Source organism: Numenius arquata, chromosome 13 (genome assembly GCF_964106895.1).
Source record: "Numenius arquata chromosome 13, bNumArq3.hap1.1, whole genome shotgun sequence".
Lineage (NCBI taxonomy): Eukaryota > Metazoa > Chordata > Aves > Charadriiformes > Scolopacidae > Numenius > Numenius arquata.
The window spans coordinates 2020956-2093044 of NC_133588.1; the positions used below are offsets into that span (position 1 = coordinate 2020956).

Here is a 72089-nt window from a genome sequence, read left to right on the forward strand (position 1 = left end):
TTGAGATCATCTAGTCCAACCAATGAAAAAAAAAAAAAAGAAAAAAAAAGAAAAAAACCACCCCCACACACACAACACACCACACACAACCCACACACACACCACCACACCACCCAACACTAATCCATATCCCTGAGCACCATGTCAGCTCCTCTCTTGAATACCTCCAGGGATGGTGCCTCAACCACCTCCCTGGGCAGCCCATTCCAATGCCTGATAACCCTTTCAGTAAAGAAATATTTCCTAATATCTAACCTGAACTTCCCCTGGCGTAACTTGAGGCCATTACCCCTTGTCCTATCATCTGTTCCTTGGGAGAAGAGACCGACCCCCCCGGCTACACCCTCCTTTCAGGGAGTTGTAGAGAGCGAGAAGGTCTCCCCTCAGTCTCCTCTTCCCCAGACTGAACAACCCCAGCTCCCTCAGCCTCTCCTCGTAAGACTTGTGCTCCAGACCCCTCACCAGCTTCGTTGCCCTTCTCTGGACCTGCTCCAGCACCTCAACATCTTTCCTGTGGTAGGGGGTCCAAAACTGGACACAGTACTCGAGGTGGGGTCTCACCAGTGCCGAGTACAGGGGGACCATCACCTCGCGGGTCCTACTCACCACACTGTTCTTGATACAGGCCAGGATGCTGTTGGCCTTTTTGGCCACCTGGGCACACTGCTGGCTCGTGTTCAGCCGACAGTCGACCAACACCCCCAGGTCCTTTTCTGCCAGGCAGCTCCAGCCACTCTGCCCCCAGCCTGTAGCGCTGCCTGGGATTGGTGTGACCCAAGTGCAGGACCCGGCACTTGGCCTTATTGAACCTCATCCCGTTGGTCTCAGCCCATCGATCCAGCCTGTCTAGATTCTCGGTGCATAAATGAGGCTTTCAGCAAAGAACATGCCCGGGGTTCGTTGCACTGGGGGGCAAACACCTTCCCTTCTCCCCAGAGCCAAGCTGAGTGACAATGGCTTGGCGCTTGGCAAGAGGAGATACCTGTCAGCCAGAAGGGCTGTGTCACGCTGCTGCTCTGCCTCTGGCTGCAATTACCTCATTACCTGGATGGGAGTTGTTCTCCCATCCCTGCCTCCTCATCATCCCTGACAGCAGGGCTGTCGATGCTGACTGCCTTCTCCTCTCTCTGTCTTTCCCCCGAGAAAGCAGTGGGGAAAGACCGGCTGGTGCTCCTTCACCACTCCTGTGCTTAGCTCCTCCAGACAGCTGATTTTCGCAATTAAAATGGAGTTAGCAAAGATTTTCTTCTCTTCTATCACACCTTTTTTGTACCCTGCGCTTGGTTGGGCTGGGTTTTCTGAAGAAACAGGCTGAAAATGAAGGTCCCTTCTGGCCCAGAGGATTCTATGATTCTATGATTCTATGAAAATGTATTTTAATGATACTTGGTCCTTTAAACTATAGGTGGCTTTCAGAAACCAGTACTTTAGGCACAGAGGTACCTTTGAGCTTTGAACAACAGGATCTTCTGTCTCTGGGTGCTTCCACGCAACATTTATCTGGAGATCAAGGTAAATTTTTACCTGAGATGCTCCCTCTGAAGTAACTGCTTCTGAAGAAATAGAAAAAAGCTGTTGATTTTTTTGTTTTGTTTTTTTATCATTCCCCACTGTCTGAAAGTGAGTGCCACCAGCAGGTCACAGGCATCTCTCTAGTGGCAAACTTCTAACCCAAAGTGAATATTCTTGTTTGAGGGCTCATTTCACCGCTAAAGACATGGGCTATAGGTAGGGTTCTAGGAACTGAAGACTCCGCATCCATATGTGTTTTATTCCGTAGCGTTTGGGTGGCCTGACTGCAATAGCACTGTTTTTAGGAGAGAAGGGATGCTAACCTTATCATCCTGGCTCTAGCATAGTTAAGGTTGTGTCTGAAACAATTGCCAAGGTATTGCTGATATTTCTAATTAGGAAGCATCACCAAAATAAATTGGGTTGAGTTTCGCTACATCAGTATCATTTATTATGGAGAGCATTGTGAAGTGAAATATATGTAGATGGCTAATAACTTAATGTCATTACGTTATTTTATATTTTCTCAGTTAGAAGACGGTGGGATACCCTGGTGAGTAGGATTAGAGTAGGTTTTCCATCTAAGAATAGTGTGGGAGTTTAAATATTTTAAAGAAAGGGGTGAAATACTTAATGTTTATTGCACTTCTAGCACAAATCACTTTCAGAGAAACATCCACTGGTTAGGAATGATTCAGTGTTGGTGAATGACCCGGCCTTACGCGGCGGGACAGCTAACGGACACTTCTCGCTGCCTTCGTTTGGTATGACCAGTGTGATGCATTCCCGAGAGACAGAAGCGCTTTCTCAGGAGGGAACACACATTGTCCTCGTTGCATCAACAGTCCTTTCTCGGGTACATTGTGACATCCTTTTCGTGGGCTGTGTTTGTCACCGTGCTGTATGGGAGGTGTGTGCGCAATGAATCCATTGGAAGTAAACAGTGTTTTCCCCCTTATGAATATTTGATCTATGATTTATTTATCCACCCAGACTTGGACTAATAGCATGTCAAATGCTGCCTGTTTGTTTTCCTGTTGACATATTTCTATCAGCAGTGTCTTCTGTATTATGGACAGGAAAAATATTAGCAGACTTATAAAACAATGGCTTAACGAGACCAATTCTTTGATGTAAGCTAGATGGACTCCACTTGGGAAAATAAAAAGAGATTAGGTGGAGGGGAGGGGTTTTTTTGTCTGCTGTGAAATTGTTCACATTAGGCTGGAAGAAGAGTAAATTGAGACTGACTGACTCCAGCAGAAGGTCAGAGAGTGACCGGGGCTGGCGGGCCAGTGTCTGCGAGGGCAGAGCTTGTCTGTGTACCCCTCTGTAACTCTGTGGGGACCCCAGACCTCTTTCTTTTGCACCTTAGCGGGCACCAAATCATGGTGGAAAGAATCAGGCTTGATATCCCTGAAAATGCCTAGTGACAGCAAGCAAGTCAGAGCTAGCTGCAGGTAAGAAGCACAAGTATTTTGATAGGGAAAAAGATGCTAGAAGTCTAAATGCACCATCTTGCCGTGAATGATCAAAACTGTTTAATGTGTGTTTCACGATCTCATGCTGAGTTTACTTTTCTCCTCTGAAAAAAAAAAAAAAAAAAAGTCAGTAGGAGCGTTAAAGGAAAGAATGTGAGATTTGATTACGTGGTTTGGGACGCCACGAGCACCCATGGGTAATTCACTTCATCAGGAGCCAGAACTCTGGTATTTCTCTCTCTGCGGTGCAGGTACCTTCCTGTGTAAGTTTTGGCAAGGGAGTCACTTTCTTTTTGCCTTGTCTATTTATAAACTGTTAAATATCCAGGAAAGGTAGAGACCCTTATTATGTGCTTTATACAAAGTTCAATGGCTGTTTCTTCTGTCAGAGCTGTGAATTCCATTGTAATAAAATGAATAATAATGGCGAGTTTTGTTGAAGGTGTCTCCTATGTCTGAAGGGCTGCTTCTCCTTGGCCCACAGAGGATCTTTTCTACTAAAAGGCAAGTTTCCGCTATAAAAAAGCATTGGCTTTTGCCTTTAAAATTGGCAACAGCAAAGATAGAAAGAATGGCTCCTGCTCGTATTTATTTCAAAGGTTGTTTTAGCTTTGCTGTAGCTTTGAGTTAATGATAGTTGGAACCTGCATTTGAGCTGCACCGGTGAAAATGCTGCTGTTCCTCTCTCCCCAGCATGCGTTGACAATATGCTTTTCTGCTCACAAGAGACAGGCTGTCAAAGGCATGTAATTAAAGAACATTAGGGAGGTTGGCATGCTTTCATGCAGAAGACCAGCGTACAAAATCTAAACATTTTAAATGATTTCTGCTTTGAATGGCTGCTGTAGTTCACGGCTGGTTATCTTCAGTTTCAAAGACTTCCGGCATTGAGGAAAACAGCTTTCCTAAAAGCTGCTGGCAGTTCTGGTGTGACTCCTCCTAGTCTCCTACACTTTTTCCTGTTCATTTCTTTTTTACGTTTTAAGAAAACATTTTGAATTTTCCTGCAATCTTTGATATCGGGAGATATGAGCAGAAGCACAGACTTGCGTATCTAATTGTGCACTTGGCCTTATCTTTGTCTGCAAGGCTGATGTTTACCTTTGAAAAGGAAATTATTCTTTTTGAACAATTATAGCCTCTAAGCTTTCATCATGTCTTTCTAATTTGTAGTGTTTTGCTTCTAGTGCACTTTCAGATGCTTAGTGAAGTTTTAGGAAGATAATGTCCTTAACAAAAGGGCAGTAATTTTTTTCTTTTTTTTTTTTTTTTTGGAAGAAAGAGCTTTTTAACAATAATCTGAGCTGACCAAAACGTTCTTGATAAACTGATCTTTTGCATTCAGCAGGGGTAAAGCTGAGATACTGCAGCATGAGCAGTTGTAGGAAGAGAGAAAGGGGGAAGCGAGCGGTTCTTCAGAGGGTCAGCGGGGGCTGCGTGTGAGGGGGCAAGGCTGTGCTGCTTTAGAGAAGCCGAGCCTTACGCTGGGTGGGTACGAGCAGGAATATTCATAGATTCATAGATTCATAGATTGGTCCAGGCCGGAAGGGACCTCCAAAGGTCATCTAGTCCGACCCCCCCGCAGTCAGCAGGGACACCCCCAACTAGACCAGGTTGCCCAGGGCCTCGTCGAGCTTCACCTTGAATATCTCAAGGGAAGGGGCCTCAACCACCTCCCTGGGCAACCTGTTCCAGTGTTCCACCACCCTCACGGTAAAGAATTTTTTCCTAATATCCAATCTAAATCTCCCCTTCTCCAGCTTAAAACCATTGCCCCTCGTCCTGTCGCTGCAGGCCTTTGGAAACAGACCCTCCCCAGCCTTCCTGTAGCCCCCCTCAGGTACTGGAAGGCCGCTATGAGGTCTCCCCGGAGCCTCCTTTTCTCCAAGCTAAACAACCCCAGCTCCCTCAGTCTGTCCTCACAGGAGAGGTGCTCCAGCCCCCTGATCATTTTGGTGGCCCTCCTCTGGACCCGCTCCATCAGGTCCATGTCCTTTCTATACTGAGGGCTCCAGACCTGCACACAGTACTCCATATTGCCTGCAAAAGAAAGGCTTCGAGTCTACTGAGGCGTGGTGGGGCTGGAGCTGAAGGGCTATCTCCGGAGAACTTGAGTGAAAATAAACACAAGTCTAGAAAGTACAGCCCGTGAGGAAAGGACGTGAGAGGTTTTGCTTTTTGGCTTGGGGAAGGCAGGCGGGAGGTGCAAGGGTGAAACAGGCGGGATGGATGGCAAACTCTGGATGTATGTGTGTCAGACAGAAGTAGTTACCCTGCAGAGAAGCAGAAATACATCAATTCTCCTTGAGCGAGGTGAACACAGGACCTAGTGACTTCAGCTGTGGCAGCATTCCGGTCAGACCACCGGGGAAACTTTTCTAACAGTAGAAATTGTTAAGCGACAGGCTGGGTCGTGTGGCAAGGCCGGGCAGTCTTCCTCTGCGGAGGCCTTTAATGATAGGTTTAATCTAATGAATTCTCACTTCTGCAAACAAATCCTGTTTGCTGAGTTTATAGGAAGGGAATAACTTTTTGTATGTGTTTATTGGGTATTCTTGCTAATACCAAATTCTCGATGAAAAATAAGTTAAGTAACGTTCTCAAAATGCCTCAATTTTGCTAGCAATTCAAAAATACGAATCCCCGATCTCCTATATAAAACCCATGTCTGGTTTGAATGATTCCTGTTGTAGTTTTCTGCTGAATTGAGTCTCGTGCAGCCATTGTATAACCTCAAGAGATAACACGCTCACGGAGACTTCTAGGAACTAGGGAAAGGTGCTCACTCGTACCTACGCCAGGGTTAGAACAAAGCAGTGAGCATGCAGGGGGAACTTTAAAGAATAGCCTCATATAACCTCATTTTAACATACAAAAGAAGATTTTCAACAGAATATTTTCTAGGTGGTCTAAGGAAAACTAACTGATGAAAAAAAGTTAGCATAATTGATTTACATGAAAGCATATAACAACATGAAAATGTAGAATAATGGTGATGTGAGAATATTCTGAGGAGGGGCATATATTTACTTTCAACCTGTTGTGGCACAGGGGGTTTAAAAATAAACAATAGGTCCTGCGCAGCTAAGGTAATGAAGTATTTCCTATTATAACATTGTCACGTGTCTTTAAAGCCTCAGCAGTCAAGCTGTGGTTGTTAGAGAATATTTTAAACTATGAGGACGGCACAATAAATAAAAAGTTTTGTAAAATTTAATGAGTTGTGATATTGTTTTCCTTGGTGAGGGGGGTACCTTACTGCCATTAACAGTAACTAGCCTGAAAATTTTTCATGTTTTCTAATTATTAGTATTATTGTGTGCTTTTATTAGGTACAAAGTGTCTGATTGATGCCCACAGGACTGATGCATAGGCTGAAGTGCTCAGCAGAAGTTGGGTCCTTAAATAACCCTCCTGTATTTCCTTTGTCATGGCACTAAACCTGCTGCGCTTCTTGAACTTTATCTGAGTAAGTGCCTCATACTGTATTTATATCAGACACATTTTTTTGTTTGCATTTTGGCTTTATGAAATGTCAGAATCAATCTTATACTAATGAAATGTCCAAATTTCATCTCAGCTATGAACATAGCTGCTAATCCTATAAGATGTTTACTTTCTGCCTCTCCGGCTATGTATAGTAACAGAGAGTCTGCCAACTTAAGCACTGCTGACAAACGTCTCCCTGCTGCTAGTCAGTCCAATAAATGTTATTTCATTGAGTAAAGATTTAAAATTAATTAATTAAATGTCATTAAAATCCCTTGCAACCTTTGACAAGTTTGCTCTTACTGCAGGGCAGTGAAAGTAGTGACCGGGATACTGCACGTGCCCCCTGAATGCCACCCAATTCCGTAATTTTTACGTTTTAATCTTATAATCTCTTAACTTTAATCATTGTGGAAGACAGCTTCTGATGGTCGTGGCTGCATTTTAGGTGGAAACGTGGAGGGAGAAAGCAGAGAGAAAGGTCAGCTGTTCCAAGGGATGCAAAACGGATAGGAGAAATGGAAGCCAAAGGCCACTGAGCGGAGTCCAACCTTCCCAGCAAATCACAGAGTGTAACTACAGACTCCTCAAGCTTCTCTTAAAAATTGATTTGAAATTTTTTCCTGTGGCATTCTCAAAGTGAGAGCTGTGTAATTCTCAGCATGAAATCCCAGGCTGCTTTCCTCGTTGAAGGCTGTGGTCAGCCAGTTGATGGGCAGACTGTCCAAAGAGCGGGGGGGTGTTTCTCTATGCAATGCCGTTTTTTACAGTTAGTTTCTAAGCTTCAGGCCCTGATTTTCCACATCCGTGGGTTCCGAGTAGCCCTGGGCACTTATGCAAACACCACCAGAAGCCTGCTCAGGCAGAATGCTGTATTTATTTGCACTGGCATAGTGCCTGAGGAATTACCCAGGAATAGGGCCCTGCTGTGCTGACCACCCTGGAAAAGAAGATCTCCACAAATGTTTCTCAGACTCTTGATACCCTGGGAATGCTTCGTTTCAGATGGGAATTGCCAGGGAGATGACAGATGTGGCCAGGCAGTCCTGTGAACGGTCATCAGACCTGTCACACAACACGACCCTTCTCTGGACTCTGACCATCTTTCAAAATTCCCCTTGCAAACCATTTGAGACTCACTAAATTTCCCCCCTCCCTCCCCCCAAGATACAGAGCAAGCTGAGGAGGAAGAGGAGGTAACAGCCACAGGAACATTGTGGGAATACGATTTGGCACCTAACCTGCTCTGCTGGAGATGGAGGTAGACGATGTCGGTAGAAGCAGCAGCCACCGCCTGGCTCGGCACCTCTGCTTGGTGCTGCTCAGACTGTGGAAACAGGAGATCCATTTTCAGATGCTTTCCATCAAAGTGTTACTGCTCCTCAGAGTTCTGCTGATGGGCAGCAACCAGCCAGGAGCTATGTGGTTTTGGCAGTTTAGGACCATCTTATAGCTGTATGATCTGACATGAAACCTGGAGGTGTTGTCTCTATTTCTGCGTTTATTTAGGCAGTGCCACCGATACAGCAGAGGATGTACAAATACAGTTTTCATTTTCTTGGATCAGAGGATCTTTCCCTCAGAAATCCTCTGGTGTGGCCAGTGGAGACCCTGTTGATTCAGCTTCCTTAAATTCATCAGGATTTAAAGTATCAATATCTTCCTTGTTCCAGGGTGAACAAGGAACTTTTCTAGGTGACCCACCATTGCATTTCACGTGTTCGGAAACTTTTAAAATAAATGAGATTTATTCATAGTGTATGTACACAGTTAGCAGAAAACATGAAAAACAGCAGCCCATGGGCCTCAGTTCTTGAGAATTAGTTGGGTTTTCCTCTTGTGATAGACTTGTCCTCATCTGGTTCTCACCCTTGTTGATTGCTAGAGTCTCTGTATACTTTACAGTGTCTCATTTTGGTATCTGGGACAGGTTGATGGTAAGCTCCATGTTACAGCGTGACAGAGGAGTACTGATTAAATAAATGATGTTTCCGATGGTGACACGGGACCAGCTATACCTTTCTAGCTCTACTCTGCAGGACTCCAAATGATCCTTAAGCACCTCGTAGAATTAAGAATTTGCACCTCAGGAAGTCTCAGGCAGAAAGGTGTCATCCCTCACCGCCTGATTGAGAACCATTTTCTGTTCAGTATTTTTAACCTTCTCCTTCTGTTTAGTTCCTGCTCTGCCACTTAATGTAATGCCCGTTTATGGCAGACTGCTTTTAGTTTGGTCTTTTTAAAAGCTCCCCGAGGCACAATGATGCCTAGAAATTAATGTATTCCCTTCCCGCACATCAAGCAGATGTGTGTATATCGAGTTAGTGTCTCGAGCATTTAGCTGATTTCTTTTCAGAGCACAGTTGAGTCACTGCTACATACCAAACCCATTTGTGGCCTCTCCTCCTTCAACTATCGGGATACGTAGATTTACGGGCACAGTATTTTTAGCTGTAACTGCAAAGTGCTTGTGTGACTTGCAGGTTTTTCTAAAATCCCTAGTCCTAAACAGGCCTCCAGCTGGTGAACGTGGCTGGATTCAGCAGGAGTGTGAACAAGGCACCCTCGGCATTCCGAGACCTGGAAGCGGTTGTCTTTGTCATCTCTGCCCCCCTGTCTTTCTCTTACGGGCTGGAATAGGAATCCTCTTTGAGAAGGTCACTGCTGGTTAAAAAGCTGAGGACTTTGGTTAACGTGCCAGGCAAAAAGCACCCTTGCCAAGGAATCAACTTCTATTCCAGCTGACTGTACTGCTGGGTTAGGGGAACTCCTGCTTCTCCTTCTCTAAAGTGAAAGAAAATCCTCTCCTAATGTCCACACCACACGAAGCCATGATTATTACTTCTCAGCTATGGCTGAGGTCACTCATTTTACCTGAAGATGGCAATGCTTTATTTTCCATCAGAAAACAGTGTTTTTTAACTCCACGTCCACCTGCAAATCTTTGTATCATATCCCCTCTTCCTGAGATAGCCAGCAGAAGTAATTCTTTGGAAGACCATCAGTCCCATTCTACTTTTCTACGCTTCCCATAAAGAAAAGTGTCATCACGCTCAGAACTAAACGTGCCAGCTTCAGCCTGCTTTGTGGTCATCAAGGTAAGACACCGTGAGGATTCATAGATTCATAGATTGGTCCAGGCCGGAAGGGACCTCCAAAGGTCATCTAGTCCGACCTCCCCACAGTCAGCAGGGACACCCCCAACTAGACCAGGTTGCCCAGGGCCTCGTCGAGCTTCACCTTGAATATCTCAAGGGAAGGGGCCTCAACCACCTCCCTGGGCAACCTGTTCCAGTGTTCCACCACCCTCACAGTAAAGAACTTATTCCTCATATCCAATCCAAATCTCCCCTTCTCCAACTTCAAACCATTGCCCCTCGTCCTGTCGCTGCAGGCCTTTGTAAACAGACCCTCCCCAGCCTTCCTGTAGCCCTCCCTCAGGTACTGGAAGGCCGCTATCAGGTCTCCCCGGAGCCTCCTCTTCTCCAGGCTGAACAACCCCAGCTCCCTCAGTCTGTCCTCATAGGAGAGGTGCTCCAGCCCCCTGATCATTTTGGTGGCCCTCCTCTGGACCCGCTCCATCAGGTCCATGTCCTTTCTATATTAAGGGCTCCAGACCTGCACACAGTGCTCCAGGTGAGGTCTCACCAGAGCAAAGTGGCAGAATCACCTCTCTAATGGCAGAACCACCTCTCTGATGATCTTTTGGAAACCCCCCAGCCCCTTAAGATAGACAGAGTACACTTCCCACTGTACTAAAAAGACTTAGCTGTTCAATTTTAAAAATATAGATTTATTTAAGCACGTGAAATGCCAGCATAGGCACAATTATAAACACAGAAAGATTTAACATGGCCTTGAACTTGCAGCCAGACAACGCAAGCGGTAACTTAGAGGCAGAGGTTACCATTTCACACACAAACCTGCTGGAAATTGGTTATTTTTGGTACTAGACATTCTAGACTTCGCTCATCTCAGTTTTAATTTGAAAATATCCTGTAATTCCACCCCTTCCAAGTTTTTATTTAGAAGTTACTTGCGTAAATATGTATATATTTTAAATACTGTATAAAGTGCATTCAGATGAAGGATGGATAAAGGCCCAGTTTCCAGTGCACTAGAGAGGACAGGAAGAACATACCCAAATCATTGACTAGAAAGAGCTTGGTTTTGACTCAAACTCTAAGAACATACTGAGTATCGGCGCAGTGATGCAAACATGGCTTCCAGGAGACAACTTTAGAGTAGACACTAACTACGACAACTATGACTTGACAGCATATTTGCCTTGTAAGTGTTGCAGAGCAAGGTCACATTCCTCTGTTGATAATTACTAGAATGAAAATTTGCTGAAGTTTGAAATGTTCCTCCTAATGTGATCCTGAACAGTTGTCACTATAAACACCCTTCTATTTATTTTGAAAGAGTCCATTAATTCTTGGGTCTTATTGTCTGCATTTTCCTGTAGAGCGTGAGCTGCTATCTTGGAATTCCAATTAGCTTTTTGTTGTTAGAAGCGCAGACATTTCCATCTTTAACTAGCCTTTAAGCCTAAAGCTGTTTCTGTTAACATCAGTGAATCAACATGTCTTGTTCAGAGGCTTAGGCTTTATAGTTCACAAGTGGCTGAGGGAAATCTAAGGACAGCTAAAAGAAAACACCAGCTTCAGCTCTCAGCTTCTTGTAACTCGTTTGTGTCTCTCAGAAACTTGAGAAAGGCAAATTAAAACACTCTGGCATGGTTTTTTCCCTTAAGACATGTTGGGGATGTAGAGGAATTGAGCAGCACCAAAAATTCCACTTGTTTTTACACAAGTGGACTCCTCAGACTCCCCTCTGAGAGGTCACTGCGGTGCTAGAGCTTCTTAGCCCTCTTAGCACAACCGTTACTTTTGTGGAAGCATGAACTTAGGAGACAGCGAACAACATTCCCAGTATTGCCATACTGACGTCAAGGACAGAATGGTTACAGTGGTTTTCCCCTTGTACTCAAGCAGGAATAACTCCTCCTGATATGAAAGTAAAAAAAAGACTTTTTTTTTTTTTTAATTGTAACTTCCATCTCTATTTTATATCAATTGTGCTTATGAATAGCTCAGGGAGAAAAATCCTGTAGAATTCAAGAGATAAATAAATTCTTTAACTCTTCTCAGTCATCCTTTTTGTCAGAGGTACTTGAGTGATCCTCTTCATTGCCTTCAGGACAGACTTTGTTTCTTGCAATTGGTGTTGTTTCTGAGACTGGGACTGTAGTCTTTCTAACTGGACTGTGTTTGACTTCAGGTGACTCAAAGTCATCCTCCTCCTCCATGTCTAACTGATATCTCTGTAGCTCTAGATATGTAGTAAACAACTTGGCATATTCTGGATGCTTCAGTGCAAAGTCCTTGAACTCTTCTGAAAAATACAAAAAGTACAGATACTATAGTGCAGCAACAGAATCAAAGAAAATTTCAGTGCCTGCTCCTTTTACTGCAGCTCTAGTTACTTTCCTCTGAAGCACCTCAGACAAATCACATAAAGTATCTAGGTCTGTCCTTCAACAGTTTTCCCCAGAAACAGGATATGAGAACCATCAGGTAATTTAAGGGAGAAAAGAGATAGGAAACTCTCATTTTCAGTATGACTCTCGGAGTGCTCTTTGTTCCAAAAGGACGTAACTTACCATAGGACAGCTTCCCAGTTTCATCTGCATCTATTTCTTTAAAGAGCATGGAAACGTCAAGCTCAGGCACCCCCAGAGCTGACTGTATGATAGAAGCAAACTCATCTGCTGTTATAGTGCCATCCTCATCCATGTCAAAGAGCTGGAAAAGACATTACGTACAGAAATAGTTCAGCATCAGCTTGTCTATGAACCTTCTGTGCCCATCAGCCACCCATATTCAGTTTCTAGTATTCACGAGATGATCTGCAAACAAGGCCTGGGATTTGAGGAGACTGGTTGCATCTCAGCTACTGTCTCTCGCAAAAGACTTTATGTATTTTCTCTGGAATAAGACTAAGCAGACACTTAGCAAAGCAATGCTAGTTGGGATTGGAATATTCTCTAATAGGAAAAGAATGTAGCAAACCTGCAACAACAAACAAACCTCACAGTATTTAGTTCAGTAATAAAACTCATGGAAAACTGATAAAACATAAACAAAGGTTTATGTTAATTGTCACCATGAGCTATGCTGAGGGTCCACTGGATTCAGCCACTGTATACTGGAACATCTTAGGTTTTAGTCTTCACTTTCATTAAGTTATGGCACATCTGCCAGCAGATCAAACTTCCCATAGTTTATGCTCTGAAATAAAATGCCTAAATTTTAGTATATGTGATCTGTCACCCACTGAGGAATTTTTGTAATTAACTAGGAATTTTGGTGACTGGAATGCAGGCAGTAGATGTGCACTGATCATCCCATCCTTCCCAGTGCAGTGACAGTCAGTGTCTGCTATGAATCAACCCCTGAGAAATACAAGGGATGGCTGCCCAGAATTCTTAAATACTTGCTACAGGCAAACTTTCCCGTCGCGAAGGAAAGCACATTTAGTGGCAGAGCAGACAAGTGGCAAAAGGAAACCCATAGTTCCATTTCAGAGTGAATAGGCTTTTACCAGCTGAACCAGTTATTTCCCACTGAAACTGGGAATTAAAAGAAATTACTAATTCTATAATCAGCGCAACTGTTAAGATTATAGTCTGAAGAGTATAGTCTAGAAAACAAAACAATGAAAAGCAACAATAGCTGCTAGGCTTGCTGCTTCAGAGCAATCTGTGGGGATAAAACAGCCCGGAAAACGAACAAATCACTTCAAACAGCTGCAGCGCTTGTCTCTAAAGCAGCCAGGGGATAGAATGGATTGCCATAAAAATTCTGGTACTTCCTGAGTATGCAACAGTACTAAAAAGTATCCAGTTTAAGACGAACATGATCCATGTCTCAATATAGTTCATAAGAGCACATTAGTGGCTAAAATAACTGAATCTGTGTCAAATATCTACTGAAAAAAAAAAAAGTCACTTGAGCATATTCTTGTTCAGGGATTCCCAGCCTGGGCATCCCCAGTCACGTATCACCTGCTTGTACCTGAGATCTGAAAGGAGCTACTGCTCCTTGACTGCTGGTATGATCAGGACACCATAATACAAGCCAATAGATGATCTTAGATGCAGCCCAATTTTGGATGTGCTAGTCCTGAATAGCCCTTCTTAAATTTTTTTCCCATTTTTGTTAACCATAGTGACTTTACTGAGCGCTTGACCCGCAAGAGGAGATTGCTCCATCTATTGTCTACTTGCGACATTGAAGAATTGCAGGAAAAAAAAAAAAATCAGGTGAAAAACCTGCAAGTGCTGCTGAATCATTTTTGGAGTTAGCCTGCCAAGTTACATACTCATTAGTGCCTTCACATGGCTGCTGAAACCCTTTTCTATGAAGCTGATACCTGCAATTCTCCTCCTCCCCTTCACACTCTAAATGTCAATTGGTTTAAGAGTATTACTCACATTTGCATAACAGATGGAAGCTGTAAACTTATGATTTGAAAGCTAACAGATTTACAGTCAGTCTTGATTTGTCAGGTTTGTAGATTTACACTAAATTGAACTTACCTTAAATGCCATGCGAATAGTCTCTTCTGTGTTGGCTGGGTTACAAAGAATAGACAAACCAATGACATACTCTCTGAAGTCGATGGTGCCGTCTCCATTCTGTACCCAAAATACACATGGCAGTAGTTATAGTTAATATAGCAAATCACTTTAAAAGCCGTATACAACATGCACTAAGACAGTTTACAACACTAGAGGTATTTGTTCTTCCTGGAAAAAATACTAACAGCTCGCTAAATATATGTAACACAAAGGCTGAAGTAGCAATATACATATTTTCAGTAGCTAGAAACTGGGTATCAACGTCTATCTTATAAACACCCAAACAAAACAGATTTAAAACAGCTCACAAGTTTTTCTTTAGTATATGACCTCCGAGAAGCCTCTAGCAAGAATTGGAATACATGCGTTTAAGGTAAATGTAACAGTTCATGTAGCTCTGGCACTTGCTAAAGTTCAGAGATGAATGCAATGTCCTAGAATAAACAAGCCAACAGTAAGGCTGTTGCCTTGAATTAATTCTTCTCAAGAACCTCCAGCAATAAAATCCACGCCAGTGAAGGTACAGCCTGATCATTCAGTAAATCTGCATGGTCTCTCTTAAGCCTTTCTTTGAAGCAAACGCGTTGCCCTACACGCTGTTTTGAAGCAACTGCACTGTCCTACCTTTTAGGCCAGAAATGCAATGAATTCATTGTAACAGCCTCTCCGATAATTCCAGCTTTGATCCGAACGAACATTTCAATGTGTTAACTACAAAGCTACATCACCAAAACACACGAAGCTTGCTTTGATGGGATTCGTGATTAATTCTGTGTAAACTGCGTTAGATTTGCAGATAGGGAAAATTGCAGATGCCCCTTGAAGGGCATGCTGCTTCAGTCAGTAGTGTTCCTGAAAGTTTCTCGAGGGTTTGGGGAAACATCCAGCCTGGGGAAGAAGCGTTAGGTGACGGGACACAGAGCAGTTAATGAAAGCATAGTTGAGATGACTAGTAGCTCATAGTTTGGAACATTCACAATAAGGGCATTCATCAAAAACATTTTAAAAGCAACCAAAAGCGTAAAGTGGAGTTCCTTTTGTGGATTAGGTGCTGTACGTTTCAAGAAAAAGATTTTTAAAAAAGCAAACTCTCTGAGTCTGAGAACAGCACAAAGTATTTTCAGCCAAGCAAGAGAGGGGTGGTCTCCTGGGTAAATCTGTAGTGAACAGCCAGATCTAGATTCTATTTCTTGCTCTCCTACCAACTTCTGCCCACTTGAGTGTACCAACCTCAACCTCACAGGTTTGGTTGCTGCTGCTGAACAGGGGAATACGGAGCTTGCCAGTGGAGAAATGCTACGGCTGCTCTGTAGAGGGCTTTGAAAATTTCGGGTTCTATCAAATTCTGTTGATTAATTGAGGCTTAAGATAGCCTTTTATTAACAAATTTTGTGTAATAATGGATTCGGTACTAAATTTTCTTTATAAAGCTATTTATTTGACAGATTTTAAAACTGCTAAGATAAAATTTTATCTAGCCTTCTAAACCAATTCAGGACTGTTTTGCACAGACAACTGCTATTTTCTTTATATTGTTGGTCTAACCAATCTTTTTTGAAGACATGAAACCTTTGAATATCTGGTACTTTAAAGGCCTGTAAATTTCAAGGAAGCTTTTTAGCAAAAATACGAACAGTCTTTAAGTTACTTTTATGTGTGTCTAAGGGATATAACTTTTGTCAGTTTTTAATAATTAGCAAAGGATAATGTTCTCTCATAAATGCTACTTTATTTAGAAATCTTTTCTTTCATTGTGCTGCAGAGTTTGACTTCAAATATTTTGGCTACATCAATAATAGATCTAACTTTAAAATGTATCATTCTAAACCTAAACTCTTAAAAAAACTGAAGCAAGACTGTAAATAATAATTGTTCAAAGTTCCATAGAATATTATTTTTGGACAGTTTTATAGACTGTATTGTTAACAAAGGATTGTTTGATCTCATCAGAATATTTTTCTAAATTTATTTTTAAAGTTACGAATAAGTACCACAGGAAAAGAATTGGGAAGTAAACTTTAAACAAAATAGCATTATTAAAAAACTGCTTCTGAAATGAGCTAACACAGCTTTGGCTGCACATGGAAAAATGACAAGAGCTAATAAGGGTCATATCACTTTCCTTAAAGTGCTAAAACCCAGTAATCAAAACTGAGTGCAATCTGATACTCAGAGCTCCAGCCACCTGAGTAGGAAATAAACTTACTATACTTGCAAGATCGTGTTGTGACTCGCTGTACTAACCCCTAGGATGCTGGCTACCTTCCAAATGCGCTGGCATTTTGGTTAAGGAGAGATGACAGGGCTGTTGCCTGGAAAAAGTAATGGGAGTTAAACTGAAAATGCAGGAAAACCTCCAGCGCCCGTGTAGCACCGCTGCAGACAAGCCCTGGCAATGGTCCTCCCACGCACATCTCGCTGTCTTTGCAGCCTGTGCACCCAAGAATATTTGAAGGAAGCAACATGTGACCTGAGCTCCAATTCTCTAAATAGCAAAGTAGAACATCAATATTTTTATATTTGCATTTGTGTTACACAAAATAACCAAAGCATAGTAACCTCAACAACCCTAGTTTTCTTTAAAGTAACTAGTTTTCTGCTACTATTTTCACTACAGCATGCTATGGTAACTAGGGTTTTGTTGGTTTTTTTTTTTTACAATAATACAGTAAATCTTATGCTTTGGGAAACAAGAAAGTTTACATTGTCCTGAACAGTCTCATTTAGAGTTGCACAAAGAGATCAGGGCTAAATAGTCAGCTTTAAGCAGCTGGCAAAGCTCTGTGCGAGACAGATGCAGGGAATAAAGTTTAAAGTACTAATGCCTCAAAACTCTTTTCTCACTATGGAAAGCAACAGGAAAAATCAAGAGTGTGTGTGTGTGTACTAGCTAAGTAAACCCTCACTCATGGGGCTACAACAGAGAAGCTCCAACTGGACAGCTTGGGGAGGAACTGCAGATGTACCTCTCGTGTTCATACCCAGGCTCAATCATCTAAGAGACTATCGTAACTCCAAAATTCCCACCGCCTACTGCTCCACGCAAGTTCTAACTAGTCAGAAAGGGAAATTCTGAAACACACCTGGCAGGATGGTGCTCACCTAGAGATACCATGCTTTCCCTCATGCTCAGTTTTCTATCACTCAGAGCCCAAATGCCACTGTGGATAACTTTGTGCTTTTCCACTGAGCAACTGGGAGGGGGGTAAATGCCATTAGGAAGGAACTGACCTCTTCCATCACAATTTGAGCCAATATGAATATTTTTATTGTTTCTGTCACCCAGTTTGGTATTAAACAAAGTGCAGGAGGAAAAGAGTCTTGGCAAAAGTTTTAAGTTACTTTTTCTTAAATTTCAAGCAAAAGGCTTCTGCAAGTATATGAGGGGGCAGATTTCATCTGTTTGGAAGACTCTTTGCCACGAGTAGCTGCGAGATTTAGAAATCAAAGCTATGGAAATTTAGAAACAAACCCAAACCACAGTCCCCCATTTGCATGCAGATGCCCTGCGGGTTTTGTGTGGTATTTCTCAATTAGTCACTGCTGTCTCCCTGGGGAGGGACAGGGGCATGTGGACTCTTACATCTGGAGATGTAGTGTGTAGTGGCAGGCTGTGCTGCTCCACTCCTCCTCTCACATTCCACTCAGCCAGCACACACCCTAAACAATTTTCTTTTAAAGCAGCAGAGCCCTGTGGAGAAATCTGCCTTGGTACACTGCAGCGTAAGAGCTGTTTTCATCAACTATGTAATCCTTAATTCAAAGAAATGTACCTTTGACAGTTCATGTTACTTTTTCTTTCACTCAAAAACTGACATCTTAGACAAAACTAGCTTGAGTGGGATGCTGCGCCCTGATGAAATTTAACTGGGATAGCCAGAGGTTGATTTTGGCTGGCTGGCTGCTATGTGACTCCATTATAACAGCAAGCCTCTCTAAATATAAATGTAGTATTTTAAGTTGTTTTCATTATAACTATAATAAGGCTTCAAGGAAAGAGAGACAAGACTAGTTAACAGAATTGTAGGAAGAAGAAAAAGGTCGTAAAAGTAGTCTTATGTAAGTCTTCAGTTTCGTCTGGCCAGCAGGTAGAACTGACAATATCACTCAGGTTTTGCTTCAGCAGACAAGCATGAAGAAGCAGAAGTAGGAAGGAAATTAAATATGATTATGCAAATTCATTGATCATTATAGTTATTGCAACTCTCATGTTTTTCCCCTTGTTAGAAATAACTGCACAACTCTCTTTACTAGTGACTGCCTTCAGGCGAGCAGAGCTTTATTCCAGCTTAGTGAATGCTGACAAAGCAGAACAGTAACATCACAGAGCAACACCAAACTTACGAGCTTTTTATATAATAGTTCTACTCATATACAAGCCACTTTACGTGAAGAAATAACCAAGCTTTGATCCTTCAACATATTCCCTCACTTCAGAGTCTAGAGATAGTTTGCCGAGACAGACTGTCCAACTGCCAACTTACACAATCCCTTCAGAAAAGCAGCCTAATGCATGCACAAGAGGAATCACAGATTTCAGCTGAGCTACACCTGCCTTAGAAGAAGGAAAAGACTACAGTTCTACAGCACAGGATTGTAGTCTTCCATGTAATCTTCCAGACGAAGCTTATTCTTCTCTGCTCTGCCTTCACGAGTACATGGTCAGCTGCAGCCAGTCTTCAATGGTCATTTTGATCTGTCCATCTCCATTTCGGTCCAGGGACTTGAAGGCCCGGAACATGCTGTCGAGTCGTACCAAGCAGCTAATGAAGTTGTTGAAATCCATACTACCGTCCTCCTCGGCGTACCTGCGCACAATTACCTGGCAGAGCTGTTCGTTCAGATGGAACCCTGCAGCTTTCAAGGCGCTCGGCAGCTGCGCTCTTCCAACAGTGCCTGACTGATCGGTATCGTGCTGCTTGTATACACATTGCCATTTCTTGATGTTGTTCCACAGATACTTAAACTCTTCAAAGCCCAGTTTGCCATTTGTATCACTGTCCATGACGGCTACCATGCTACGGCATGTGTCTAAGCTGAAGCCATCCGTCTTCAAGTCTTGATGTCTGGAAACCACTTTGTTCAAGATGTCCCTTAGCTCTGTGGCATTCACTTCCATATCATCTCCAGCCAGCTGGGCAAAAAGGCGACGGAACTGTCTGATCTCCTCACTCTCATACGCTTCCACATTTGTAAAATGATTGTGAGGAGGTGGAGGTGGCTCTGGATTATATTGAGCTGCTGCTTCACTTATAAGATTGACAAGACCTCCAACAAGTCCTCCAAGATTCCCTCCATGTCCGCCTCCGGTTAGGAGACCTCCAAGACCACGTGCAAGGCTCCCTCCACGACCACTTCCACTTGCTCCACTCAGCAAAGCTTTAGCGAGGAACATGGTGAAGGTTTTTTGAAAGGAGTTGCTCAGAGATCCAGTGCTTCTGTAACCCTCGGAAGCCTTACTGCCTCTGAGCTGGGCGTGGGCAAAACACAGCTTATCTGCGTGCTTAGACTTCACCGTGTCTGTGCACGTCTCCAGCTGCCAGAGTTCTCTCAGATCTCAGCAATTTCTGTCAATGGTTGACATGCTTCTCTTTCTTTCTTTCTTCTCTGCATAGTTAGCTTTACGTGATGTGAGGAATCTTTTTTAGAAAAAAAGAAATGAGGCTGAAAGCCACAGAGCAGAAATCTCAAAATACCTGTGCTCATAACTGAAGCAATTTGAAAAGAATCCTGCCACATTAGTGTCCCTCAGCTAAGTTCATCTCTTTAAGTCTGAATGCATTAGCTTACTAGAGTCTTGTCTGTTCTTGCAATCTTTTCTGCCTTCAACTTTTTAGTGAATTGTGCATTACATTGCTAATTCTAGTCATTGATGCTGTTGTGCCAGATAGGGAAAGTGAAAGGAATCTTGATTGCCCTTGTTTTGGTTGCCACATCATTTCTATTTCTATATTTCTGTTGTACATGCTGTGCTTCAGGAGTCAGACTACATGTTCGTAGGAGCCAGCGATCCAAGGTAGGGAGGGAAGAACAAAGAAAGGATCAGTACCTAGCTCTGCTAGAGCTACAGAGCATTCAGCGATTAAGGAAATATATTTGACTCCTCTATTTTAGAGCCTGTAAAACCTTTTTGTCTGGAAAAATCCTGAAATGTTTTTAATCAGCATATACAACACAATGACTTCCCAAGGACAGACCTGCTTCTAAAGCTGACTTGATCAGGAAGAGTGATGCTGAGTTGGGAGAGCCCCTCAGACAGGACACAAACTCCAGCTGGTAAGCACTTGCAGTCCAACATGCTCCTGGCACCGTAGCACATACTGGATGTCTGGAAATACGTGATTCTATGCTATGCTCTAGTCACTGGCACTTCTGGTATAGTCAGAGGGGCGCATCCACAAAGCAGTTCTCATCTTCAGAGAAAGGCAGAGAATGGGAGAGATCCCCACTGACTATGGAGGGAAGCCTAATGATCAGTGTCCATAAGCTCAAAATCTGGATAGGCAGAAGGAAATACTCAGCCATCTTCAGCATGAAGGTTATCATCTGATGTGGTGCAGCAACTTGGTCCAAGAGATGGCTGTCATCTCAGAAGCTACAAACTGACCAACCTTTTTCCATTGAAACTTAAGAAGGAAACTGTAAGAGTCACCTATCTTGCCTACAGGAATTGCTAACCAGGAAGCATTTACTAAGCTGGACATAATGAATTAAATATCTTTTGGGGATGTGATTTTTAACAAAACATTGTCAACAAGTCAGTTAACCAACTACTCACCCTGTCAAAGAGTAGAAACAGCTCTTTGAGAACATCTGAAATAGGCAGCTTCAAGTACTCTGCAAACTCCTCGATTCCAATTCTCCCCCCTTTGGAAGCACTGGCAATAGCAGCAAAGGTATCCAACTGCTCTCTGACATGATTCCATTTTAGGCTATGCAAACATGAGGGAGAGGAGATATTTCTATACAGCAGATCTTGGACAGATGGAATTTCAGTAGGAGTTATTACAGTGTTCAAAGACAAAAAATAGCCAGAGTGTGTGTGCACAGCAACAGAAATGCTGTACTTCCAACTGATATTTTACATGAAATCAGCAATTAAGGACTGCTCCCCCCGCAGTTATTAATATTAAAAGCAGGCAGTTCTATGCTGGGTATATCAGACTTCCTTAGAGTAACTTCCCAAACCTAGAATCATCAGTCCTGTTACCAGGCTAGTCTAGCAGAGAGCTTTTTATCACCATAAATTCACATCGTGTTCTAGGGTGAGTATTTCCTTAACAGAAGGGAATAGATCTCAGCTCTATTAGCTAACGCTCTACCCAGACGGTACTGCTGCTACAGCCCGAGAAGCATCTGATCTCTGCAGAAATACACCACTGCACCTCAGTAACAATAATTAGGGCTGCCATGTAACTACTGAAGATAGTTCCAGACAGAGTTCTACATAACAAGTCAAGATTTACTGAGTGCATACTTCAGATTTGACCACACCCACGTCAGGTTATTTGATGGAGTTACTGCATGATTAAGTGGTTCTGTCCTCAAATTCCACTGTACCCAGACAGAAGAGGTCAACACCACTAGGGGAACATGGCTGCACAGTTACAGCCAAGAACAAACAGTGACCCACTGCCTGAAATCTCAGGCTGGAAAGAGGGTTTTTAACTTCCTACCATACACTACCTGTGCATCCCAACAAACACAATTTAAATTGGGCACCAAGATTACCATCAAGTGCCTAAAACAGGTACTTGCTCTATCTTCCTCACCTTTTGGTGAGATAAATCCATAGAAGATTAGAAAAATGCATTTTTCCTCTTGTAAAACTGCCCACAAAAATTACTTGGGATTAGTTCTTACTAGGATTTTCCTCATCTCTGATGTCCATATAGTTTATGTATGTCAGTTGTATACATAAATACACTGTATTACTATTATTATATGGCCAAATCAGTTGTCAGGTAATTTATCCTTTTGTAGATCGCCATCAACACCTGCAGTACCACAGTAATTATGTTACCGACAGCTAAACTTCCCTTACTTGAGTTTCTTGCTAATTTTGGTGAACTCCACCAGCCCAGCTTCCATGGGTAAAGTCAGCTGTCCTGCTGAAATCATCAGTCTGCAATCTTCAAAAGTGTGATCAGTGACTGGCACGTTCAAAGCACTGAAACAAAATTAAGGAAAAAGAAAAATCAATTTCTTATATTAAAATGCCTTTTAGTTGACTGTTTCCCTTCTCTGTCTCAGTTTGGCTTTGACGCTAATATACAGAACAAATGATAATTCATTCTTGCACTGCTGCAAGGTAGGATAAAGCAATACATACGATTTTGTGTAACTGTGAAACTACATTATGGCAGTGTCATGATGTTTTAAGATTTACAGTCCTGTAAATGCCGCCCAGTAACCTTGGAGAACAAACCACCCACTTCTTCTTGCCAAGCAAATGAGGGAGCAATTTATTCCAGCTTTCCATGAATTGAACATACTATGTTCCAACGTAAGACAACCTTCTTTATGCTCCGTGTAAAAACCATCAGGGTGTTTTAGTATAGGAATTTGACACCTCCTAGTGAAAATCTAGAGCAATTCCTATATAAAGTACCTGGGACTTGACTAAATTGTACTTTATGGCTAGGACATAAATGGAATTGTTGGATATAAAAGACAAGTTCTCAAAGATTTTCTTCATTCCTGATTACGTACGTTGCCATCGTTTGCCGGACTCTGTTGGCAAAAAGAATGGGATCATTCTTTTCTTCTTCAGTAGGAACATGAACAGGCAGAAACTGAAAGAGATGAGTTATCCAATCAACTCAACAGTCACCACTTCGTTAGCAATGTGGACAATTTCTTGTTATTGTTTGGAATGGGGGAAAAACAGGAGAAAAAACATCAGCCATGCAATGAAGGAACTGGACACTAGAGGTCTCAACTGCCTTAAGAAACCACTTGGGCTCTTCTGCCCTAGCCACACAAGTAAGATTTAGTTCAAACCTGCCTCTTAAAAGATTGGTAGAAGCTGCTTTAATAAAAAAAATCAACCCCCCAAAGAAGGGGAGCATAATAAATGCATAATTAGTTAGAAAATTAAATGCTACATTGGTAAGAATGTGAGTCTGAAATAGTGTACACTCCTTTTCAAAGATGCTTTATAAGCGATGTTATATACTGGAATAGTGTATGAAAGGTTTATGTTTTAAAATACACACTGCAGTTCCACCTCGTACCTGTTAATTGTATATCTGTCAGCATGTGACTGATAAGTTTCCGGTAAGTTTTTCCTCCCTGATAAAAATGTTAAGGAATCTTAGTTCTGAATTGTAAGTAAAGCACTAACCAGATACAAATACTGTAAGATTTTGGAACTCCAAGCAGAGAGTAAAAAACCCCAACAAAACAACCCCCTCTCCTCCCAAACCTAGAAAACACCCCAGATAACTGAATGGCAACATATTTACTGTTGAGGATTTATTCAATATTGATATGTAAGAAGTTGAAGCAGCATTACACTAGAAATATGCTATAGATGAATTATTATCTAACATGGCATGAATCGGCATCTGTTTCTTTGTAAAGTAGTGTGTGTGGAGGAGTGTTTTGCTGTTTGTACTTCACTCTGCAGCACTCACTTGCAGCTCTGTTTACCAGGCCTTTTCTCACGGTTATCATTTACCTCGGTTCTGCTACTCCCCACCCTGCAATCTTGCCCTTATATCCTACAATACAGCAATTCTGTAATAAGTATAAGGTGTTTCTCATGGTTCATTGGAAGACACAGTTGCTAATTGTGTGTCAATATGTTTCTTCAGTTATATTGCAGTTGCTGGTGACGCACTAATACAGTGGTAACTGTCCCATATAAATGCAGTCCATCCTGAACAGCCTTTTTATGTTTGTTTTTAAAGAATGCTGCCTCTTTATGATTAAAAACAGTTAAGTTTATGGAATTGGTTGTTATCTGTCAAATAGCCATAACAATTTTCTGTTTATAGCTAAAAGTTTTCTCTCCCGTAAGGACAGCAGGGGTCCAGCTGTTCACAGGAAGGTCTGAGATTTCATTCCTTCTATAAGCAGTTGCCAGCTCTGTTCAAGTCTGACATATGTCCCTGCTTATTACAACTCCCTTTTAGAAGTCACATAACTCTTAAATGGAGGAAGCACAGGCAGACTGTACATACACAGCGAACTGTGTCATCACTGGGGGAGATGAAGTCATAACTCTGAGAAGTTTATCTACGCAAACATCGGTTGTGGTCTTGAAAGTGGTCATTACACCATTTGAGGCTGAGGTCTTGCTCAGACAGCAACCTAAATTTCTTGTAGGTTAAACACCACCTCTGTCCCCTTCAAAAAAACCCACCTACAATTATTTATTGAACCAGTTTGCCAGAACCCACAGCTGGGAATGAAGAATTTGGTTTCTTGGCCTCCTGAGGTGGCACACATGATCTCAAGCACACCCAGGTGCTTATCTGGTGATGACTAGTAAGTACACCTTCCCTGGCAAATTGCAGCCCTGTAAGAAAAATTCTTCACAGCTCTTTCAGTAGCAAAAATAACTTCTCTGATCTGCTTTTGACCTAGTCTCTCTTCTTACAGAATTTGCCAAATGCTGTATCTTTTCCAGCCTTAAAACCCACTGCCAGGCTCACGGTTTAATCCTCAATATCCACAGTTTATTAGAATACGTCTCCAGGAGTAGGTCCCTGTTCGTGCACAGCAGGTAGAGGCAGTGCAAGGCTGACGGGAGAAGAGACGCCACCTGCTCACAGCATGGGACAGCAGCAGCAGTGCCTGCTCCTGAAAGGAGCAGTCTGATTCCCTCCTTCCCCAGGCAAATCTGCCTCTTCTCTTTCTAGAAATAGAAGGACTTTTGCTCTGATGCTAAGAAATTAGTTCCACTCTGGGCACGCATGCTGCTGTGAAAACTGCCCATTTTTCCATTTCAGTTTCATCTTTTGGAACGTGACATTTATTTTCTAACAGGCAAGTTTGAGTTCTGTTCTGAAACAGGAGAAAATAAATCTTCGACTGGAAGGACTACGTTAGCTATTTCTTGCTTCCACATATATAAATAGCATAGGTATGTCCTTCTGTACAAAATCGTTAGGAGAATTGGCTCTTTAAGTATACCTACAAATACATGTCTACTGCATGTACTAAACAGTAACAAGGTGCTCCCTTAGAATCATAGAATCAATTTAATTGTTTCACAACAAAGACAATATTGCTAATTGTTAGTAGTAGCAACACTGCTTGTATTCACAAAGCTTTGCACAGCTTTGCTGAATTCTGTGTTTTGCAAATAAACAGCAAAACCTGTCTGGAATTCTCCCATTCCTCAGGTCTCCAAAACCAATTTAGTCCACACTGACAATCCTTCATGGTCTGGTAAGGAATGGGAAGCACAACACCTCAACAAAGTCATCGCACCTGTTATCTGGCTCCTCACTACTGTGGTTTGAATGTTGACTCTCTGAGAGGGAGCTGTTGGGAGTGTATGTGCTGGTATTACGAAGCGTGTGTGTTGTTTCAGTTGTCACTCATCTGTCTCTGTGCTGTGCAGCTGATTTTAATGATCAAGGGAACCGGTTGATTATACAAGGCTCAGTACATGCCCTGGAGTCCTCAAGGAAGCTCTTAGGTGCAGAAACCTTTTAGAGTTCAGTTTGAGAAGATGGTGAGGAAGACAAGGGTACTTTGAAGGGCGCAGAGAAATGAGAAAAAGAGAGTTGTTACCTTTAACATAACGTACTATGATCATTAGTTTTAACATCTGTAAAATGCATGTGGTGATAATTAGCAATGATTTTACAATGCTTTAAAAATAAAGGCATTTCTGACAGCTGTCTTTTAGGAACTCATCAGATTAAGTGATACATAGATACAGACAACAAATCTAAATATATTACTCACCATGATTCTGTTCTTGTTTCTGAGACATTTGCTTATTGTTCACTAACGGTGACTAATAAGGGAATCACGCATTTATAACAAAGTATAAATTCCCTGGTTGCTGAATCTTAGTACAAAAATATTTCTAATTCTTACCTCAACTTCTACTCTTGTGAAGAGCTGACACAGTGTCATTACGCACAGTTCTTTTCTGCAGGCAGAGAGAAAGAGGAAAAAAAATACATTTTACTTATGTAAAAACAAAGTATTTGCACGTCAGTAGATGAAATTTTTTAAAGCATTGACAAAGCCACAGCCAATATTGAGGAAGATTTTTAAGCACCTTGCAGTGAAATTCCCTGAAGTGTTGCTTTTGACAATTTTTCTACAGAGCTTCTGCATAAACCTGCTGCTTGCTCATCGGGCAGGCACCTTGCTGGCTGTTGTCCGGCATATTAACAATACTATAGAGTTCTTTGGACAGCAAAATGCATATATGTTACCTTATCTTTAAAGAGGTGAATACATAGTGGATTTTAAAGCTTTAAGAGTTCTGATCCTGAGAAGTAGCTTTACTTTATCTTTTATTCTCTCATCTGCAAAATGGGACCAGTAACTACCTTCTGCAGAACTGAAGCCAGGACTTGTTAGTATTTGCTGGCCATTTTGCAAATTGTAGTGTTTACACAGATGTGTTAACGAACTGTCAGTATATTTGGGACCTTCAGTGCTTTTAGAAAAAGTCACAAACTTAAGCATCAACAGGCAGGAGAAAGAAACTGCAAAAGAGGATAAGCATAATCGCTTCCACTTCTGACTTGGTCTTTTCACTGTGATTTTTAGGCAGAAGTGCACACTTGCTTTTTACTTTAAATCGGGGAAATTATAATAGAAAACCTTTAAGCAATCTTTCTTCTGTTCTTGTTTCGGGCAAAATACAAAAGAGAAAAGGAAAAGGGTGGAGAAGAACTAAGGGGTCCTTTCCACTTTCTGCAGGAATCCACTCTTAACGCTTGATTTTCTAACACATAACATTAGGTTTTTCTCCCAGTAAGGTACAGAAGTAAGAAAGAAGTTGTAAGTTGAAGCTGAAACCATGTCAGGTTTCTGAGAAGGAGACTGGTACTGTCCTGTCCTGCTGCAATATCCAGGAAGTTTTACAAAGAGCGTGACAGTTCTGCATTTCCCGATCTGCAGGTTTGGGTGGGAGATGTTCTCCTGGTTCCAGTTATTTTTGTTAAGAATCTCTAGATTCCACCCCATCCATCCCTTCTTTTCCCATGATTTTGCCACGATTTTTCCTTTCATCTTCTCACAGGTTTCAATTTGAGCCTTCCCCATCCAGCCACTAGACTTAGAGCAGTTCTCAATTTTTGGTGAGTTGGCAGTCTCCTTCCTTCCACAGCAACACCTCTGATTTCGTTTCTTTCTTCGCCTATTCCTACACCAGCTCTTGTAACCAAAGACATAGCTCTTTTTCAATCTTCCAGCATAAATCCTTCATAGGGGCAATCTGCCGTATGCTACTGCATTTGCAATGCTCATTACTCTCAGTGTGTTCACAACTGTAAGAGCAGTAATAATAATAGCAAAAAATTCTTGGGAAACTGAGCTGGATGTTTTCATCTAGGTCAGCTTTTATAATGTCCATTCTCTAAGTGTGCAGGTGCCAGGATTAACTAATGACAGCTTAAAAGGCGCTTATGATCTGCTCCACTAGTTCAGATGTGTCTCAGAATTCATTGCCTTAAAAAAACTTTAGTCACTTAATAAATCAGCACTGCTGTACTTAGATACACTACATATTCCACATGAAAATGTGGTACATGGATTCTGCAAATCCACATTTTAATGAATGTTTATAAGGTGAGAAGTATTCTCCAGACATATCTTCAGTGCAGCTGTAAAGGTTTTTTTAATACTTTAATGAAATATTTTAGTATATTATAAGGCCACACGTGTTGAGAAATAAACACAGACCCATTGCCTAACTGGTTTATTGAAATATTTTTCATTATTTCAGTGTCAGTTACTATATATAGCCTCTTCACTGGGATCTCAAAACTACTGCTTTTATTGAGTCAAGCAACAATAAAAATCTAAAGAATCCTAGATGTTTGAATGGGGAAAGATGGGGACAATTAACACTTGTTTTGCCCATCTTCTTAATTTACTTTCAAACGACTTCAAATGAGGTGGAGGAATGAATAAACAGAGGGGGGGAAATAACATTTATCTTATCTTGTTCGTATACCACGTAGGAAACTGTAAACATCTATGGATTTCCATGACTATGATTGTTTCCCAAAGAAAATGTCAAATCTTTCTTTTCCTCCAGTGTAATGTGCAAAACATATGAGAAAATTAAACTAAATGGTGGCAGAGCTGGAAATAATGCTTCCCCATTTGCAAACCCTTTCTCTGGCCATTCCTATACGAAATCTACTGCGTGACAGCGACAGACAAGTATTTCCCCTCATAAAAACAGATCTAGAAGAACATGTGTCTTGGCTTAGCTGAATCTGTTTGGCAGACTGTTTAGCAACAGGGGAAAAAAACTCTATATGTAATTTTCAGTAGCATTAAGAAACTTACAACGAATAGCCCTGCCATGTCCAGGTCACAGTATCCTAAGGGAAAAAATAAAATACAGAAATGTATGACAAAACCAGATGAAAGAGCAGATAAGTTACAATATAAAACAGGCACAAGTTTAGTGAAAAGCAGGTGATGGTTTTATAGTCCTGTAGTGAAAATAAGTGAGGGTGTCAAAGCGACCAGGATTCCTTGCCTTAAAAATCTGGAAATAAGCATGGCAGAATTTTGATAATATCAATAATTGGGAATAAAATTTATACAGTTACCTAGATAATTTAAATCATTCATTCTGATCCAAATAACAGAAGTAGGATAAAAATAATCTAGTAAGACTTTTTCAGAGGACTTCACCAGTGCCTTGAGAAAGGCACCCTCATAAATATGTTTGATTTAGTTTTAAGGACATTTCTGCATAGGGGATCTATCGTATTTTTTTTTGCTTTGCTTTTTTTTTATTCTAGTTTATTACTTCTTATATATAATTTTACAATGTATACTGCAGATCCTTAAATCCTACAGGTGAAATGTGATACCAACCCCCTATAGTGGTTCACATCAGTTTTGAAGTTGACTTGTAAAAGGATTTTACAGAGGAATCTTTGTAAATTACAATAACAATCACTTTTCACCTTAAAAATCATTAGGAATGAAACATTTGGTCTTTTCTGGACTTGCTGGATGATCAGATAATAATAAAAAAAAAAAGTTAAGAAGTTGATAGAGTCATGCCCCAGCATTACACCCGTCAGCGAAGCAGAGCCATATGTCTGTACCCTTGTACTTGGCAGAAAGTGAAAACATTTACTAGCAAAACAAGGGAAAGTTGCATGAAAAAAACCATCTGCAAAGCTGCCCCTCGGAGGTACTCCCCTGAAGGAGAGGGCATTGGAGGGACTGCATGGCTCAGCTTTGCTTTTTTTCAGAAACGTTTCAAGCCCTTTTGCAGTAGGAGTATTTTGAGCTTAAAGAAAAAAATGATGACCAGTAGGGAAGTTGTGTGCACTTTAGACTTCAAAGTACAGGCTCTGCGGCTTTGCAGGAAGTTTCTAACTTCCGCTGCAATACTTTCCCGTGCTCCCTCTTACTTTAACTATAGCTAAGAAGCCCAGCAGCAAGTTTTTCACAATCAGAATCGCAACTACACCATGGCGACACTCGGGAAACCCAGCTCCTTCCGGGAGCTCTCCAATGCTAAAGCTCAGGAGAATAGATTCTCTAGTGATAATGCAAAATATTTATTGTAGGCACCATTTAAGTCAGGATTTTGACTTCTGTGTTGCTAGTTAGTGACAGAAGAACATTCTGCTTACCAGCTTGTTGGGGTATCGGAGCAACACAGGCTGCACAGGGACTCGTGGAACAAAGGCACCTGCAACCACAAATTAGAATTGATTGTTAAGACTACTCTTATTACAGGAGTTGGGAGTTTTAAGTGATTCATGTAAGACATGATGTCTGGAAGGAGATATTTTTAAAAAGGCAAGAGGAATGGGAAGTGTTCTTTTGTTGTGGGGTTTTTTTGGAGGGGGAGGGAGTGTTTTTGTGGGGTTGTTTTTTTTTTTTTTTTAAATCAGCAGCACAACTAGCAAGATGTCAGGACAAAAAAAGGGCTAGTCTCCATTTCCTGGAGAAAACTGCTTAGGATTCCTGGACTGTTCAAACTCATTTTCTGTGTATTATCTCCCCATTTGACTGGCATTCATTTCAACAGATTAGATGCTGTTGAACATTTCCTGAACCCTTCTCTGTTCTGATCATCTTCGTAAGTGATAGGGATCTGAGCATGTAGCACTGGTTTTGTAACTTTGCTACCCAAGACACTGTACAACAGTAAGAAAGGAGAGCAACATGGCTTTAACTGAAGTGCAGCACAACAATCTAATGATCAGTGATGAAAAGTACCTTTCTGTGTTAAAAATATCCTATTGGCTTGCCTTGCTGAGCACTATGCAAGGAGATTTCATAACTTGGTTGCTAAGTCTTGCATGGCAAAATTTACAGGATTCTAAGACGGCATGACTGGAAGATGAGCTAAAAGAACCTCATACGTAGCATGTATTTTGGCAGTTCATCTCGTAATAACCACAGTCAAGTTTCTGGGTAAATATATTAGATGAAAACTGTACCCAGAAAAAACCCCAACCAACTAACCATATACATCATAGGCATTCTGCATCCTATAAATTACCAAAAATCAGAAAGGTAAACTGACTAGTATAAAATAGTGGTTTTAATGCCACTGAAACTTTAATGATGTAAGACATTACTACAGTGCTGTTGTGGAATATGCATCTGGAGAAGGATAGGCCTTACTAGAACTACCAAATTAATATTTCACACATTATTTACCAACAATGATGAGACAAAATCTCTCACCTTGTTTAAATGTTATCAGGCAAGATCGGTTTGTGCAGGTGCCTTCTGGGAAAATCAGTATCTTGGATTTAAAGAGAAAGAAATACATACATATACACACACGTTTCATAAAAAGATTATACTTCAGCATCAGTTACATAGAGGCTGACTTTTCATGCACGCTCTGTGACATGTTACACCGCATCACCAGAATGTCATTACTGTTTCAAAAGGAAACGAACAAATAAGTGAAGGATGCTTATGGTAATAGCCTGTTAACCTGATCCGTCTTGATTCGGAAACAAATCCTTTGTAAGAAGAGTTCTTGGGAAAGGCCTTTATCAGTTCACAAATATGGTACAAAAGGCTTTAAGTGTTTCACTTGAAACGTTTAGTGTTGGTAATGACATGAGAATTGTTCCTCTGCTGGTGGCTCCTTATTGAACTGCTGGGTGTATAAACACCCAGAGTCTGGGCTGAGATGAAGCAAGTAAGGTCCTTGAGCCTTTACAGGCACCGATGCTACCAACATGAGCTGAGATGCCAGCTGTGATGAGACGATCACAGCTTGAGGGGGAGCTGCAAAAGGCAGAGCGAGTATGTACATGTGTGAAGCAGAGCTCTGAAGGCATTACACCCCACTACGTACCCTCTGAACCTGAACGACTCACACACAACAAATACCCAGAAGGTTTCTGAATTAGTGTCTGAATGATACTAGATTAGATGCGCAGTCAGCTGCAATGTGACGCACCAAATCCGCCCCCTCTGGAATACAAGGAAGCTTTATGTCTCTCGTATCACTATGGGATCATCCTAAGCTAAGCAGCATTCCAAAAAAAACCTCAGCACAAGAACTGGTTTGGATCAAGAGTCTTCAAGGTGTGCTCCCACTTCAGTGCGAATGAACAGGTCAAGGCGAGATGAAAGAGGGCATCATTAGGTCATACCCAAGAGACACAGGCTTTTCTAAAGTATGATAGAGACAGCTGTACATACATATTTACAGTTAGTCTTTGACTATGCATTCTGTAATCAGAAATTGTTCACTGGTGCTATGGACGCAAAAATAGGTATGTTTCTGCTCAGCATATGTCATATGCCCCAGAAAACATATTAGTGACTGACCAAAGAGTAGGTAATCACTCCCTCTTCCCCTTTGTTTCGGTACAGGGTTGGGAGAAGCACTAATCAGAACCTCATGCCATTAACAAGCCCAAGTGCTGCCCAGCCTGTTGTGTTTTGGTTTTAGGCGGAGGGCATGGGGAATGCAGCTGCTCCTTCTCTTCTGTTGTGCTGAGAGAATGCAGCCCAGGCACTCTGAACAGGATATGACAGACATCATTTTATGGTCAAGTTTCTCAAAAAAAAAAAAAAAAAGAGTAGGAGGAAGGTGTGGCCAGGGCACAGGACACAGGACTAGGAATCACCCAGTGACACTCCAAATAGTACAACCGACTCAGTCTTGGAGATTCCCAGATTACTTGACTCATAGACTATTTATGCCGTAAGAGAGAGCTAGTTTTGATGCCAAGTGCAGAACCGGTGTAAAGCCAATTCCCCTTTCCTCCCCATGCTGTTTTCAGCAGAGATTAGATATACCAGAGCTTTGCTGGACTCACTTCATCCATAACAATTTAGCAAATCCTAAGCATCAGTGTAGTTTGTAAGCACAGTATTACAAAAAAGGCCTTTCTAGCTTTGACGTGCATATTTAAAATCCTCTATATAACTGACAAAGTGAAAAAAATAACGGAGGATCTAAAAATATTTACCACAGCTTAGAAAAATGCATTTATGAGTCAAATTAAAGTAGCCTAAACACTAACTAAAAAACTTTTTGTAAGGTGCTTGCTAAGTAAAAATGATGCATGAAACATCCAAATAATGCCATTTCAAAGAAGTGGCAAGTGTTGGTCTTCCCTCAGGGTGAGAAGTAATTACACTTGAATATTCTCTGTTTCTAGAGACTATTCACAGAGCACAGCAGTGCATTCAGGCCGAGCTGCCATAGGGATACCTGCTACTGAAGTCCGTATTTTCACTAGCCTGTTTTAATTTTCCTCAAGAGGCATCCATTGGAAAAAAAGTGGAGGAAAAGGTAACTTCTCTCAGTCATTTAGGAGGTGGCCAACTATGACTAAATAGATCTTGTGAGTTTAGCTACTTAACCAGTCACTTCTTTGAGTTTTAGTTTTTTTATTTTAAGCAAATTAACCCTTAAGAAAACAAGTCACAAACTAATTCAAAACACAAACCGTGAATTTATGCACAAACCCACACAGGGTATTTTTGAAGAAAGGTCTTATATCACTGACTATTTTTCCAGCAGTGTGGATACTGTATTTGTAGTATCTGAAGGCAACATCAGAGCACAGTCAATGAAAGGGAAGAAAGCAGAGAGGCACTGCCAAATGAGATCCTAGTAGGTTCGCAACTGTTCCAGGTTTTTCTCCTTGCTAAGAATGCGATTTCCATCCCAGCCCTCTACATGTCATAAGAGCAGTCGAGTTGCTGCCTCAGAATTTTTCTCCCTCTAGAGCAACCCCTCCTCTTGTTAGCTCCTCAGGATGGAAAGCCATCCAAGACCTAGAAGCGCAGCAGCAGCCTGCTGTTGAGGAATGACCATGGGAAACAGCGTGCAGAATCAGTAACTATTGCTTCCGTGTTAAAATCTTACCACAATTCAGGCTAATCGAAAAGTCTTGGTTTTACTGCATTATTAACCTAAAGACTGAGCCGAGTTTCACCTCAGAAATTCTTCACATGCAAAATTGATGTTTTAAGCTTAAGTACTGTTCATGCTGGAGCTTGGACAGCCCAGGTTACTCATCTCATCAACTCTCATCCCCAAAGTGTTGTGAGCACTGCTCTGCAAGAGCTTCTCACACATGAGCTAGCTTGAGAATACTGATTCACATACACCAAGTCGTCTGCTACACTGCGGATAGCTTGTTAAGACAGCTTGTTAAAAGAGAAGGTCAGGAACCATCTGCGTTTTGGAATAGCAATTGCTACTGGCTGGATTTTAACTGACCCATTTGTGATGACAAAACTTTTTGGGTACCAGCCTCTCACCTCCCTTTTCTAAACCAGTCATATATCTCAGAGTTGGCTTCAGTTTTGTACATCGACAGAATCCTGCTCAGCTGGGCACTTGTGATATTGTGATGCACAGTCAATATGGAAAATAAATACATGACAGAATAGTAGTAGAATATTTATAACCTGTGGCCACTGGCCTCTTGATAATGCTCGCTTAGTTATCTCGGTGACCGTATTCTTTCGTGAATCAGGGTCTTGACGAGAAACTGATACAGGCTGAAGGGAACTTAGAATTGCTGTGAAAGAGAGAAAAAAAATTATTTTTCTTATGCTAATGCTTAGAAAACATACGCTTTTAAGGCTCCCTTGTAGCAAAAAACTTGTTATTCTCATACTAGGAGACAGACTGCACAAACAGCTTTCAGACTAAATAGATAAGAGTGTTATTATTGCCCTCCTTCTGCAAAATCCAGAGTAAGACACAGCAGACAGTTACTTCCTACACTGCCAGCTGAGGAGCTTTACAGTGGGTATAAACATGCTAAATCCACCCAAACACATTCTGCTAATATTGCTGTGATCTTTCACTGAGCATTCCCACACAGTTCTAAGGAAAAGACCTGATGGGGTCTCTGCTCATGAGCCACACTCAGGCCTAACTCACGCAGACTGCAGTCAACAAGTAGTTTGAGCTTGTGTTGAAGAAGTAAGATGTCCCTTTTCAGCTACAAAGCCCACACAGCTCGTGTGTAAATTACAGAACAAAAAACACCCCTCATTTCATCAGAAGTCTGCATCAGAATGTGTGGACCTTTTGAGATGTGATGAGAAACTTAGGGAAGAATTATCTTTTATGTCCCACTTTTGTGCTTTTAAGAGAAGCTCAATATATTATCGGTTAGTTTATTTCCTACAAAGACACTTTTCTGTGTTGCCTGTCGAGTTTATTTTTGGGTTACTGTTGGCTTATTCTTTTAAGAGTCCTATAGAGATAAGAGACATACAGCCAGCATCTGCAAGTCTACAGCAGATTCTAGTAATAATGCAAACGGGAATTCTTTTTTTGCCAAAAGGAGGAGAAAATAACAGAAGCATGAGTCATCTGATCTTTTCCATTCTCTGCATTTCCTTTTTGAGTAACTTCTCCTTTATTCTTTCCCAGTTTGACTCCCATTAAAAAAAATCCGTATCAGTGCCTGTAAGTTTAAACTTGTAAATATGGTATTTTCCAGAATGCTGTAGTTTGGGTCTGTTTTGAAATAACCTTCACTAATCCATGTTCTACATTTGTGGGCCACCCTGTTAAAAGACAGCAGTCGAACCGATTTCTCAAGCTTCCTACTGGGAGAATTTTAAGAGAAAGTCTGTAGTCTGAGCAGTTATGAAACATGCTTTCCATACAAAGAAAATTTAAAGTGATATTATATTTCATATCTGAAAAGAAACAGCATACTTTTAGACATTTTGACCAATTCAGAAAGATAACTCATCCCAGGGATTTCACTAGAAATAATCAGTCAGTATCTTTGGAACCTAAGGATTTAAAGACATCTACCCCTAAATCACTCTCAAGGATCAGATTTTTAGCCTCATGTCAAGTTACTGACTTCTAACATTTTATTTTTTCATAAATACTTACTGCCAAATACCGGAGTGGACAGGTTCTCTGCTCTAGACACTACTGATGGCATTCCAGTTGGGGCACAAATAATGGCATCAAAAAAGCTTGAATGAGGAGCTGCAACAAAGATTGGGGCTTCCCGCAGACTCGCTATCTTCCCTTTTACTTTAACTTGGAAGCCCATTACAAAGAACAAGGTACGAGTTAGGCATGAGAGAGTTGTCTGGATCATCCTCCTTGTAAACAGAAACACAAAAATATCATCCATCTTAGCGTTAGTATTTCATTTGTACTTTAAAACAGAAGCCCATGAAAAGATTTCCTAGTTCCCACCAGCACTGGAGCCAGGCACAGGGTAGCAATACTACTCACTGGGAGAGTGTAGGGCTAAAGGGAAAGTAGGAGTAGGGAAGGGAACATCACCTTTTGATGTTGAAACCAGATTATAATTTTAAAGGTAAGGCAATACATAGCACCTTCCTAAAGCCTCTTCCCAGGTACACTGTTTCTCTTGCCCTATCTTATAGCATTGTAGAATAACACTATTGTGAGGGAAGGGTGGGTAATCAGCAGATTCAGTGCCCTTTTTGTAAGAACTTACTTAACTCTGATACTGTTCTTTTACTATCAGTTTTAACAGGTGAGATTAAATGACAGCGTTCCCTTACTGGAACATGTTCGCTCAACAGGGGACACGTTCCCGTCATGGGGACTCCCCGTAACCTCTTGGCCTTGTTAGAATTCACTTCCCATGTCTCCCCTCCTGCGCGCAGCTGCAGTGTATCGCAACTAGAAAGGAACTGCATTGCTCTGAGGTCAGAAGCTGAGCGACTGAAAGCCAGAACCCACAGAGGCATCTGTAAAATACTCCTTCAAGGGCAACATAGCTAAGAGAGGAGCTGTTAAAGCTAATTTTGTCATAAATTATAGCATAGCAGGAATAGCAAAGGCTACACAGAACCTCAGCCTAAGTAATGTTACCAAATACTTTTCTTAATGAGTTTCTTTTCTCAAATATTTCTATCAGTATTATTACTAAAGTAAGTCCTGGCTTACAAATAGTCTAAAAAGATTCTTATACAGAATTGTTTTAGCCTCAAGACAATTGAAAATCTACCTATTTAAAAAGCTCCACTATTGTTGTAAAATACACTCACCAAAAAGTTGCTTCACCTAAATGGGTAAAACTAAGATTTGACTGAGGACTCCTCTTTAACAAAAGGAGGAAAGGGGGGCGGGGAGGGGAAGAGAAAGCTTTAGACCCTGGCTTTGTGTTATTAAAAAAAACCCCAACAAACGACAGAGTTTTCACAAATATCGGCCCCTTTTTACCTTCTCCATCCTTTAAGCGGCACAGATCCTTTTCCAGGGTGACGGAAAGTTGCAATTGATGCAAACAGCCATGCTAGCAGTAAAAGGAATACCATGCATATGGCACGGAGGGGTAGCAAAATAATTCCCTGAAGAACAATCTGGAAAAAAAAGAGGGCAAAACTCTTTAAGAAATGTTATAATCAGGAACGATACTGCTATCTGTGTAGTTACATCACATAGACTTCAAAATATGAACATTACTGCTATGTGATTTAGTAAGGAAAGCATTCCAGTGTTTATATGGGGAAGTCAATCATTCACAGCATTTCATTTTCACTTTTGGGTTCCCAATTCAGGTAGAACTGGAATGAGTATTCGAGTTTTTGGTTTGCATGTTATTAGACAGAGACGGTAAACAGTTTGCTGGCTTTAGTTTATACTGAGACTCGGTCTGCAGCATATGACCAGCTCACATGAATCTGCCCAGCAGATACGTGTCTCCACGGTCGAGCCTTCTGTCACTGGCTGCCTGTCTACAAGCCAAGCAGGATTGTTAAGATGACTAAAATGTACTCTTGCCCTTTCAAAATGACAAATCTTGTGTTGAGTCACACTATTGCTGCAAGTGCTCCTTAGCGCTACTGCTTGGAGCAGTGCACACGCAACACAACTTTGTTTCCCCTATTTGGGACTTAAGCAAAACGGAGTTTTCAGTAAAACTGAACCTGTGGTTTAAAGCAAAGGGTCAGACTTCACAGTGCTGTTGAAGCTGCTGGAGCAGCTCGTGGCTCATTGCCTTCGGAAGTGGCGTGCTCACTGCCCACAGCAAACATAACAGCAGAACTCTTCTGATTATGAAGATTAACTTGTTGCCTCTTATTTGAAGCATCACCTCCATGCTTGAATTTTTCAGAATAAACTGAGGAAGCCTTTCCTCCCCGCAATCAGGAAACTGTTCTTAGCTTGCTTTAACTTGAAGCAAAAGAAACTATTGAGAGAGTTCTGCTACAGTCACCGACATTCAGGCTCGGTAGCAAAACTGGTATAAGACAGATCCAAGCCAGAACTGTGGTTCACTGCGGCTTCTGTTCTTCATAGGCATTTGTAAAGAGTCAGTGAAGGAGAAACACTAACATGCCCTGGTTGCAAATAATTCTGAAATATCATCCCTAGTCCCCTCTAAGGCATTTTTAGCTTGTATTTTTTTTGTGCACAGCTCCAGGAAACAGGTGTATTGGCACAAGGTTGTTAACAGGCAGCTGCAGTACTAGGCAGGGCAGGAGGAAATTAATTGTTTTACCCCAGCAAATTAGGTTAGAAACTATATCCTGCAGGTTGGCCTTTGTGGCGCAACACAGCGCTATGCAGATTGAGCAAGCCCAGGGCTGGGAGGCAGGTGAGCTGTGTCAGCAGGCGCATGCCAGAGCCTGGCATTCCTGGTGAGCTGGTAAACGCTTCAACTCCTTCTGGCACCTAATCCAGCTCAGGAGGATCAGCTCTGTGTGCAGACGTGTGCACAAAACAACTCACAGAACTGTAACACTGAATTTATTTTATTTTGTTTTATTTGGGCTACGTTTCTAAAAGTCCCTTAAAACTTACATGAGAGTACGTCACTGGTCACAGACTGACAGCTCCACCAGTTCAGACGCATGGTAGAAGTTAGTGAAGGAGTTATGTTTATGAGCTTGCTATTTTTTATGCTTTACTGTATTTTTAAAGAAAATAACAGCTCAACAACAGTTTTCCTCTCAAAATCAGCCTTTCTAGTCAGCTCTTTAGTAATGACTACTTACTACACAGGAAAAGCAAGGCTTTTAAGAGTAAGTTTTCCAAAATAGTTTGCAATTTAGATACTTGAGCTATGATTATTAAATAAGACAGTGGATCTTAATTTTATCTCTTTTCTTCAAAAAGGAACAAATGTTTGTAGTACATTTGGAATATAAGCACCTTTGAGTATTACTTATCCAATTCTTTAAAAAAGTAGGTTGGTTCTAATTGTTCTCTTATCAACATGGTCCTTTCCCTCCCCACTAAATTCCTTCCATCTTCACATAACTCTTCTTGTCTTCATCAATATTCAGGAGAGGCTCTGGCCTCTGGCTCTAAACCCTGTGATGCTGAAGAGGATTAACAGGAATTTTGGGCTTTCAGGACTCAGTTCTCTGTTAGAAAAGGAGTGGACACAGTGTAAATTAGGATAAGGCTGAGAAGCAGGTATGTGGTGTTGCTGCTTATGTTCTGTAAGCACTGCCACACACCATGTCTCCAGGAGTGATCTGATCATTCACGTATTACTGTTTCCTTCTTGAAGCAACGGGTTTTTTTAATAGAAAAACTGTATATAGCTAGCTATGGAATTTTAACCATAACTTCACGGACGACAGGAAAAGGACTGCTCTGGATCACGGAAATGGATTCAGTAGCTGGGTATGAGAGATTTATTGCTGAAGATCTATTGCTGAGATCTACTGCTGGAGATCTATTGCTCCTACTCCCTTTTGTGCTAGTCATGGTGAACCTGAAAATGTCAAGCAGCAAGTTAAATCAAACAAGACTTCTTGCTTGTATCCCCAAATCAGATGTGACCTTTTTTTCTCCATGTGTCCTCCTGTACTATGATCTATAGTCCCAGTTCAACATTTCAGCTGTGTTCAGTTATGCAGAATGGGCAGCATAAGCATAAATCAGTGTGTTTTGACTTAAAATAACTTTTTTCTTTATGAAAAAAGAATATTTATGCACTGACCTACAATGAAAAATAAAGGATGCAATAGCAAAAGCAAAACAATCCCTTCCTCAAAACTTTAATAAATTCATTAATCTATTTTAGGCAGATACGCAGGTGGTACTGATTTGCTGATGCAAGCTATTGGCTTTCTAGGTCACTGTGTAAGGAGGCAGAGTTGATTTCTGCTCCATCAGCTGCAGAGTAGGGTAAGAAAAGGACAGAAAAGAGAAAGGTCAAGGTAGGCAAGAAAAGAGAAAGTATAGGAGAAAAATATACAGAACAAAATACGGGTTCAAAGTTTAGTCACTACTAAATAGGATCAGAGCCACTCCAGCTTCTGTATACAATAATCATGAAGACAGAATTATTCTGAGTCATCCAAAGGACCTTTCCCCATGTTTGGAATCACCCATGTACTTTCTATTTACGGTATTTGCACCAGCTGCACAGTGGGTCACTGCAGTTGTGGCAGACACCTGCAGCAGTCTTTGCAGCCCAGGTCACACTCCCACAGCTGACTGACCCTTAAGCAATACCTGGGATTACACTGTCACTGATGTCAGGAACCGGGGAAGGGGAAAAGCAGGTCTATCAGAAAGCCACAGAATCCGGTTTGAAACTTCGTTCAACTTCAGCTGCTGACAAGTTATTTAGAAAGCAGCAGAGGAGCTGGCTGGGGACCAGAACGAAGCCCAACTCCAACTGAACTCCCTCGACATCTGAAACTGTGAGCAGATGGACTGGCTCCCAAAACAGTACCCGCATAGCAAGACAGGGTCTTCCATCAGTGTCCAGAGTACATCACAGCTCTCTGCCAGGCAGTCCAGCTGCTTACTTCCCTGCACAGGGTTAAAAATAATCTTGGTTTTAGCATGCTGGTTCTGCCATTAAATAATTCACCATTGCATAAATTCACTGAGGACAACGGAAAATCTAGTCTTGACTTAACTAGTATTTGTGCTTTGCAGTGCAGTTCAGAAGTTAAGAGGGCAAGTGAGCAATCAGGATGAACAGAACTGGAACTAAAAAATGTAAAAAATCCCAACAATGAATTGCAGCCAGCTTCAGTTACAGGATGGAAACTAGGCGTATTTGAACAACTGTTTTAAACTTGTTTGGCACATGCAGATGTTTACCACAGCACAACTGATCCTTGTTTTGCATATTCTAAAGGAAGACAAAAATGTCATTGGCTGGTAAACTATTAGCAACACAAGGATGGGCAAAAAATTGTAAAATCTACTGGTTTTCAGTCTGGCTACAGCCTATTTTTACATTTGAAGCTGAATGAAATGCAAACAGCTAGCCTGTCTCACTTTCAAGCTCCATTCATCAGTGCACAACAGCCTTTACATTCAAGGCATTCACCAGCATATGAAAATCCAGCTTTGGCCTCCCAGAGTGTGTTTTGAAACTATATTTCTCAGTGTATGCTAAAGGAATAGTATAGAATAGGGGGAACATAACAAAATAACCTTTAACATGGAAGAATGAAGATACACTACACTTTATTTAATAGGAAGAAAAGGGGCGTTCTCCTTTTTTGAAGTTTACAGTAACACACTCTGGTTAAGGCTCTGATTCCCAGCTGGTGGGATAGGTAGTGCTGGGCAAGAGAAGAGCAGACATTTACAGGATAAAGCAGACAGTCAGAACTATCCTTGGCTTTCTGACTGCAGGGGAAAAAGAACAGAAGGGAGCAACACACGACACAAAAACTGTCTCTCTTGTGGCTTTCTGCTTTAAAATTCTGTGACTACTGCAGTTTTGCTTCAAAGCTCACTAGCACCAGGCCCTGACCCACCCGGGTGCTTTTCCTTCCAGGTGCACTGAGGAGTTATATATGGAGTGTCTCTTGCTTTAAGACATACCAAGTTTTTCATCTCCTCCTCCTGAATCAAAAAAGTAGGATGTATTTGGTATAGATAAAGTGGTAATTGTAGCTTAAAATTGCAGCTTTCGAAAGTAGACTGTGCATCCTCTATCAAGAACAGCCAGCACAGAAAGCTGTCCGTTTCTGGAACCTCAATAAGAAACTGGAATCTTTTCCTTGGGGTTCATGCCTACCGCTACTGATTCAGATGCACGTGAAATGTGTTTCAGGCTGCTAGTAAAAAATAGGGGATAAAAGGATTTGAAATTGTTTTCCAGGTTTCTCACATTTCCTCCACCCAACTCCCTTCAGGGCAAACATTGTTTATAAATTCAGGAAGAGCTATATGAAAGATAAAATATTTAGTTGCACATCAGCCTCAGACATTTATAACAATCAGCAGAAAATGCAGTAAGTTCACCTACACAGTGATGTGCTCGTTGTCCTCAACAAGATGCCAGTTCATATTTGGTTCCATCAGCTCAATTTTTAAAGAGGATGCTTTTAAAAATCAAAGCCCAGAAATACTGTCTGCTTTCTTAATTGTAAAAGTACCCTCCAAGTCTCGTGTGCTCTTGTACACAAGCTGAATGGGGACAGCCTTCAGCTCAGAAGTCTAATTCAATTCTGTTGTGACACCAGTCAGTAGCCCAGTGGAACTGGGGATACTTTTTTTGCTGTCCACACTGCAATATGGACCCAAGAGATTAACTCCTGCCGCCACCCCTCCAACCCAGGCTTAAAACCAGCATCTGAAACAGGATTACTGTAAAAACTTATTTTCTATTTTAGCTTATCATATCAGAGACAGGTTGATATAATCTTCACTAGAGCTGAGGCATCTGACAGGATGGATAGACGGAGAGTATTTCGTTGGTGCAATTCAAACAGGATGCAAACCGGAGTCAAACAGGAATCCTGTTTTCTCTAACAATTGTGAAAATCTTTTCCAAAGCTTGTCGCAAATCTTGTGTTAGAAGTTTAAGTTCAAAGTCAGCAGGCCTGTGTGCGTGCAGAGCAAGTATGCAGGTTGTGGTCCCTCAGGAGCGATGGCTTGAGGAGCTTCATTTCGAAACAGTGACTTTTTTAGGCTGGGCACCCTTAGCATCGGCCACTTAAGCAACCTATTAATTTTCTGCTGTCACTAGAGTCGATGGGGAAGCCCGCTGTGCCGCACAGGGAAGGAAGTTCTCTCACTAGATGCCTTTTCCTGGAGAAGCTGTCGGTGTGAGCTGAGGTGCTCCCGTCCCCCCCCTGCTCGGCGCGCAGCGGCCCGGGGTAGGCCCCGCCAGTGCCCTGCTCCTGCCAGGCGGCGCCAGCGGCAGATTTAAACGCTATTTAGTCACAAATTCGCCTCTCTCCGCGGAAGGAGGTCTTTTTAAAACGGCCGTTGACCTTCACACCGCGCCGGTGACCATCGCTCGGTTCGGAGCCGCCAAAGTCAACGCTGTTTTAGCCAAGTTGGCAGAAAACCGCACCCGGCCGGCGGGGGCCGGGGGGTGACAGCCCCGCCACCCCCGCCGCTCCCGTCCGCGCATCCCAACACCGGGCGGCCCCAGCCCCTCGGGCAGGGCAGGACGCGCCCCGGCGACCCCTCAGGCCCGCGACCGCCATCCTTACCCGCAGCTTGTCCCCGGCGCTGAGGCGCCCCGGGTGGACGAAGGGGTTGGGGACGGTGGGCGGGCAGAAGGACTGCTGCCTGGGCAGCGGCAGCACCCGCTGCGCCATGCTCCCTCCGCCGCGCACCGCCACCCCGGGCGATTGCGCATGAGCCGCCGCGGGGGGGGGACAGCGGCGCCCCGGCCCGGCCCGGCCCGGCCCGGCCCGGCCCTGCCCATCGCGGGAGCCCCGCCTTGGGGCAGGCCCCCTCAGGGCAGGTGAGGGCGGGCCAGCGTGTCCTCGGCCGCCCCCGGCTGCCGGGAGCCCCGGCGGGCGCCCCCTCAGGCGGCAGGGCTGAGGCGGGAAAGCTGAGGGGGCGCGGGGGGTTCCCGCCCGCTGCCATGGCCGGGCAGCCCCGCAGCCCCGCCCGCCCTCTCCTCCGGCTGCTCCCCGCTGGCCTTACTCACGGACACCTCCCATAAACGCGGCAACGCCCGGCGCTGAGGCCGCGTTTGCTGTGCGGTATCGCAGTTGTGTTATTTATACACACTGACTACTCAGGATCAACGCGGCCTGTTACCTGAGAGAAAAAAGAGGCAAGCGCAGTCATGGCGTACAACCGAAGTCCTCTCTGGGAGCAGGAGGCATTTCCACCGCTGCAGAAGGCTGATATGGAGGTTCTGGTCTTGAGTAGGTGAGGTGTGGAGAATCACTACGGGCCTTCCGTACCTGCTGGGTTCACACGGGACCTCTTCCCACACACGGGCCCTGTAGGGACACATCAGGAAGATATTTTTCACTGTGAGGGTGGTGAGAGCCTGGCCCAGGTTGCCCAGAGAAGCTGTGGCTGCCCCATCCCTGGAGGGGTTCAAGGCCAGGCTGGATGGGGCTTGGAGCAACCTGGTCTGGTGGGAGGTGTCCCTGCCCAGGGCAGGGGGGTTGGAACTGGATGATCTTTAAGGTCCCTTCCAACCCAAAGCATTTTATGGTTCTACAACAGCTGCTGCCCCAGGACTGCCTTGGGCGGGCAGGCCAAAGGCCAGGCACAGCGGCGGCTCAGGCTGAGGAGTCCTCTAAAACGCTCTGTTCCTCACTGCCTTCTGCCAGTCACGCACCTTCAAATGCAATGCTGCTGCTTCTGGTTTCAACCCAAAAAGAAGTTTCAGCCTGACCATATTTAGGAAAATGTGCTTTTGGGTTCTCAAGGTAATCCATTACAATGGGGGAGGCAAGCCACCAGTCTCTGCACAGAGCACGCTGGTCCAAGACCGCTGGCTCCTGGCCTTTTACATGACATTGGTTCAGACGCTTTGTTTTGTTATGGCACTTTTCCCTTTCTCATATCTGTCCTTCACGCAAAAATACTGGTACTTCCCAACACATTAGTCTGTACGTTGTTGGACTGTTTGTATTGCTGTAACAAAAGTAATTATAAATGTCTCATAGTTTGGTTGCCAGTTTGACGTGAGTGCTTCCACGAAGATATAATCAGAATTAATAAAACTTAATTATTATAAAATTAATATTTATTTTGTTTTGCAACTGCAGGTGCTTAAGGAGTAACCATAATGATATATTTGGGCTAACTGAAGCCTGTGTGTATTGGAAGCTTGAGGAGTGTAGGATTTCCCTTGGCTGGTTTCCAGTCTCTCTGTGATTGCCAGTACTTGCAAGCAGCACTCTGAAAAACCCGAGAGCTGTGTACCAGCCAGATCAGCACAATTGTCACAGAAAGGAAGGCTTGGGGCAATGCTAGAGGAGAAAGATCAATTCCACCTCCATCATTCTTGACAGATGATTGTACAAGCTCTTCTTAAAACCTCATTACTTCTCCTATCTGATCCATTCCAGCACTTCTCTGGTAATATCTTGACACGATTTTTTCTGTATCTGAGCAATCTTTATCATGGCAATTTATATCCTTTCTTGGTACACGTGCTTTCCTTTTTACGGCTATTTTTTGCATGCTTGTGTAGTCTTATGACTCTCTCAAGCTTTCAGCCGTATTCTGGGCCGCATCAAAAGCTTCATGGCCAGCAGGTCGAGGGAGGTGATTCTGCCCTTCTCCACTGTTGTGACACCCGACCTGGAGTACTGTGTCCAGCTTTGGAGTCCTCATCACAAGAAGGACATGGACCTGTTGGCGCGGGTCCAGAGTAAGGCCACGAAGATGATCAGAGGGCTGGAGCACCTCTGCTATGAGGTCAGGCTGAGAGAGTTGGGGTTGTTCAACCTGGAGAAGAGAAGGCTCCAGGGAGACCTTAGAGCCCCTTCCAGTACCTAAAGGGGGCCTACAGGAAAGATGGGGAGGAACTCTTTATCAGGGAGTGTAGTGATAGGACGAGGGTTAATGGCTTCAAACCGGAAAAAGATAGATTTAGATTAGATATTAGGAAGAAATTTTTCACTCTGAGGGTGGTGAGACGCTGGCCCAGGTTGCCCAGAGAAGCTGTGGCTGCCCCATCCCTGGAGGGGTTCAAGGCCAGGCTGGACGGGGCTTTGAGCAACCTGGTCTGGTGGAAGGTGTCCCTGCCCAGGGCAGGGGGTGGCACTGGATGATCTTTAAGGTCCCTTCCAACCCAAACCATCCTATGATTCTCTGATTCATTAGACTGAACAATCCAGTGTTTTCCGGTTTTCTCTCCTGGATCATAGTTTCTAGATATCTGAGCATTGTTAATGCTTTCCTCTGGCCTTTCTCCAGTGAGTCCGCACTTTTCTTGCAGTACCCAAACTGGAAATACTACTCCCTAGGAGTCCTGACCAGTGCTACTGAGTAGGCAGGAAGAATTAATTTATGTCTAACACGTAATATTTATATATCCCTATATAGTGTCCGCTTTTTTGTCACTAGCCTGACTCTGTGACACACTGTGATACACAGTAACACTTAGATCCATTTCAGAACAATTACTTGTCATTTACAATACAGAATTCTAAGAAGCACTGCATTTATCCTTTCCAAATGGTGATCGTGATCTTACCTCTAGAACTGGGAAATACTAAGACATCTATCTGGCTTTACAGACGTGATGCTTTTATTATGTAGAAGAATGTTTCTGGTGACTTGTATATACGTTTGTTAAAAACAATGATATTTATTATAAATACTTTACTCTTCTAAGTATTAGCCATAGCACCATCAAAAAGGCTTGACATCGCAGGCACCAAAATACAAACGCAGTGCAAAAGAAGTTTTAACATTCAGAACACGTGAGAAGGTGTGATCACATGTGGTTCTTTTGTCTAAATTGATGTCGGTGTCTCTTTTAAATAATAATTCCTTTTTAGTCTGTGAGTCTGTGCTAAAATGAGCATTGATCCATGGTCCACTAACACAAAACACCACCAAGCTTCTGTGAAACTGGTGTCTGGTATCACTTTAGTATCTTTCCTTCACCAGCAGGTGCCTATGGTGCTAAAGACAGGCATTGAGGAAACACAGTACCATTAGCTTACTACTAATTCTTTTTCTAGGGTGAAGCTACGGCTTTAGTTCTGCAGGTCAGTAGGAAGATGTGTGCTTTCCCTGAAGAGCTTTACTCTATATTGCCTTGATTCTGCCTAAGAACTATAAGAAAAGTGGCTTTGGAGCAGTTGTAGCTTCCAAATAGAATCCAAGTGAATCATATTAGTGATAAATGAAAAACCAGTAAACTTTTCCACAATGAAAGATGGGGATTCTTCTCTCATATAAACAGACACAGCTTTTTTAAAGTCTATGGAGGTTTATAGCTTTTAATAAAATTTGTATATACAGTTTAAATTGGACCAAGTTCTTTGCCTCATCAGAGCTGCCTTTGGGACAGTTTATTCTCTCTTCCCAGTATTTGTAAAAATATACTCCAACGTATCTTCTAATCATAATGATTTTAATAAAGCTGTAGTAATTTCAAAGTAATTCCAGTATATATCAATTCTACAAAATGTGGGGTAGATAAAATCATGTACTGCAGAATATCAAATCCTTGCAAACTTTTTTTAAAATCTTCTATCAGTAATTCCTAATCTGAATCACAAGCTAAAAGAATTTGTCCTTCTTAGCATTTCCCTGTTTAATTCTTCTGATAGGGCTCTTGTCTTACCTTTATAAAACATGCTCCCAAAGGAATTTTTTGATACAGAAATTGAAAACCTGCATTGTGTTTGAATTGCTCCCTGCCTGCATTTGATAAAAATCCACCATCCCGTGGCCACAGTCGTGTAACACTGCTGCACAGAAAAGTTAGGGCAGCATCTGTCAACTGCTTGTAAGAAAAACAACCTTGTCTCAAGGACTAGCTACAAAACTTCTTCATGCAAGGTACCATTCCGATTTTCCTCTTTCTTTCTGTCATGTTAAGTGTGAACTACTTGTGCAAAATGGGTATGAGTAGTAGATTCCCAATGTGTTTCCATTGTCAATTTAACTTCTTTCTTTCTTTCTTTCCTGGCCATGGTGCCCTAATGCCAGTCCAGTCTCTGCTTCCCTTCTGGAACAATGCTGACCAATGCCTTCCAACAGGAAATCTGGGTGCAGCTGACAGCATGTTCTCTCCAGGGACCAGTGCAGCCACCTTGCAAACCAATGCAACTCACATCAAATTTATCCTTCTCCATCTGGTACGGTCTTCCAGTGTCATCCTGGTAAGCCATGTACCCTCAAAGGTCTTGGTGCCTTGGCCATGCTCAGTATCATGCTCTGTAAATGGCACTGTGGCAGGCTGCCACAGGTATTCTGAACTAAAAAGCCACAAACATTTTTGATAGTTGTGTCTCGGAATCAGAAAGGCATTGTATGAGGCTCCAAGGAGATACCAGCTTAGCTCTAAGCAGCATGGACATCCTTGTCTCCTTCACGATGTCTGCTGTGCAGACAATATCAGCTGCAATGGTAACAGAATACTTACAGTGGAAGAGAATAAAGTAGAATTGTCCCTTACTGTTGCAAGATCTGTACTGATAAAGGACAAATTAAATGGCAGACCCTGGGGCAAAAAAGATCTGATTATAGAAAGTAACTGAAAGACACTTTACCTAACAGTCTTTAGAACTAATATCATTTTAGGATTACATGAACAATGCCATCCATGGGAATGTTCAGTGGGCTGGATAACACGTGGTGTTAGGACTCCATTAATCAATTTCAGTCTGCTGGGAATCTAGCTCTGCACACCCTTCCGTAGAATTTATTGTTTTAGTGTGACTTAAAACAACAAAAGCAGTTCTGGAGTGTCCATTTCACAGTGCTCAGGTGCTTGCGGACTGGAGGATGTGCTAAAAGGCATACATGTATCCATCCAAGCAGGCACATGTGTGTGGATGCATAGAATCTTAGAATTGTCTAGGTTGGAAGGGACCTTTAAGATCATCGAGTCCAACCATCAACTTAACTCTGATAAAAACCATCACCAAACCATGTCTCTAAGCACTATATCAACACGTCTTTTAAATACCTCCAGGGATGGTGCCTCAACCCCTTCCCTGGGCAGCCCATTCCAAGGCTTAATAACCCTTTCCATGTCAAAATTTTTCCTAATATCCAATCTGAACCTCCCCTGGCACAACTTGAGGCCATTTCCTCTTGTCCCATCACCTGTGACTTGGGAGAAGAGACTGACCCCCCCCGGCTACACCCTCCTTTCAGGGAGTTGTAGAGAGCGAGAAGGTCTCCCCTCAGCCTCCTTTTCTCCAGGCTGAACACCCCCAGCTCCCTCAGCCTCTCCTCATCAGACTTATTCTCCAGGCCCCTCACCAGCTTCGTTGCCCTTCTCTGGACCTGCTCCAGCCCCTCAATGTCTTTTTTGTGGTAAGGACCCCAAACTGTCGCAGTACTCAAGGTGGGGCCTCACCAGCGCCAAGTACAGGGGGACGATGACCTCCTGAGTCAATGCATGTGTACACAAACCCATACACAGACACAAAAGACTTTCTTTTTTCTTCCAAGACGGTTGTAGAGATACGTGTATCTTGGAGTTTTCATTTAATGTTAAATAGAACTGGAACATCCCTAAAGCTAAGCTTTCTCCTGGATATTCCTAGATGTTTCCTCTTACAGAAACACCTTTCTCTGCCTCTTTCCTTTCTTCCTTAAATGTTAGACTTTCTGTGCTAGTGTTACATCCCTTATGTTGGTGCACATACGGTTCACACAGTGTTTGCCTGGTAAGTTTCCAAATGCTTCGCTCTACTTGAGAGTTGTTTCTAGCTGTTTTTATTAGAGGGAAGTTGCTAGCCCCAGTTTGTTAAGTATGAGAATCTGGCCCATAGGCATAGGTAAAATAGTGCAGGAATATGTCTTAGGATGCTGCACCAGAGAGGAAAACCTCATGCTAAGAGTTCCCTGAAGCTGCTTCTGTTGAATTCCTTTCTCTTTGCACTGCATAATGGACAGAAGGCAAGTAAAATCAGAGGCAAGAACCTAGTCACTTACCTGATAATGACCTCCGCAAAGGGAAGCACTTAAGTAAATGATGTGCTTGTGTGTTGTTAGTCCCAGTGGAGTAAGTAGGATTTCTGTTAGATTTTTGGTCCTAGACAGGCAGGTAGATTGCTGAGCTAGCTCTGTTACAAATTAGGAAAAAAATAGCATTGGGTCTTGCTGATGCTGAGTGAAAATAAAGGTAGTATTATCTCAAGGAATCCACTGGGTATGTCCCCTTGGAGAATCCTCTAAAAGTTCCTCACCTGAGCTGGCTGCAGAACTGAACAACTTGACAAGAATTTCTCTTCTGTTTCTCTGGGTAATGAAAGCTCTAGACTGATGATGGGGGATCTCCAACTCCCAGTGCTCTCAAACTGGCACCTTCCTTGATTATTGAATTCACTTGAAAACAAAAGAAAAAAGTAGATTTACAAGAAAAAGAGAGACTCCAGTGAATTGTGTGAGAATGAGATATAAAATTAACTGTTTTTTTTTTTTTCCTTTGAACTGAACCCAGGAGCCTCAGTAAAGTTTACCCTATTTAAAGCATTAATTAGGGAGCTGACTGTACATAAAGATAAAACAGAACTCTTAAAGAAGTCTTCAGGGACTCCAAAAAACCAGTTTTGTCTACATGAGGCAAAAGAATTTTAATTAGAAGCAACTGAATTGAAGTGAACTGATATGAGTGACAAAAAGAGAATTTATCCCACAATGTATTCAGGAAACATAATTGAATGTTCATTAGCTAAGAGTTATATACTGACTGTTAATGAGCAGAAATGAATATGTATTATTTCTTATTAAGCTGGAAATGTATGGAACTAATTGCATTTAAATATAGTAGCTATAAAGCTGTGTTTATTACGTGTCACTACTAAGAACAGGAAAGACAGGTGAATTTGTATTCTTTACTGCAGTATTGTTTTAAATATTTATTATGCTAAGTGGCATTAATACATAGCTTTTCATGGAAATGGTTATTATGTTGTGCTTGTGTTGGTGATGCTTTCATTTGGATAAGATTTATGCTTTGTTTATTATAAATTAGGGAATGCAGCATAACCAAGACAGAAGCTCTCTGATTACTGCAAGACAGTGTTATTCTTGCTTCTCATAATGAGTTGAGTTGAGTTAGCCTGTTTTCTTCTGGAGCTGCTTTGGAGTGCTAGATCAAAACACACCTAGTCCTGACTCTGGGAACTTCACCGGGGTCTGCAAACAAAGTTGGACTTAGATCCATGAGTATTCATTGCAGCTGAAAGGCCGCCTCTTCTGTATGGCAAAACCAGATGTTTTCATCCTCCTGCTCCCTTTGAAATTGAAGGATATTTTGGGACTGCAATCAGGGAGGGTTTGCACACCTTTGACCGTGTCTGTGCCTCTTGAAATCAGTGATGTAGGCAGTGATTTTGTGGAAGTTAGATTGCCATCTTCCTACTTAAAGGGAAAAAATACCTTGTTTGGTCCAATTTGAATTTGAATTATTTTTAATTTTGCAATTTATCCTTTTCTGATAAAATTCATATAGATTATTACATTAACCAGTGGTTCTACCTTTAGTAATCTGAATTTATGTTTATTAATTGTACAGATATGTTTATTAATTGTACAGATGTGTTTATACTACAGGATTATTTAGTGGCAGCAGCAACTGCACGTTCATTTTCTGAAAGATTGCAACTTTTTTCCTATTCACAAGAGGGCGATAAATCCCTAGTCATCTTTTTCCAGCGTCTATTAAGTTATCAGTACATTACTGCAAAATGTCATAAAAAGCAGCTTGCTGTCAGGTAACTGATATATATGTACTGATCGGTATGAAATATCATGACTCCTTTTGTTTTATGGGAAGTTTAGGCCAGGCTCTGTTCATTTCATGCCACTGTGGATCTTCTTGTTAATAGAAAGTAGGTATGGAAAAGTTGTTTATAATATTCCCCCCACTACAAGTGCAAGTGTTTTCTTCCTGGTACACTTACAAGTATTAAATTCAGATGAATGTCAAGTGCCTCAAATAATGTGATTTTCTGCATACTCTTTGGGAGAATTTCCCGTAGCCTAAAGGCTGTTGTGTATGTTTATTTATTGCTTATAGTGAAACTGTTTCTTTGGTAATCAGAATTTTCCATTTCTTAACTCTAATCCTTTGCTTCAATTAAATTATCTCTCCTTTTGAACCTCCCCTTTAAATGCAATGTTGTTTCATCTAAATAAACGGACCACAACTTTACTTTTTTACGTTGATAATATCAGTGTGGGAAGCTCCCATTAGCACAGTGATTTCTCTGTTTGTGTAGACAACTTTGTAATTTATTAGTACACTATTACCTTTTAAAATATTTTCTTTTATTCACTTGCACATCCATTGTCTCCCTTTAATAGTTTCTGGTTTACATTGTATAGTAAGAATAATTTCAGGAGTTTTACATGGAATAAGGAATAAGGGAAAGAAAAAAGAGCAACTGGTTCAGCATACTAATTTATTTTATGTCTCTGTTGATGTTACCTGAGTTCATTCCAGCTCCTGTATTTGGAGGAGCTGGATTACTTCCAGCTCTAAAGCTCCATGACCCAGCCCATGCAATTTTTAAGCTGTTGGTATTAGAACAAATTCTTAATAATTTACAGTGTATTATGGCCTCTGAAGAATGTTTTCACTCTGTGTCTTAATATGAAAAATAAATAAATGGCCGAAGTCTCTAGCAATGCACCGAGGCATTCGCTCAAGGTGTTACTACAGTGTCCAGCTGAGTTTAAGAGCCTCAGATGATGTGACTTACAATATATTCCTTAAGTAATAAGACAAGTCCATGATTCTTGGGCTCTTTCTGCAATCTGAATGGAGTTCTGGGGCTTTCTCAGATGGCTGAGACAAAACCACTTTTATATTGTCTTTCAATGACTCCAGCAGGCTTTGGTTGCAGAGATTCACTGTTGCCTGGCCCCTTGCCCAGACTCCTATTACCTCGGGACTGGGGTAGGAGGAAGCTGTTAGAAAGCAGGGCTACCCTTAGCTTATTTATTTTGATATTATCTTGCCTGTAATAATCTTCACAATTCACCTCCACCCCCTCCTCACCACTGCAAGGGCCGAGTTGACCTTGAGTGTAACACCAGTTCCCCTCTGCAACTGGCAACTGTAATGTAAACAGGAGTGTGACTGGGCAACCAGCGGAGCTTGGAAGAGATGCTGATTGGAGTTTTGGGGAGAAAAGCTTTACCTTACTTTGTTTAAATGAAGTTAGCATCTGTCCCATTCCTTTCATAATCACCAGACAAAGTCTATGGCCTCTTCACTCTTTTCTCTCAACTCCAAAGCCAAAGGGTTCTAATGGGTGTCGTGCCACAGCCAGCAGTTCCTAGGTTGGGAGCTCCACTTCACAGAGGTTCTCTCAGTACAGTTGGGCATTTGAGCTATTGTAGTTAAGACCAAAATTATAAAACAGAACTGCGTGACTGTGTCTGTTGGTTTCCCACCAGCTTTCCTCTGGACAGCAGCAGAGTTCCGTGTGCCCTTCATTAACATCTCCTAACTTATTTGGCAGATGCAGCCCCAGTTCTGCTGAGAGGTATCTGAGGGTATGAAAGTCTTAACAGGGCAAATTCAATTGCAAATACCATATGCCTCACTGTAATGTATAACTCATGTGTATCCAGCTAAGGAAACAAACCCTTCTTACCACAACTATGTGCCCTCCAGAACTCCATCCATATGTCAGAAGGATACTCAAGTCATATTTTTGTCATATTATTTAAAGTTTTAAGTACACCACAATAGTAGGAGAGAAAGCATGCAGACAGGCCAGTTCTTTTTATATATTTGCAAGAAATAAAGAGCATTTGAAAGTGAAAAAGCAAGAGCAAGTGACGCATTTCTAACCAACTCACTAACTGTGATTCAGCTTATGTATCTGAGGAAAGTAAGACATTGGTAACTATAAATAAGGGAGGAACAGAAGGCATGCAATAAACCTTTTTTATCTATCAACTGTAGGAAGATGTCCTTCAATTGCTGACAATTTTGTTGAAGTCTATGGGCTTCTTACAGTGGGTAGGATGAGAAAATCATCAAGAACTTGCTTTGGCAGTAGAAAGCTGAAGATTCAGTGGTGTCACTGACTGAACAAAAACAGTGGGAAGCCCAGGATACACAGCGTGGGTTGTGTCAAACCATGAAGTCTCTTTTACCCTGTGTGTTGATGTAAGTCTTGAACATGAGCAATAGTTGTCCATTGTGTACTGCTAATAGATAGCTGCTTTGCTCAAACAAGTTTCTGGATACCTTTTTAAGTGCTAACACTGAAGCCATCCTAATGCTGTTAATAAGACAGGCAAGGAGAACAGCAAAATTCAGGTGTGCGAGTTCAATTAACACTAATGTAATATGACCTGAACCGCACCTTCTTTTCAAATGGTGCAGATTTGTTGCTGGTGGTGAGAACAACCACAGATTTGTTGCTGGTGGTGAGAACAACAATTTAAAACAAGACCTGGTACTCGGATGGTTTGGCAGTCAGGACCCATGAAGACCATGGCAGCAGTATCTCTTCTACACAGGTGCTCGCAGACAAGGTTGATATGATATTAGGAGCAGCCTAGAATTTTGCTATGAAGCTCATGACAGACACATATTGTGAGCACTGGAGTACAGATTAAAAGAAATACTTTTTTAGAGGAAAAGGGGAGGAAGAGTGGAAACAATGACAGTCTTGCAAAAAAGGAGTGAAGGTTAGGGAACAGGCTTGATGTAACTTGGTGGTTTTCAGGGACCTGCGGCTAGTTGTGCATTAAGAATAAACATTCTGCTTTTTCTGCCGACTGTAGCCAAAGTTGGTGGCGAGCCAAAAGATGGGGGTAGGTCTGAGGTTTCTCCTCATCTCCCCATTACATGTGTAACAAGGAAATTTCAGATGCTGCTTGCAGGTCCTTTGCCCATGCATTGGAACTCCTTATTTCAAAGAAGGTTTGAGTCTGGAAATGTGCTTTAGGATTAGAAACGCTGACTAAGCTCTACCCAGCTGGCTTGGAGAAGCTTTTGGACACTGATATGTGAGGCAGGTTCAACAGACCGGGATTGGGCCTTGAACAGTAAAACAATAACCTCTTTTTCTTCTGTGGAATCAGATCACAGATGCGGATGTTAACAAAGGATTATGGAGCTGTAGCTCAGTTCTCATAAAGAGAAATGGTGATTAGTTACAGAGACTTGTGAGCTTACTTCTTCCCAGCAGCACAGGGGCATGGACCCGCAGGGGCTGGGTGTTGGAATTTCACCCGTGCTTCACTGGGCAAACGACAGCAACTCTGTGCTGGTTTTCCAGTCAGTAGTACAATGCGGTTATCTTACTGAAGGGATTGAAAGGCATAATCAATTGTAAAATGCATTGAAACAGAAAGTGCTATCTCAGTGCAAAGTGGTTTTATCTACTGCTGCACACCCAAAGGATTTAATTTTGAAGTAGAGACACATTTTTTAATGCCTGTGATTTGTACAGAAACAATCAGAACTAATAGAGCCTTGGGTGGGTGGTGTTGGAACCTTGTTCTTATTGAGGTCAGTGGCAATTCTGTCACTGATTTCAGCAAGAAAAGGATCAGGCCTAATATTTCCCATCATCGGGAAAGATTAGGTAAATATAAGTGTTTCCAAAACTTGAGGATCTGGGATTTTTGGCAGACTAAATTATGTGGTGCCAGTCCTTACCCTGGTAGTCCAATGGTTCAGTATAGACGCTTTATATCAATTAGTTACTTGGGGATTTATTAGCTTGAATTTTTAAGGAAACTGCTAACTTCATTGCTGTCTTCAAACAAAACATGAAGAGTGAAGAATGTTTGAATAACGTAAGGTTTTTCAGAAAGTGGACATAAGATAAAGCATGTTAATTGATAAAGGAAGGTAATTTGAAAGGTTGTGTACCATTAAAATGGATCATATGATCCGTGAAAGAAGTCACAAATAAATACAGTGTGCCACTGTTGTGGAAATCAAAAAGTGACAGTAGATGGGGAGAAACTAATAGAAAGAAAGAAAGAAAGAAAGAAAGAAAGAAAGCAAGCAAGCCACAAGAACAAACCAAAAAGACCTTGTGGAGATTAACCCCAGCATCAATCTAGTTTAAAATGTATTGATATCAAGGAGATGCCTCTGACAGTTATGAAACCAAACAAGAAGCATGGCTTTTGCTCAGGAGAATTTCAGAGTGTATAGATCTGCTAACCATTTATATATCAAAGCAGTCACCAAAAGGGCCAGAGAGGCAGAGCAACAAATCATTTCCAGAAGCTGCCGTTATCAGGATTTAAAAGTAATGTTAATCTCAGTGTTCCTACAAAAGTGAATATTAATGTCTGTATTTTAAATAAAATCTGATTTTGATTGTGGTGTTGGGGCTTAGAACTCCTTAGAATTGGTCTTGGAAAACCATGCTGTAGCCATGTCAGCTGAGTCTTTCGATGTAAAAATGACAGAAATCTGGAAAGTTTTCTAAACAATATGTACCGTCTTGTTAAATCACGGTGCAGTGTTTCATCTGACCATTGAAGACCCGTATATTAAGTAGAGCTAACAGACAGGTGCACAGGTGACTTTCTTATTAAAAATCAGAATACCCCTCATTTATTTCTGATGTTTTTCTAAGGGATTTGTGCTTCCAGATGACTTTATGCCTTTGCATTCATTTCTTATTTTGGAAAGGAAAATCTTTTAATAATGTTTAGCATCAGCCTCTCCCACCCCTGCAATTTGCTGCTCTGGTAAATGTGCTGTTCCTCTGCAAAAGCTCATAATGTGCTATATGAAATGTCAAGAATGGTAAAGCAAAACAAAGAACTTCTGAAGGAAAATGTGCTGCCATGAATATCTGAAATCTACTGAACCACTGCTTTATTATACTTAAATTTCAATAAACACTTCTCTTAAGAGCTTGTGTTTCAGTAGGCAGGCAAATGTGTTTTCTATGTAAATAGCAGTGTTTGCCTTTTCTTAAAAAAATGTATTCTCACCACAGTGGTAAATCCTACAAGCAGGCTAAAACACAGTTTAGGCCGGGAGATACGGAATAAAGTCTCTGAAACCTCTCTCTGTGCTTGTTGGATTGCCATTTGTGGCCATAGAGCAAGAATACCACAGAGAACCGATTTTCACAATGTTTTTACGTATGTTCAAGCTTAAAAAATAGTAGAGAAGTGAGGAAACCAAAACCTTCAAAAGGGCACTAATAAGCTCATTTTGCATCTTCCTTGTTTTATGTCTTGCTCCAGATTTTATAGCCTTACTCCTAGCAGATATGGTACGGCACAAGATTTATTTCTGAGTGCTTATCACTCCTTAGTAGAAAGCATTTAAGTTTTTCCATAAGAATGCTTTCTACTCACCTCTTCCTTGATAGCATTTTTATCCACTTACTTTACCCTGAAGTATCACTTAGAATGCTGCTCGGAGGATGGCAAGGGTTACTGTAACCATTAATGCATTAACATTGGATGCTGGAAGTGTTAATGCTTTGCTGCCCGTTGTGTTTCAGCGCGAGCTGTCTCTGGTGTCAAAGGACTTCCTTTCCTAAAGGCCAACACTGTCCTTGTCTGAAGTCTTCCTCGGTAACACTGCTAACTCTGCCAGCCGCCACTTTTAATTTCCTAAGAAATCAGGCTTAGAGCCTGGAAAGTTCGGAAATACATCTGTACTTGTTTTTACAAATGTTTGCAAATATAATTGGTTTTCATTGGTGGTCATTTCAACATGTTTCATTTGCATCTCTTGAGTGCCAATTTAGGAACCAAGCGGGAAGACAAGTAAAAAGGATAGAGTGTAACTGGCCCAGCTTGTGACTTCATCCTTTGCAGAAATATCACTTGAATAGTATTTTCAGAATGAAAGGCAGAGCCTTCACTTCAGTTTTATATTCTGCTTGTGCTTTTGTACTACTCCTCCACATAACATCCGAGAGCTTTTGTGTAGACACAGGTGAGACAACGGGTATCTCTCATGTTGAAATCTCTCTTCTTCTCCTCCCTCTTTCCAAAAAGGAACACTGTAAGGGAGTAAGTAGTAAAATAAGAATATTGCTACCTGTAGTATATTGGGTGCTGTGGCGATTGCTTAGTTTAGCACGGACTAGAAAAATGCTACAGTTGCAGCATTCTTAAGTCTGCTGGTGGTTTATTTGGTGAGGTTGGATCGGTTCTCAAGCTGGTTCAGGAGGTCGGTTTCACGGTGGCTAAAACCGGTGATCACAATGCTTATCCGTTAAAACAAAGTTGCTTGTTTTTACACAGACCTAAGGCACCTCTCTCTTGGAGATAATATCATAGAAGAAAGTAGCTTAATGAAGGAAGAATGGAAACGTTGGAGAATTCTTTGGTTATATTTTGAGATTTCGTTTTCCTGTTCTCTATCTCAAAGTAAACATTCTGTCTTTGAATAAATATGTTGAGTTGTAGGTCAAGACCTCTGAATATGCTTGGATAGCTTGAAACGAAGAGGCTACATCATAGTGTGGTTGAGCAAAAATTCTGTGGCTGAGTTTAAATGCTTCTGAGGGGAGAATAAACATGTTTAAGGAACTTTGAGATAAAAGGCCAGGGATTTTTAGCGTGCACAGTTGTGCAACAACGTTCCAGCTTGTTGTGCTTCATTAAAGAGAAAAACCAAGGTGAAGAATTACTGGTGTCCTGTGACACAGTGGTCTAATCAAATGCCACTGACCAGATCCTTGGTACATCATGGGCTGAATTCATACTGAGATAAAGAAAAAGCTAATTGCTATTTCAGGCCACACTGTTGTATGCTGGGTTGATTGCCTTATCCATTTGGGAATGGGAACATCTTATGCAATAAGCTAGCATATACTGCTGCAGGTTCAGAAGTTCCTATCATGTCCACACCTGGAGTGGGTCCAGAGGAGGGCAACGAAGCTGGTGAGGGGTCTGGAGAGTAAGTCTTAGGAGCAGCTGAGGGAGCTGGGGTTATTCAGCCTGGAGAAAAGGAGGCTGAGGGGAGACCTCCTCGCTCTCTACAACTCCCTGAAAGGAGAGGGTAGCCAGGGAGGGATCAGTCTCTTCTCCCAAGGAACAGGCCATGGGACAAGAGGAAATGGCCTCAAGTTGCGCCAGGGAAGGTTCAGGTTGGAGATTAGGAAAAATGTTTACACTGAAAGGGTTATTAAGCCTTGGAATGGGCTGCCCAGGGCAGTGGTTGAGGCACCATCCCTGGAGGTATTTAAAAGACGGGTTGATATAGTGCTTAGAGACATGGTTTAGTGATGGGGTTTTTTGTTTTTGTCAGAGTTAGGTTGATGGTTGGACTCGATGATCTTAAAGGTCCCTTCCAACCTAGACAATTCTGTGATTCTATGATTCTATGTTTTCTGGAGAGAAGTCCAATAAATAATTGCACAATTTCTATCAATAACTCTGAATGCTGAGTACTCCGACCCTGTCTGTCTGAAAGGGAGGCTGTATTCTGTTGTTTCTACACATTCTGCAAAGGCAGAGTCGTGACAGCAGCTACATTCTTTAGTGCTGCTGGATTGGAAAGCCGCTGGCTTTTGGGCTAGCACTAGTAGTCTGCCACTAGCTGCCCGTAATTGCACCAAAATTAAGAAGCTCCATAATTATGAGGAGTATGATCATGCTTTCTTCTACCCCGCCCTGCCTGTTGCTCACCGTACAAGTCTTCAAGGGGGAGAGATTAGCAGATGCCTGTGGTTGCTCTGCAGTTCTTCAGAGAAGATGGTGCTCTGGGTCTAAGTGCCTCTTCTGTGGCAGCTCAGACTCCCTGGTTCCCAGAAGCACCCCATGGATTAACTAGTTCATGTTTTTAACATGCCTTGATGTAGAAAGTGGTGGTGTTATTACTTAAAGCTCTTGAACTACTCCTTGCTATAGGGATTCAAGACGAAAAGGTTTTAATTACAAAAAATATGTATGCTGGGAAACACAATCCCATTGTCTGAATTCCAGTGAGTTTTTCTCTGTGGTTTTCTGTTGCCATCTAGTTGACTTTTAAGAACATGTGATTTAAAAAAAAAATTAATATATATTTTTGTAGAATGGATGTTGCCTGACGTTAAAATATTTAGATTTATTCTATTTTTAATTGCATACAGAGCTGCTTTGATTGAAAATATTTAGACTGATGAAGCTCATGCCAGTAGACTGTATTTGTATTTGTGCTCAGTTCCTCAGGAAATTGCTTGTCTGCCTCTGTTGCTTGGCTATAATGCACTTAATGAAAACAGTTCTTTGTTGTTGTTTTTTAGAATAAAACTGTTGTAGGGACTTTGGAAGGAAAATGCTGCTGACTTCTCAGATAATTATAAGAAAAAGTGTAAATCAATTTGTATGTGAGCTGTATTATTTCTCATTCATTGTATTGGTTTGCGTCAGAAGCCTTGGGAAGGATAGAAGTAGGATTTTGCTGCAGGCAAATGATGTAACTGATAAAATGAACAGGGATTAATATGGAGTAATTGACAGTCTGTCTGTTTTAAAAGTTATTTGTTCCACTACCTGTCGATCACATGCAATACTGCAAGTTGATGAAAGCAAGAGCTTCTTTTTACTTCTTCCTCTAATGAAGAGTCATTTCCTTGACTCTGCATCTCACTGGAGGTTGATCAAGTCCAGACCTCAAATGTGTCTTTGCCTGAAAAGATGGACACAATAATATTGTGGAAACACTTTAAAATAAATAAATAAATAAATAAAAATTAATAGTTGTGTTATTTAATTTATAATCTAACTTGTGAAAACGTGAAGTTAATCTTGTTGAATGCTTTGGTTCTAGGAAGACCAAGCCCTGCTTAAGGCACCAGGGTTAGTGAATATTATAAAACAAAGTTGCCGTCAACGAACTAACATGAAGCACATTTTCAGAAACACAGCTGCAGTCAATAATCTTCAAGAGTAAAGAGCATTATGGACAAATTCGTTGAAAGCATATTCTGTATTGGATATGCAATTCTGGTGCACATGTATAGACAACGTAATTCTTGGGCTCTGGAGGTCTGATACAGGGCTTCGGATCCATGCTCAGCTACCAGGGTTTGCGTGTTTGCACATAGTTCGAAAACAGCATGGTTTGGAACCCAGTCATGTCCTGTGGTTTCCTCATATCCTTCATGTTGGATGAAAAATAAGCTGTCATTCAAGGCATTGTGGAAACAGAACTATTTAAAAAGACAGTCATTGGATGTGGTAAAATTTCTGTTGTTTATAGCCTTTAAATCAAGGGTTGTTGCCTATCTAAAAGTGACTGTGATAGATTTAGTAATCAGTGGCTGAAATTTGAGGGGCCATTTAAGGAGATCAGGCTAAATTATCACAATGTTCCTTCAAGAGTAAAAGCTATAAACACAGTACTGAGCATATGCACAATCAGAATCGTATGTACCACGTTTATGTTGAAATGGGTATGTACTGTTCTAAAGCACTTTGGGAGGAGAGGAGAGGGCCTTCACTTTAACCCTCCCCTCCCCAAAGTCAGCATGAGGATTGAGTTGTTTTAGTGCTGTTCAAATAGGAAGGAAGAAAAGAGCATCTCTCCTTTATTCATAACGCAATGCTGTTGTGTTTAATTCTAGGTCATAGTTTTTTCCCCTAATAAACAAGAGAATCTTGCATTTTGATAAACTAAAAGTGTGTTTGTGAATAGCCACCAGTACTGTGACACAGATAAAAGCTGGTCATGTTAATAGTATGCACCCATCCCATCAAGGAAATGGGAAGGTCTTGCCAATATAAATTAGATTGTGATGGATATTAGACAGTAAGGGAGAATAGATTAATCTATATAAATGTGAAGTATTTAGTGGTATTCTTCAGCTCCAGATAATGAAATGCCATCGAGGCACAGTTAAATTTCTGTTTATTGACAAACATCTGCTGCAGTAAAGAGCCTGCCAGGAGCATGGTCTATGTTTTGAATTGATTTTATATCCTGGTAACTCTCCATAGTTGTGTGAAACATGCCCAAGTGCTGCAATGGAATTCAGAAGTTTTGTCTGTAGTAATAATTTATCTGCTACCTTGTCCATGATTATTCCTTTTCTGGTGATCCCCCCCTTCCCCTTTGCCCCTCTAATGACAAGGTAGTTCATCTCGCAGGTTTGAGCTGCTTGAATATTTATTTTATACTGTCAATAATTTGTTAATATTTCCATGATGTTTGAAGGTTTGGTATCTGTCTAAGTGTGGTAGCAGCTGTGAAAGCTGTTTGGTTGAGAAGAATAATTTTTGGACTCAAAGTGTATCTTTATGTCGCTGAGGATCCAACAGCGAGTGCTGAGTGATGTACAGGGTGGGATGGCACGGGGGAGACGAGACTAGTGCTGGCTTCAGAAGGGTGAAACAGAGCCATAATATCTGTGGAGATGAATCATGTGGCTGCTTATCTCAGGTATCCATTTACTCTACCACTTCCCTTGCTCCTTTTCTATGGTCATCCTCACTTATGGCCCCTATACGTTCTGATTAATCCTGGGAAGTTATTGACCGGCAGCTCTCTAGTTTCATTGTCCATCGGAGACTGGATCATCCTACCCTTCCTTCTCTGTCATTCTCCAAAGATGTGTGTTAGGGGTGTGAGAGCGCAGCAATCATCACTCCCAGTTAGCAGGATTTCTCACCGTATCTACTCAATTCTCAAACACCCAAAGATATTTCAGAGTATGTTTTCTGTGATGCCATAGTTGTGCCATACCTTTTATTCGTAGAGGCAAGGCCTGACTAATTTCCCATTCTCTGGGCTGAGAAGTTGGCATGCTAGCCACATGCCAAAATCTCTAAAAAATGACTTTGCCAAGGGAATTCTAGAGTTAAATAAACAGTTTCGTGTGTTGAATTACACTAGAGAATTGCAGTAAGGTGACCAGTTAAAATTAGATTCAGGTGGTAGCAGTTTAAAGAACAAAGAACTTAACAAGGTGCACGTCTAGAAAAAAGATACAGATAATGGGTTGGAATATAAATGGTGCGTGGCTGAGATACTGCTGAGACGTGGGCCAGAGCAGAGCTTTACTGGCAGCACACTGTGCTGCTGTAGAGAGGATCGTTGCTCCTCAGACTGGCAGGAATTGCTGTGGGGGACTTACCTCCTACAATGAGGAAATGCCTTGAACCCGTCTCAATCGCTCCCCACCCTCTCCTGGCGCAAGGCTGTGCGGCTTTGGATGACTTTCCTCCTTTGGCTGGAAAGGATGGTCACTGAAATGCAGAGCCCGAGGGACATGGGGAGGAGGGAGGGAGGGAGGGAGGGAGGGACAGGCAAACTCAAGGAAAAAGCTTCCCCTAAATGAGTACACAGTATATGTAGCGGCGTATATATGAGAGTTGTGGAAGATAGTACAGCAGTTCTCCCTCTCTTTAAAGAAACGCCTTTGTAAATGCATTTTCACACTTATTCCCAACAAAATATGCTTTCCTTTTGATGTTTAAATACCCTTTAATCTTTCTGAATAGCTTGGTATTACCCCAAAATAACAGACACAAAGAGAACAAAATCCTGCAAGCCTCCTGCTTGGCAGTCTCTTGTTCTGCGTGGAGGACTGAGGGATACAGCTATTCTCTGTGCTGCCTTTGGTACACGGGCTTGTTCTGGGGCCATGCTTTAGCTGCGGGGGAGGAGAGGGTTTGGGCTTGATGAAGGCACTTTTCATTAATTCTCATGGAACAGTTTCCGTCGGGTGGCTGGTGCAGTGATTCATTTTAGCCTGCAAGTGGCATTGTTTGTCCGGTTACTGGACTCAATAGTCTAGTTTATCTGAAAACCTCACCTGAAGTGAAGTCTTTCAGAATCGCTCTTTCTTCTCAAATGTTTGTGTATGACAGCCTGTTTGCTGACTCTGGAAATAAAATCAAACTAGAAGCAGTGCTGTGTCAACTGCAATAACTCTCCCTTGGTTTGCTCTAAACCCACCAATTATTGTGAAGCCGCTCCTTGGCACTGCAGAGGGTTTTCTCTCCTTGAACTTCAGGAACACTTCTAGTTAACATCCACATTTCATAAATGCCCTTCTGAATAAGCTGCCTGCCTTGGGATCGTACAAAGGGCTCTAGTGAGGATGCAGCCTATTTCTTTAGGAGAAAGTAGGACTGTGTAAGTCCCATGAACTTTAGTTATATTATTTCCACATAATTTCTGCAAGAGGCTCCTTTGGCATTTTCACAGCGTGCCGTGTGGTGTCTGCAGCAGCTCAGCTCGTGCCACAGTTATTCAGGTCGTGCTCCGTTGTGTAAATGTGACTCTTAAGAATTTTAGCATTGGCAAGCGAGGCAGCTGCATCTTCTATGAAGACACAGGTATTAAAACAGCGTCTTTGTTTCTAGGAGTGATTTCTTTACCTGCTGAAGTTAATTTTACTCGTATATCTCCTCAATGAGAAAATGGAATAGAAATTCTGAATAGTTTGTTAACCATGGCATTCCAGATGTACCTGAAAACAGCAGTGCATTTTCCGTTGGTCCATTTTGGGTGATTTTTCACTTTTGAAAAACTACAGTGTATTCCCACAATGAGTGTGAAACCCAAGAGGGGGCCTCTTTTCTCATAAAATTTTGATTAGGAAATGTGGGAAGGTGGTTCTCCTGTGGGGCTGTGTTGTACTGAGGAAGGGATGTGGAGCTGGGAGTCTGGATTCTTTTACGGCCTCGACAGAGATCTTTGTGCTTCTGTAGAAAGTATTTAGTTAGGATTCATGGTACACTTACAGACAAAGTGTGAGTCGTTATCTTTAATTATTTAAGTAGAGAAACTGTGGCCAGTTCAACACATGAAAAAAGCTGAAGTTAATTTCAAAAATGGGTGCCTAAATGGATGTTGTAACATGTGTGTTCTTAAGCCCTTCAGGTTCCTTTGCCAGCAGTGAGTAAAATACTAATGAGGAGAAATAAAATACTCTGAAGAGAGATGAGGAAGTTGAAATAGGCTTGGTATTTACCTGTAAAGCTTAAAAAGGTGAGAAAGAATGTGTTCCCTTGTCTCTAGACCACTTCAGCTTCATAAAAGAAAAATTCCCCGTGAATTCAGGACTTCACTGTGTGTGTGTAACAGCCTTTGAATAGACACAGTTTTCTCAGGAACACTAAAAGCTGCCAGTGTGCCCTAGAAACATAATATGTTTTAGCAATATTTATTATGATGTTAGTTTTAATTTTCAGAGACCACATCCAGTTTTGCGTGGCTAGGATTTATGGAGCAGAACTTTTCAAGGACTAAAATTATTTAAAAAGAAATATTTTCATTTTTCACACACAGAGGCCCTGTGAGGTTTCAGAATCCACACAGCTTTCAATTTTAGGAGTATTCTTTCCTGTGTTTTCAGGAACTTTTCACATTCCTGAATCTAGTTATGGGATTTTCCCCCTAATTGAATCCAGCCTTAAATGCTGGAGTCACGCATTCTGTCAATTAGTGCAAATAAGTTCTCTGAACTCATTTAGTGGGTGCAAATAGTTTTTACTTAGTGCTGTCTGTAGCCCTGTGTCTCCAGTGTATTTTGTCATGCTCGTGAAAAGGATGCTGGGACAGTCATATGTCTAAGCTTTCCAAGAAGGTCACAGGAGAAATGCTCTCCATTGGGATAGTTAATTGTGTAGTACCAGTCGACAGTCATGCTCAGCTGGTTTTAAAGGTGCTTTTCTGGTGGTGGTCCAGCAGCAAAATTACACAGCTTTTCTTTCTAGGGATTGCCCATTGTGTGGTTCTCTCTAGGCAGTCTAGTGGAGGCCATGGCTGGACCAAGGCAGTCTCAGGTAGTAGGTGTACCGTAACTCTGAGCTTGCTTGTAGACATCTGTGTGGCTTGGAAGGATGGTGGCACAGAGCCATTGTTCTCTTAGGGAGGATGGGGGAGAAGTGTATGGAATCCTTTTCTCAAAAATGGTAGGTTTCCTTCTCTGTAAAAGCAGCAAAGCTACCAAGATGGAATCCTTGCCCATGTGCAGCCTGGGGAACCTGCAGTGCTCAGGCCGTTGTCATCATCAGCCTATGGAGGATTCCTTGGCCAGTTTTCTGAGCCACCTTTGCAGTCAGTGTTGGTTTTTGGGGGTTTTTTTTGTATGTGGTTTTCTTTTTTTTTTTTACTGTGTTTTGTTGTTTGTTTGTTTGGTTTTTTTTTGCCAGAAAACTAGACTTCTGCATACAATCCCAAATGCAGGGACCTATCTTGGTGGAAAACTTGGCCTCAGTGAAGGAAAATAATGTTTATTTTATGTTATGGGAGGTTAGTATAGCACGATCGTAAAAACTTTTGCCAAGCACTTCTCTTAGTGCTGCCTTTAGTGAAGGGTGTCAAATAAGCAGCAAGCAGTTGGAAAAATAATGGTGTAGACAAGACCACAAAGAGATGTCAGATAGGCCAGGCAAACTTCCCACTTTGTCTGGACAGGAGTTTGCCTGCACAGTTTTACCCTGCCTGCCTACTTGTGTGCCCTATCATAATGAGCTTGAGTGAGCTCTCACGGCAAGTGCAGGGTGGCCAAGGGATCAGGGCCAGCCAGCATGGGTTTATGAAAGGGAGGTCCTGCTTAACCAACGTGATCTCTTTCTATGACCATATGACCCACCTTCTGGATGCGGGGAAGGCTGTGGACGTTGTCTACCTGGACTTTGGTAAGGCCTTTGACACCATCCCCCACAGCGTTCTCCTGGAGAAGCTGGCGAATCATGGCATAGACAAGTGTACTCTTCACTGGGTAAAAAACTGGCTGGATGGCCGTGCCCAGAGAGTTGTGATCAATGGGGTGAAATCCAGTTGGCGGCCGGTCACCAGTGGTGTCCCTCGGCGCTCAGTTTTGGGGCCAGTCTTGTTTAATATCTTTATTGATGATCTGGATAAGGGGATTGAGTGCGCCCTCAGCAAGTTTGCAGATGACACCAAGCTAGGTGGGAGTGTTGATCTGCCTGAGGGTCGAAAGGCTCTACAGAGGGACCTGGACAGGTTGGATCAATGGGCCAAGGCCAATGGGATGAGGTTTAATAAGGCCAGGTGCCGGGTCCTGCATTTCAGTCACAACAACCCCAGGCAACGCTACTGGCTGGGGGAAGAGTGGCTGGAAAGCTGCCCGGCAGAAAAGGACCTGGGGGTGTTGGTGGACAGCCGGCTGAACATGAGCCAGCAGTGTGCCCAGGTGGCCAAGAAGGCCAACGGCATCCTGGCCTGTGTCAGGAACAGCGTGGCCAGCAGGAGCAGGGCAGTGATGGTGCCTCTGGACTGGGCGCTGGTGAGGCCTCACCTCGAGTGCTGTGTTCAGTTCTGGGCCCCTCACTACAGGAAGGACATGGAGCTGCTGGAGCGTGTCCAGAGGAGAGCCACCAAGCTGGTGAGGGGTCTGGAGAACAAGTCATAGGAGGAGAGGCTGAGGGAACTGGGCATGTTTAGTTTGGAGAAGAGGAGGCTTAGGGGAGACCTCATTGTCCTCTACAACTCCCTGAAAGGAGGGTGTAGAGAGGTGGGTGTTGGCCTCTTTTCCCAAGGGAATAATGACAGGAGCAGAGGAAATGGTCTGAAGTTGGGGCAGGGGAGGTTTAGATTAGATATTAGGAAGAATTACTTTACTGAGAGGGTGGTCAGGCACTGGAACAGCCTGCCCAGGGAGGTGGTGGAGTCACCATCCCTGGAGGTATTTAAGGAACGTGTAGACGTGGCACTTCAGGGCATGCTCTAGTGCCCGAGAGTGTTGGTTTGTGTCTGTTTGTGGGGGGGTGTGGGGTGTGGTTGTGGGTGTTTGTTTTGCGTGGGTTTTGGTTTTGGGTTTTTTTTGGTGTTTGGTTTTTTTTGTCAGTTGAACTCGATGATCTCAAAGGTCCCTTCCAACCAAGAAGATTCTGTGATAATATCTCGTGAAAAGAGATGAAGTGCTTTTGCAGGGTTCAGTTATTACCTGTAGCATGCTGAGAGCTTTCAACAAGCTAAAACCCACTGCAGTGTTTATTTCATGGGAGACTAAAGATCTCGTAGTATTAAAAGCAAGCCATATTTAATAGCTTTCTGGATGTATTGGTGAGTGTGGCTTTCCATAATTTAATGTGAAGAATTGCTAAAACAGTGGAAAAATCAATTGTATTCCTGGTACTGAGGGTAACCCATCTGCCAGTGTCTTTCAAATTGGGCTGGTGTATAAGTGCATAGTTATAGCTGTGATTGGAGAGAGACCAGACATCCACGACAGGGGCTTATGACGAGATGTTCATACTGCTTTAAATTTGAGATTTTCTTCTTCATTTCCCTGCTAAAATCTGCTTGTGCCTAATGTTGTCGTCTTTATTTGGAAGCGTGCACATCTTGATCTAAAACACTGGGGATGATGATTCAGCTCTTTACTACAGTCTTACCCATAAAAGTCAGTGGGGATTCCTGCATGAAGAAGAAATGCAGATTCCCATCCTGAAGAGAAAATGTGAAGCTCTGGAGCTGTCACTTTAAAAATGTCATCTGTTTGCAGTTTCATATAAGGATTGCGTAAATTTTTAGGGTTTAAATTTGCTAGATTTTTAAAATTAAATTCTTGGTTATCTTTCAGAAGCGCATGTTTGCCCTGTGGTGAAATGAGCTGTTTATAGCAGACAAAGTGAAAAGTACTTGCTGAGAGCATGACCCTATGGCAATAAGCATCAGTTTACCCTGAAGAGAAAATAGTTGCAAAAAGCATGTAAAGTAACCTTGTTTTGAAGTCTTCAGATTAATGCAACCTCAGTGTGTGTGATTATGTATAAAACTTGCCAAAAACAACATAGACAAATTATGTGGGTAGACACCTGCTGGGTGTCTGTTAAAAATGCTTCCTGGGGTTAAGCAGGAGGTGGTTACCTTGGTCTAGTTTAGGCTCATCTGCAATTTTTCGGCTCCTATATATTTTAGAAAATATGACCGAAATCGTGATGTGCTATCGATTTCCTGTGCCTGTAACAGATTTTCTGTGAGATCTAGATAAAGTAAATATCTCGCTCTATTCTACCTCATTTCTCCCGTTTCTGCCACGCTTTTTGCCTTGTTTATTTTGGACATTAGGACCTCTGACACAGGGACATGTCTTGCTGTCAGTTTGCCATGCATTGCGTACCAAATGTCCACTCTCAGCTGTGAACTTCTGCTTAATGCAGGTGTACAGGATTGTATGCAAATATAAATATGCATAGATATCTACACATATTTGTTAGGATAAATACCTAATAAAATAGCTGGCATTAAAATTCTTATGCGGCCTCTCTGACTCAAACACGGATAGATGAAACTCCCTTATTCTGCACACAAAATCATAAGTAGGAAAGAAGAGTCTGTGTAGCAGACGTTTATCAGCCAAGGGGAGCTGAGATTTCAATGGAAAAGCTCTATTTAAGCTCACGGTTTCACTGCATTAATACAGTAAATCAAGCAAAAAATCTTCTTGCAACTTCTCCTGTTTGATATTTCCAAATTTTTTCTGTCCCAAGTACAGAATTCGCATACACAAATAAAGAGGGTATGAAGACAAAAATATCTGAAGGTGACATGGTGATGTGTCCTAGAGTGGGTTTGAACTGATGATTTACAGGTAATGGCTGACTCCTCCCTGCCAATTTCTGGTTTTGGTCCCAGTGTCTAGTTGTTTATGTAAGAAACAAAGCAGAAAGAACAAAACAGTAAAGAGGTGATAAAAGTGCGGTGAAACCCAAACAAAATCTGTAAAGGCCACGAATGCTTTTATATATTGTGCATTTCCTCGAAGGACTTGCTTGAAGCAAAAGGCAAAGCAAAACCTGAAAGCTGAAGAGCCACTGGGCAGGTGCCCTACCTTTTGGGTTGGAAATTTGTTCCCTTTATCTTCAGGATGTTCCTAGATTCAAAAGTACTACCTGAAAGTGAAAGGAACTGCAATTTACCTGTCTGAGCATCGAATCAAGCCGTAGCTGTACACACACAATCAGTGATACGCAAGAGATGGGGGACTGAGACAGGGCTAAATAAGAAGGCGTTTGTTGTGGTTTCAGCCGAATTTACCAAAACCGGACCGACAGATGGCCCTTCCCCCCCCCGTTGTCCCCCCCAAAAGAGGAGAGAGGAGAGAAAAAGATAAGGAGATTCAGAAGTTTAGAATGAACTAAACTACTTTAATGAAGAATTAATATTAAAATAAAAATAAAGAAGAAAATAGTGAAATAGATACAATATATACAAAACCGTATGGAGCTCCCAGGATGACAGTCACATCACCGGCAGGCACTGGGGAATCCCAGACTGGACTCAGCGACGGATGGGAACTGGGTTCCAGCTCTGGAGTCAGGAACACACGGATCGGGATCAAAGGCAGATGGACAGACAGAGTCCTCTCTGGACGTCGGCCATCGCAGGAAGGGGCTGACCCTTTGATCCCTCAGCTTTTATACTGAGCATGGGGCAGAATGGGATGGTTGGTCAGGTTTGGGTCACCTCTCCTGTCCCCTCCTCCCCACCGATGTGATCCCTCTATGTTTTGTCCGTTTCTGACCCCCTAAGGAGGCAAATAACGAAATTGGCTGCCCTTGGTTGTTACAGCAAAAAATATAAGCAAGGGCCTCCCTGCACCCACCGTTCCTTGGCATGGAGCACAAACATTGGTCTGATCATTCTGAGAACGAGCAGTTTTCTCCACAATATGCCGTTAATTTCAGAGAGTTAGAGGAGGCCTGGCTAGGATGTAAAGTTACAAAACAGAAAATTGGTTCAGTTTTACTTCAAACCGGGACAGCGTCTAAAGGTAAGAATGGTTGAAAGGCATTATTCACAAAAAAGAGTCCTATAAAGTCCTGCAAATGAGGATTTTAAAAGGACATAACTAGAAGCCTCTTGGATCACATGGGAAACAACAGAAAAAGTCCTCCTACTTCATACTTTTGAGCTGTTGAACAAGAGAATTGTCAGTGGCCTTAAAGAGTACGTGTTTCTTAATGGAAAAGGAAAGCATGGAAATGCAAGAATTTAATGAGCCCTGCCAAATCTTCAAATAGTGAGAAATAGCTCGCTCTCTGTAGAGGACTGGGTTCAACAGCGAGTGCATTGACCACAGAGAGAAAGCAGAGATTGTCTTCCTTTTGCGTGCAAGACTTGCCCCTGGGGTTCCGCCTGGTTTGCCTGATCCCATCGTCAGCTGCCGTCCTGTAGCCGGGAACTCTGCTGCCCTGGGATTCCCCGCAGGTCAGACTGAGGGACTGGAAAAGGAGGGCAACGGAGAGAGACACGGGCCAGAATTGTCTGTTATAAGTACAACCACAGAAGAAATAATGTCTCCGTGGCTTAATTAACTGTGGGACACTGGATGGGAGACCTGTGGCTGAATTTCCTAATTCCTTGGCTAGTGGTGATTAGAAACCTTGTGCGGTGGGGGTGCTGGGGCTTCGTCATTGCCTGGCATCCAACTGCAGAACGTGAAACTGCTTTCTAGCTACAGCCTTTTTGGCAGCAGTGTTATGGCTGTTGTAATGGGCATAAGGGAGACAGAATAAAGCTGTCCAAGGTTAAAGCTGTGGTTAGAGGCCCAAAAAACAAGCCCACTTGTTGGATAGCTTAATATTGTGAATTCCTGTCTTTTAGGAAGGGGAGACCACCTCCAAATAACTCCAGGGACAGAGTGCCAAGCTCCAGGGTAATGAAAATTAAAACAATTATGCTCTTACAATTTTAAGTTTATTTTGGCAACGCTAGCAAATTCTTAACAGCAGAGCAAGTTAGTCACTGGGGAGTAGTTCTGAGAAGCCCCAGAGGAAAGCACTGGGCAGTAAGAGACAGCTGAAAGCTCAGCGGTTTTCTGTTTTGTCGCCCTCTGGTTCGTTGTGCAGAGCCTGCAGCGGGGCTGGCAAGGCAAAGGCAAACCTGGAGTGATGTGAGGCCTTTTATTCTTATCTCCCGTTTTCAGAGTGGCTTGTTGGTTGTCTGGTAGAATCTGAACATGCACGTGGTGGAGCTGGCTGAAGCTGAACTTTAAAAGTATACTAGGAGTTTGGGGATTTGCAAAAAGAGGTGAAAGAAGGATCCAGATATTATATTGGCGGGCAGCGTGGATACAGCCCTCCTGGCGCTGGTTGGGCTGGCCAGCCTGGTAGTGTTGGCAGAATCATAGAATCAAAGAATGGTCAGAGTTGGAAGGGACCTTAAAGATCATCGAGTTCCAACCCCCCTGCCCTGGGCAGGGACACCTCCCACCAGACCAGGTTGCTCAAAGCCCCATCCAGCCTGGCCTTGAACCCCTCCAGGGATGGGGCAGCCACAGCTTCTCTGGGCAACCTGTTCCAGTGCTTCACTACCCTTACAGTAAAGAATTTCCTCCTAATATCTAGTCTAAATCTCCCCTCTTCCAATTTAAAACCATTACCCCTTGTCCTGTCACTACATTTCCTGACAAAGAGTCCCTCTCCGGCTCCCCTGTAGGCTCCCTTCAGATACTGGAAGGCTGCTATGAGGTCTCCCCGGAGCCTTCTCTTCTCCAGGCTGAACAACCCCAGCTCCCTCAGCCTGTCTTCATAGGGGAGGTGCTCCATCCCTCTGATCACCTTCGTGGCC

General features: G+C 42.3%; 2 protein-coding genes across 2 annotated transcripts; both read right to left on the reverse strand.

The window, feature by feature from the left end:
* Positions 1-10249: 10249 nt before the first annotated feature.
* LPCAT2 (lysophosphatidylcholine acyltransferase 2) lies at positions 10250-43340 on the reverse strand. The gene is made up of 14 exons (XM_074157892.1): positions 43192-43340; positions 36983-37122; positions 35669-35886; positions 34213-34325; positions 31006-31066; positions 29940-29998; positions 28627-28661; positions 26188-26242; positions 22840-22922; positions 22172-22297; positions 20906-21059; positions 14086-14184; positions 12148-12289; positions 10250-11879 (listed from the first exon to the last, which is right to left on the reverse strand). Exons 1-14 carry the CDS (start codon positions 43297-43299, stop codon positions 11632-11634), a joined length of 1641 nt encoding a protein of 546 aa, XP_074013993.1. The 5' UTR covers positions 43300-43340; the 3' UTR covers positions 10250-11631.
* CAPNS2 (calpain small subunit 2) lies at positions 18776-19522 on the reverse strand. Its single transcript, XM_074157894.1, has one exon. It carries the CDS (start codon positions 19520-19522, stop codon positions 18776-18778), a length of 747 nt encoding a protein of 248 aa, XP_074013995.1.
* Positions 43341-72089: the final 28749 nt, after the last annotated feature.

Excerpts from the sequence above, each read along its gene's own strand:
- LPCAT2 (XM_074157892.1), bottom strand. The coding sequence starts at position 43,299 with ATGGCGCAGCGGGTGCTGCCGCTGCCCAGGCAGCAGTCCTTCTGCCCG. Across the intron at positions 21,060-22,171 it reads AAAATTAGCAAGAAACTCAA|CCTAAAATGGAATCATGTCA; the intron begins GTAAGGGAAGTT and ends ATGTTTGCATAG. Across the intron at positions 11,880-12,147 it reads AACTGGGAAGCTGTCCTATG|AAGAGTTCAAGGACTTTGCA; the intron begins GTAAGTTACGTC and ends TGTATTTTTCAG.
- CAPNS2 (XM_074157894.1), bottom strand. The coding sequence starts at position 19,522 with ATGTTCCTCGCTAAAGCTTTGCTGAGTGGAGCAAGTGGAAGTGGTCGT.